A 60948-nucleotide genomic window follows, 5' to 3' on the forward strand; every position below is an offset into this window, starting at 1 on the left:
TATATAGAAGTAACAGGAACAGCACTTTACCTGACTGTTCTTTGTGCATCGTTAGCTTTTCTGGAGGAGGCAAAAGGGGCTGGAAATGCAACTGTCTCAAATGTAAATCTGGGCATATTCCCTGGTAATCACCATTAAGGTCACTTCTTTTGCCAGGAGAGATGTGCAATCAATATTTGTTTTGTGTCTGAAGCAGCTCATCACAGTTACTAAAAAATGTCTCTTCTTATTTAAAGCAAAAAAATGTTCTCATTTGGCCACTGGATATTTTGACCCAGCATGGAAATGCAATTAAATCCAAGTGTAAGCAGTGTCCAACCCCCATCTAGGAAATGTATGTGCAAGCTTTAGGATTGCACAAGGAAAGGGAGAGGGTATTTGCATCTCAGGTGGAAGAGATCCTCAGGTGGCTCTTGTTATTGCTGCTGTCATCCCAGGAAAGAAAACTGATCTGAGCAGGTTTAATGCTGACAGTACCTCTGAATATCCCACTGTATGTGCACATTAACATGTTCTCCCTTTAGGGCAGTCTGGCCCTTTACCAACCTCCAATGGCCATGAAAATAAACTGCCATGCAAATTATGCTAAAAAAAACCTCAAAGGGTGAGAGTAAAAGTCCTGTCTGCAGAATTCTTGATTTGTGCTTGTGGCCATCTGGTATTGCTGTCCCTGGGGACAGTGACCTTCCTCTCCTCGCTCTGTGGGTGTTTCATTCCCTTACCTCTTTGGTTGCCACACTGGCATTCAAATGCTGTCTTCTGGCCTTTAACTCCTTTTTCTTTTTTTTCCTTTTTATTTCTCTATATGGAAGTGTGTTGGAACAGAAATTTCCATCACAGCAGCATATCTGCTAATAGAAACATGACACAGTCACTCACTGATCTCAGTGTGGGCAAAGCATCTTCAGCTGCAAGGAGCTGTGGAGAACAAGTGTTTGGTCCCTTAGGAAGCACAGAGAGATCAGTCCCTGTGACAAGAAAATACAGACAAATGCTATGGTCAGCCCTAAGCAGGAAGATTCAGAGCCAATGACCTAGAACCTGCCATAATTATAATTTTAATGTAATTATGCTGTGATAGTTTAAAGTTGGGTTTAGAGAGTTCAGCCATTCCACCGAGGCTGGTGGTGTTACTTAAGGGGTTTTGTATCACTCTCATGTGTCTGAGCAGGATCAAAAACTAAAACTGGTGCTTCTTCTAGGGTGACAAAAGATTGAACATTTTTCTGTTAATTCCTCCTCAGTTCAGCTGTGGAGGGGATGGATGATGAGTGACATTGCAGAAACTGGCTTGAACAGTATAATGTGTCTGTCAATATGTGGTACTGCATTTATATCCCTGGAATAAAAGAATTGGCATATATATTATATCTTACAGGAAGGTAGCTATAGAATGAAGTCATAAAATATTTAAAAATTACACCGTTTGCAAAAAAGTGGAAGAACTGCCATTATTGTCAATAATATAGAACATGAGAATATGCACCTCATCTGTCAATATCTAAAGGTCAGAGCACTTCCATCCTGGAAGTGCTTCCAAGATGGATCCTCTGAGGATTTACAGAAACATGCTGAAGCAAAATACAAGCTAAACATATTTGGGGTGAAAGGACAAAAGAAGGAACTAAGGAAATTATTCAAGTTGAGCTTTGTCTAGCACCAGTTCCAGATCTTAGACAGGTCTGGTGAAGCCTCATTTCTGCTGCAATCCTCTTTGTGCACAGCCTGACGTGGTGCTCTGTGGCTGGCTGGGAACTGCTGCTCATCCTGGGCTTTGATTAAAGCCCTGCACAGTGTGCAAGGCAGCAGAGACTCATCCTGAGACCTCTGAGTTATTCCTGTTCTGCTGGAAGCTGACATTGCACTGACAACCAGCTCATACCTGCTTTATACTCACAGCTTTTCAGTTTCTCATCTTAGGGACACACACCAGAGCAGTGCTTTTTTTTCCTAGTTTATGTTCTTTGTTGATTTGTGAAAACATCTCTCAGGATAGTTGATAACTTTTGGCTTTGTATTGCAGGCACAGTTTTTCTCCTGGTATCAGCTCCTTCAAAGGCTAAAAGATTAACTTCTTTTTCCCTCACTTGCTAATTTAATGTTACCTTTCTGCTACTCAATTAGATTGCATTTCTGCCATGTTGTATAGGAAGGAATAAAAATTCTGCCATATACAAAATACATTGCATTTCTGCCATGTTGGATAGAAAGGAAAAGCAAAAGAAAAAAAAAAAAAAAGGAAAGCAGAAAGAGCCCCCAGAACTACCACTACTTCCCATTTTTGGCACTTCACTGTGCAAAGAAAACAATTCCCATAACTCCCATCATGGGAACACCTGAAATCTGAGGTTCATCTAAGCTCCACTGAATGAGAATTAGAAACACAGAGTTTAATCTTAATGCAATTTTAGGATTTATATATAGGCTGAAATGACATTAATCTAACTGAAGTTTCCTGCTGCATGAGCCTTCATTTTTCACGACACAAAAAGTTGTCCTTCATCTTAACATCTTTATTTCACCCTTTAGCCAATTAGGTACTATGAGCTTCCAATTCCAGAACTGCAGCTTTTTGCCTTAATTTAAGGTCACCAAAATTATGCTGCAGCCTCTGACTGTTTAGTAGAGGTTATTACATGAAATGAATGACACAAGTGCACAGGCAGAGTGAGATAAAGGCAAATCAAAGCATTTCATCTACAACTTTTCACCTTTTACAAATCATCTTGGAAAAATGCAAATCACCCTGCACTGCAGTTCACTTGTCTCTCGGTTTCTGCCCCATTAAACAGCGGTGTGTCCCTTGAAGTCTCTTCCAGTTTCTCACACTTTTCACTCTTTCTTTCTTCCCCCTCTGCCTGTTAGAACACCACTCTTCTTGCTCCATCATTCTCTGTGACAGACTCCTGCCTGCAGCTTTGGCAGAACACTGCTTTTTGTTGTAGTTCCTGTGATCTGTTTTGGTGCCCAGAGTGTCAGCTTGTTTCTGAAAAGACAGATCTGCTTGAAAGTGAAGATCTCTGCTTGCTGAATTCCTCATGTAAATGACTCAAACTCTGTTGTGGAGGGACTGGGAGCCAGATCTTTCCTCTCCTTTTTTTCCTTCACTCTTCATGAAGGAACATGGGTGCCTGACTCCCAGAGATGTGGAGAGGAGGACAGGTTTATATGAGAGCAAAGAAAAGCAAGATGCTAGGAAGAGACTTTTCTATCTGACCATGGTTGGACCCTGTAGAGCATGCTTGCTATCCAAACATTTCTCTCTCTGATGAGTCTGAAAATATACAGCACAGAAAAGTGGCTGTGATTTACCTCTAAATGTGGCAAAACATTTTAAATAAAGGGCAAAATCCTGTCTGCTCTTTTTATTGCATTAGAAAAAAGCAGCATGAACAGATAAAATGCGCAGGCACCAGATGAGAGCAGACAGAACCAATAAAATCAGAAATAAAGAAGGTGTTTTATTGTGCTCTGGTGGATGGGTGAATTATGTCTCTGAAATCTCTCTCCCCACCTCCCTGTGTACAGGCTGGATGCTAAGTAGCCCTTTCTGTAATTGCTGCCTCGCACTTGCTGAGCAGTTTGAGACAGAGCAGTACGATAATAACCTCTGTAAAACTCCTCCAATGACCATATAAAGTCCAAGACTGAGGTCTCTGATAGTGCTTTAATGACTACATAAAGAGTTACAGCACATTAAGGCTGATCCCAGGACATGCAGCACACCATCCATAAAATCAGCCACATGCCAGCCTCTTCCGAGTGCAGGGAAATGAGTGACGGAAAAGGAAAAGGTCACAAGGATTATGGAGAGTAAGAGATTTTCTGGGTCTGACATCATCAGATCATTGAGAGTCAGCACCTGTGCAGCACATGGTAAATACCCCACTGGGAGGCCCTGGAGCCCATCCAGGACTTGTTGGATGCAACAAGGCACCAAGTCCTGCTCTACAGTCACTCAGAAATGGGAAATCAGACACTTCCTTTAGTGTGGTGTTTTAGGGATAAAATGTGAATTCAGAAAGTTTTGAAGATCCCTTTGTCTGTCTTGAGATAGTAAAATACTGCAGAGAGTATGCAGGAATGACTTGAGGTGTAAAGACCCTATTGAAAAGGAAGAGCCATGGGAAACAGGGATGCTTATTGTTAAAAGGAGCACCAGGACTCACTTCAGAATTGATTTGTCCTTTGTGAGATCAGTCTGCAAGTGGTGACACATCATCCTCGGGAACACACCCTGCCCAAAGAGAGGGGAAAAGGAAAGCCATTTTTCTGGATTTATTCTAAGTTTTAAGAAAATCATGATCATATAAAAGGAGTAATACCAGGAGAGTAGGGAATGTTCTGGGGGGGAAAAAGAAGAGATTGTGTATTCCAGACCAGACACTGTCAGAATGGACTTGGCCACCAAGTTCAGCTGCAATTGAAGCAGTTGGATTTGCTGGATAAAATGTAATGTACAGAAAAAAAGGTCTCTACACAGGCTTCTGACAGAGTTTGGAGTTTGTTAAAGAAAAGCCCCCAAACCTTGCAATATAAACTGCACATATATTATACACTTATTTTGTAAACATATTTCAGATCAACATGGAAAAGCAACAATTTTGAAACCAGAAATATAAAAAGAGAGCAATTTGTACAGCCAGCCTGCTACACGGTGAGATTGCACAGCCTGAGGATGTCCCAGCTGCAACTGCCCTGATGCTGATGAATTTCAGGGTGAACTCAAACTCACCCCAACAGTTAGAAGTTGCCTTTTTAATTCCTCCTCATAGGAATGCATCCATTTATCACTCCTGGTTGTGACAATGGATTTTCTTATTAAGGAAGCACTTGCTTCCTAATAAAGATTATATTAAAAAGATTAATTTGGGGTACTTTTAAAATATTTATATTATCATACAATAATTTTTTATCCTATATATTCATTAGTGATATCAAAAGACATAGAAGAGATTTATGAAGAGTTGGAATGGTCCAGCATAATCCAGTGGCTGAATTTCCAAGTCCCACTTGAAGGTTATGGCTATGACATTTAATCCACTTGATTTGATCTAGAGTGGAATTCTGGCTTCTCTGCACCAGCAAGCCCCTTTGCAGGTGCATGTTTTACCATGTTTCACCTGTCCTGCAGCAGCACCTCAGGTGAGGTGAGAGGCTGTTTTGATGTCGTGTTTGCTGCTGCAGTGGGAGCACAGCCAGGATCACCCAGGCTCCAGTGGGCACACAGGGAGCTGGATTTGCTGGGGCACTTCTGGAACAGCACTGTGCAAAAGGTGGGGGCTTGCCAGGGCCCTGCAATGCACTTCCATAAATTAGCAAAAAGAAAGGAGGGCTTCCAGACAAAAATGCCCAAAAGGGCTCCTTATTATCAGGAACTAACATGAAGTAACTGCGCTGAAGCTCCATAAAATATGTTTATCCCCAACCCAGGGCTGAGTTTATTCATCATTTGGGCTCCTGCCATGAATCATTCCCATTCCAAGAGCCAAGCCAACAGATGGTGCATCAGTAACCCTTCAGTGACCTGCTGGCTGGGCAAGGATGCAGCAGCCCTGGCAGGAGCTGACCCTCTGACACTGGCCAGGGCTCCACCAAACCACAAACACTGCCTTAAGCAGAGAACTTCCCCAAGAACAGTTCAGGAGCCATGGCAGGAACCACCTCTTAACTCAGGCACTGTATGACAGTGCTGGGAAAAGCAGCAATCAATGCAATTATTTATCACCCAGCAAGAATTTTTACAGACAGACACTAAGGTAACTAATATTTCATTGCTTTTTTACATTTTAACAAAGAGTGAAGCAAATAAAAATCTGCTTTAGCTGCCAGATGTAAAGAGAAGCTCTGGAAAGCTGGGGTTTGTGCACAAGCCTGCTCACAGACTGCAGTGTATCAGCACTGAGTTCAGTTCAGGGTTCTGCTCATTGATTCCTACAAATATCCCAACTTCTGAAAGTGTCATTGTAGCAGTCAGAATGTCTCAGTCAATCAGGAAATCCAAGCTGAGAAATAAATATCTGTACTCACTATTGCAGAGGCTTGGGGTATTTTCTAATTGTCTGAGGAACTTAGGAACTCTTGCTAAATCTGCCGTTCCTGGTAGGTATCTCAGAAATGAGGAATCACTTTTCACAGGTTATTGACAGATGCAAGGCTTTCCTTTGGCAGGTCTCTGAAATAAAACAGAAGTCAGGTTTGGTGGAAAGCAGTTACTGTGATTTATAAAGCAATATTTAATATTAAAGCAGAACATGAAACTCCTTGTGTTTGTTAAGCTGTCAGATGAAAAAACACTCACTGAGCTCTACTGAAACTGAAGATTTTGACCATTTTGTAACACCCTTGATGCTTATAAAGGAGAACAGATCTTGAAACTCCAACTTAGATGTTCTAAATCTAATATTCAGAAATATTTTTATATAAAAACATGTAAGAATCAAAGATTCCTTAGTAACTTCTGAAAAGATTTGGCATTTTTCATTAATTCTCCAATTTTTAAAAAAAATCTCAATTCAAAACAGCAATGAATACTATCAAGAAGGAATGTTTTTGTGGTGTCTGTAAATAGCACTTTAGTGCACAATAGTGCTTAAAACAGTTTTCAGCTGTCTTGAAACATGGTAATCTTTTTTCCTCAAATATTAACAAAAATACATACTGAAGTATTGAGCCAGATATATATATATATATATATATGTGTGTGTGTGTGTGTGTACATATGTTGCTGTGCTAGATTGAACAGGCATTTAGCAGGCAGACACAGCACTTCTTGTGACTTCACACCTCCACTTAAAGCAGGAAATCTCATTTGACCTCACTTCTGTCTAATACAGTTATATCCTAATGGTGTCAAAATGTCAAGCAAAACTTGGACAAGTAGGAGAAGAAAACAAATGAAAACCTTCTTTGAAGCACTCCTATAAGGTAAGGGCAGCAGTTCAGCTACTTGGTAATTATGTTCCTGTGGGAGACATTATGAGTGAGGCTTTTATTTGGGCTGTGTCTTACCTTGAGCCCCATGAATGATCTATAATTTAGAATAAAGTTTCTCAGTCTGGGAAGGTAATTCCGGTGACCTGTGCTGGTAAGAGTGTGGTTTAACATCAACATCCAGTTCCATGCCACAAAGCAGGATGAAACATCACACCAATCCCAAAACTGAGAATCTTCACTGGCAGCAAAAGGTGTTCAGTGCTATAAAAAACTTCTCTTGTCAAATTGCTCCTGCTGAAAGGATGCCAGGAAAATTCAAGACAGTGTAAATAGAACACGAACCTGAAGTCCCTCACTGCAGGTTTGATTTACCTGGATGGGTTCCAGGGAAAAGTAATAGTACACAACAGGGTGTATGGGCTTATCAACCTACTGCACTTAACACATTTTGCATACAGCAATTAAAAACTAACCCCTTGTAAATTTGGTAGCAGGAGTTTTGTACTGAAGGAATTAAAGCACAATTTCACATACTTTATAATCCTTGCTTTCCCAGTAGCTACAATCTAACAACAGTTAGTCAAAGAAAGATGAGGAGAATTGGAGCCCTTATTTCCTTTCAAATGTGAGCATTTTGTGTACAAGGTTGTCAGGAATTGGATTACTACTACTGGTAGTAAACTGATGTTACCACAGCAAACAAAAAATATGTAGCAAGAATAACTTTTCATGTCCGTGTTTAGCACCTGTCACCCGGGGAGGCTAAACCTTGGTTCTTGATGTGCTCAGCCTCAGAAGTGTGTCCTCCCCTCCTCCCCTCTTTACATCAGTGTAACTGCATTGACTTTAGTATTTCTGAGCTGTACAGAGAGGAGTGAGAGAAGAACTGCTCCCCAGGAGTAAAATTCCAACTGAAGTGTGGGCTTGTGCACAGCCACTTATCCATGTGAGTTAGGTGAAAGCCGTGGGTACTCCGGGTGTAAATCCAGGTGGAACTGTGCCACTAATCTGTGAATGTGCTGCACTCCTGAGAGGAGAAAAACAAACCTAAAGACCTGACAGCCTTATAAAAGCATTCCCATTGTGGCATAATCTTTTAGAAAAAAATAAATCATAGCCCATCTTTTTGCAAATTGACCTGTAAGTTCCTGGCAGCAAATCAATAGGATACAAATGAAAAATAATAATGCAATAACAACGCTGTGTATTATCCTAGGCACCAGATGAAAGCCTGTGGAACGATCAATATGATAAAGATTCAGCACTGCTACTCTCTTACAAAGGAATGGCAAAATAACAGACTGATTTCAGAAGGTAGCTGTAAAACACACCAAACCCATCTGCCACAAGATGGAAAGAAAAACCCAAATATAAAACACTTCCTTGTTTGTTTGTCTGTTTCTTCTCCCCCAGACTTCCATTAATTTGAACTGGAATTCAAGGGAGCAATTTTTTTGTTGGTGTTTGGAGAAAAAGCAAGGAAGGGAGAGAATTTCTCCATTTATCCTTAGCCCAAGAAGCTCAGAGGCACAAACTCGCATACCACAGGAACATGAAAAGGGGTAGTTTCCCCCGGGTACCTATGTGCACTTTGCTTATATTTTGATTTAGTATCAGTTTTAATTGTCCGTGGGCACCCAGCACACGAGGGACAGGTGAGCTTAGGAGGATGGCCCATGGTGACACCTCACTGAAGGCTCAGAGGGAATCATTTTAATGCCAGCTTCAGGGCTGGCTTGTGCACAAGCAGTCAACCCTAAGGCCAAGAACAAGGTAAGTGATTAAGCAATTAATACCTAGAGGTATTTATTTCTCCCTGTAAATTTGCAAAGTGCTCTTTGGACAAGCAGCAAAGCAGAGACTTCCTGCAGTCAGGCAGTTCAAGGAGAGGGGATGAAGGCAGAATTGAGGGAGAAGTGGCAAAGCCAAGAGGACACCAGCTGTGCAAACAGCCCTGCCCATCCAGCTCCCATTGCTGCCAGTACAAGCTGAGCAGCTGCCTCATGCATTAGTCTCAGTATCTACCCACAGCCACCTCACTGGGCAAGATTTTTATAAATGAGAGCATGAAAAGATTATGGCAACTTGTGCATTCCCAGAACTATGTAAAATAACTTCCACAATCAATGCAACATGGCACATGGCAGTTACCCTTCGATCTCACTTAGATTTTCATTTTGGATTACCAAGCGCAGGGTGAAAATAAAATGCTTTTCCTGAAAGGCAGCCAAAAGCCATGGTTTTTGAATTCCAGTTTATGTTCAGAGCTTTATCACAATTTCATATGAATAACAATTTCATATGAGTAAGTTCTTAGCACAGAGATTTCCACAATTGCTTCAAGGTGCTTTTAAAGTCATTTGTCTCCACATGGATGCATTGCTGTAAGAATTTTAAGACTTACTTCAATATTAATCCACAGTATTGTGGCAGCAAAGACAGAACAGAGATCCTCACGTAGCTTCAGCCCCAAGATAGGCCCCGTCACCTGTGGGGTGACAGGTGACAGTGCCATCTTGATCCCTTTAAAGCCGTGGGCACTGAAGTTACTGTGGCCTTCCCAGCAGAGGGTGACAGTCTCACTAGATGTGATGACTCCCAGTTCCTGTGGCACATCAGCCAAGGGGGATGTTGGAAAGTATTGCTGCAATGCTCCTTCTGTCAGGGTATGGTCCCATCTTAATTCTGGGTTTTTTAGCAAACTCTTTGCAGGGAGTTGTTTTTTACCCTTTATAGTGTCTCTCTCTGTTTTTTAACAGCATTTGTTGCAAATCAGAACCACCTCAAAACTGAAAAATCTCACTTTGGGGATTATCTTAAAAAAAACAATCAAAATCCTATATAGAAATATAGAGAAGTTTTCCAGACAGCTGCAGTTCCCACCTGTCAGCAGCATTTAGGGAAAGAAACACAGAGGCGTTTTTCCCAGATGTGCCAAACTGATTTCTGCATTATTCAGTCCTTCTGTTCTCCCTTAGCACGCTGTCATTGTCAAACCTGAAGGGATGAGTCTAAGGAGATGCTCCTGAGCCCATAGAACAGTCACTTTTCCATGCAGGGCAGCAAACAGAGCCCATGGCACTCTCAGGAATACACTGTGACAGCCCAGAGGAGCAGCAGCAGCTTGTTCCCACTCCCTGCTGGACAGCAATGCATCCATAACAGAGCAGCAGGAGCCTCTGCTGAGGCTGTGCCAGCCCCTGCTGCACCCACTGCCCTTTTCCCACAGGGAGATCTGCCCCCAGTGCCTCTGGAAGAAGGGCTGCTTTGGAGGGGTGGCCAAATCCCCTTTCATCCGTTTGGGGCAGAAATCCACACTGCAGCTCTGCCTCTGGCAGGAAAGGAATCAATGCCTGACCAAACAAAGTGGAAGGCATGAGCACCAATGAGTGCTGCAAACGTGGGAAGGGAACAGGATTGGTGTCCCTCTCCTTTTCTCCCAGTGTCAGCCCTCCTGGCAGAGACACACATGCAGCATTGCTGTTCTTGCCCCTGAACTTGAAATAGTGAAAGAAGAAAGACAGGTTACAGGCTGGATAAGGAAAAGTCGTCCAGTGGAAGTGACTTGGTTTCAATTTTAAAAAGCCAGGAAAAGATATCCTACAAATACTCTTTTCTACAGTCAGGGCTGCTTATTACCTTGAATACTAAATCAGAGCTATATATATTTTCAAAGATCAAAAACCAACTCTCTTCCTCTGCCATAAAGCTAAACAGAATTCTGCTTCCTGTTTCCAAGTAGGCTGCTAAGCCACACAATTTTTTTACTGTTTTTTAGATGCTGTCCCTTTTCTTGTATGACTCATGGACCCTAAGAGCAGCCTAAGCTCAATGAAACAGGCAGTCAAACACTACACAGCCCTCACTGAGAAGAAACACAATTAATTTTGAAATCTCCTATAGGATTTGTAATTATGAGAACCTGATTTCTACAGCTGAGGTTTCCCAGACCTCAGGTATCCCATTTCAGGAGACATAATGCTTTAAGTCAAGCGGAACAGTTTCTTAATCTTGATTTTTTTGTGCTCAGGTGTTTATATTAAAAGCCTACTTAGTCATAATGTGAAGCAAAACAGGGATAATTCAAATCAAACATCTAAATCCAAGGAAAGTCAGAGGGGAGGAAAAAAAAAAAGACATGTCAAAGCCAACTGGGAGTGAAATATTTGGAATCAGTCCTTAGCCTTCCTGATTTTAGGGAAGGACATAAAAATACAAGGGTAAAGATATCCCATATGTAAACAAACAGCTGCCTGCTCTAGTTAAATAGTATGCAAGGAAACATTTCCTTGCTTTGTGGTGTGCCTTCCTTTCCACTGATACAGTCTGGAGATCTGGAAAGACAACATGGTGATCTACTGGTCCAAACTGCTTTAGAGGGAGAACTTGCACTACTGTCCTAAAAAAATAGACAGCTTTTTCTTTCAAGTATTCATTCCATCTTTTGTATAAGAAAAATGAGAATGTGTTAGTTGAGTCTTCAGACTTAGAAATGAACATTTATACCTTGAACATAGAACTGACAATTAACCTTTGAAATATTTTCCCAAGGTAGGAGGGGACCATTCTGTGCTGCAGCAATCAGTCACTGAGTGTTGCCCAAATTATTTGTCTCACCAGAGAAGAGGTGATGGATCTCCTGTGGAGAGCTGAGAACCCCAAGGTGAGCCACAAAGCAGTCAGGTCCATGTGGAATACCCCTCAGTAGCCTCACATTCTAAAAGAACTGAAAAACAAAAAAAATCATGCTTATACTAAGAAAATGGAAATGGGAAAAGCAAGGGAAGATATTTTCTGAAAACATTTTATATTTTGTCCTCAAATATAGGTGAAACAAAAGTGCTGTGTAAAAACACAGTCTGAAAAAAGAGCTAAAGGCTGTGTCTCCCTTCATTTAATTTATTTCCAGAGTTATTCAGAATGCAGACACTTAATCCCTAATGTAAACCTGCAGGCAACATTATTTATCTTTAGGAAGACCTGAAGGCTAATGTAATTCAAACTGTGATTTTTGTCTTTTCATTGTGGGAAGAAAAGATGGATTAAATTGCTTTTTGCAGGTATCAATACAGAGTTTAAGGAGGTGGAAGGGCTGTGATTCCTTGGAATTACTCAAGCACACATTTGCTGTCTTTAATGAAAGGAACCTTAGAGTTTGCAATGGAAAATGACAGAAATATGATGACATAGTTTTGGGTCTGTGGCATTTGGATTGTTTATTTGATGCACCTAAAGGAGGTATTTCATTACAGCAGGACATGGAGCAACAGCTGAGAGAACCAGGTGTACATGTGCAATAACAGGGGACTTCCCTGCCTAAGGGTAATTTTATGGCACAAATAAATGTTCATGGCCATAATGACTATGCATTACTTCATAGTTATCACATTAGATAGTTTTCATCCTTCTTAATAAAAAAAGCTGTTAATAAGAATGAAACTGGCCTCTAAAGCATTTCATCACTGCTTTCAGGAAAATGGATCAAGAGGTGGGTCTCATTATTTTTCCAAACTGAGAAAAATACATTTTAATGAGGCTGTTTTAAGCTTTACTCCCTGTCCTTCTTCTGTCTCACTTCTGCCATTCCATCTCATGACATTTCTATGCTGAGGTCACAGCTGCCTTAGCAATATTAATTATGCATATAGGCCTGAAACACACATGATCTTCCCTTAGAACAAGTTTAAATTTTAAACTTGTTGAAATACACAGTCCAAGTACCTGGAACAGCTTTTTCAATAATCTTTCCACCTGAAAATGAAATTAAAAATATCCATTGGGAACAATTCCAGCTCAAACCAATTTGCTCCTAATCATGAGGCTTGCCATAGTTTGACTGGTGCTGGCACCTTGTGCTCCCCAGGGTGAGCAGCTCCAAAGCACTGAATCCAGTGGCACCTCCCAGAGCTCCATCATATCCCAGAGGAACAGCAGGCTGGCCCCCAGCCCAATGGATGGGTTGCACCTCGACCCTGAGCACAAGGAGATGGGCAGCCCACAGCACTTCAGCCCGAGGCACCTGCTCCTCCAGCTTCTTCTAAGGCCAAAAGTTCATCTTCCTTCTCATCTTCCTAAAATGCAGCCTTTCAGAAAGGTGAAGAGAGGAAAGGGTCGGGTTCAGGTTCACACCCTGCCCTTGCAGTGCCTGCTGTGCCCAGGTCTCCATATAAATTATCTTTCCCTCTGCTCATTATGAAGTTCCCTGCCAGCATCATTTTCCATGCCATTCACTTCTCTTTTCCTTTGCCAGCTCCGGCTTCTCTCCTGTTAGGTAAAGGTATTTATCCTCATTTTGAAGGCTCATTATAATTTACTCCCTAATTGTTACCTCTGATGTACAATCCAGGGAAGGACCCATGCACCCCTGCAGCAGCCTGGGGTAACAGCTGACCATTTATTTCCTGTCCTTTGGTTCTCCTCCGAGCCTTTGGCACAGGGGAATGGACAGATGGCTCGGGAGTCAGTGCTGAGGCACTAAACCCCTTGGAGGGGACACAATCTCTTGTCACAGGCCTGAGAAATGATTTGCACAAAGTACCCACAGCCCTTCCAAGCTAAATAATAGAAGAGAATAAATAATAGGGAAATAAAGGAGAAGAGTGGACATGCAATAAGTGAAATTTTCTGATTTCTGCAGAAAATGTTACCCCAGTGACAGTGCACACTGATGAACGAGAGAAGTAGGGCAAACCAGGATGTTTTCTCCAAACCTTTGGCAGCCATCAATCCTCCAGAGCTCAGAATGACACACTTGGTGCAGCTTATGAGGCTGGGGCTTTCTGAGCCACCAACACAAAAGATGAATCCTCAAACACCAGGCACAGGTGACAAGATAAGAAGCCCAGCACATCATGTCTAAGATATAAATGGATCCATCTGTCAGCAGTTACTTTATAAGTGAATTGCTCCCAGTTATGCTAGGAACAGCTTTTAATGAAACATGGTTTTAAAGTACTACAGAGAGGAAGAAAATGTGCAAAGTAAATTCCTGATATAATGAAAATTGAAGAGAGTGATAGATTCTGCTGTTATAATTGGCAAAGAGGATGGAGGGTTTTGATAGAGGTGACAGTAGAACAGCTTTTGGGGTATTATTTGGCTGGGATAGCAATCTTCTCATCATATGTCCAGCCTGTCCCCAGAGGTCATTTTCAAGGTACATGTTCAGATGAGAAATAGCAGTGTTCTGTGACAATTTTCTGATGGCTGCAAAGAAATGTTCATTACGTTGCCTTCTTGCCACAGAAGGGACCAGCCATGTATCAGATGGTGGGAAGGCTGTCAGTGAAAAACTGGAGTTTAGGTATTCTGAATTTAAATCCTTCACACAGTCCACACTCAGCCCTTTCTCTTATGACAGGAAGTCAATGAACCCATATTAAGTGGCAGGTAAATATTTTTTCCCCCAATTTCTTCTGGGTTTTGGTGTGAGAGAGACGTGGATGGCACAGGTGGCCCCACAGCTGCTGAATGCAGATCTGAGGGAGAGTGACACATTTCTTTAGGCAATCTCTCAGAGCTCTCCCCACAGCCTGCCTGCTGGAACACACCACGTTTGTTTGGCAGTCACCAGTGTTACAGCCTCAGAGAGGGGGTTTAATAATGCTTGAATTTAAAGTTATTAGAAATACCACTGCTTTCACAAGCACACAAGTATTGAATTACTGCATCTCTTTGAGATGGCTGAATTACGAGCAGTGTTTCATTGACTGATTTATGCTGGAAACCCACATTTACAAATTATATTCACCAATAGACTCAGCTTAGGTATGACACAGAAGTTATTGCTGTAACTTGGGAAATGTTTTCTGCTTTGGCTTTTGTTCTTGGGAATGCTGCACACCAAACAATATATTTCCCACATGAAATAGCTTCCCTGAAACATCTGCTGCCAGAAAGTTTGTCTGGAACTTGCAGTGATGGATGAATTTTTGACAGGTAATTGCAATTCAGATCAGATGCCGACAGATTTAGTGCTGAGAAGCTCCCAGTTTATTAAAATCACCATTGATTTATTTAAGCACCCCCTCTCTTTTCACCACCATTCAGAAATGAATCACTTGGGTATGGTGTTCAGGGCTCATCCAGCTGCTCATAATATGAAATACATCAGTTCAGCCCAACTTTATCTATCTCTCAGCACTTCTGAAGGACCCAGCACCACAGTATCCAGTCACCACCAAACCTGACATCTACAATTAGTGTAAACCAAAGAAATCCTAACATTTGAATTAGTTACATGGTTTAAACTCCTCAGGCTTACTATAGCAATTTGTCAGCACTATTCATCACACCTATGAAAATTATGTTTCTATTACATAGAAATATAATTCCAGTACAGCTGTTTTGGGCTGTGCCAGCTTTAGACAAAAGAAACTTTCATTAATCTCCTTAGGTTCCAGACAGAAACGACTGATCACACCCAGACATCTGAGTTTAAATCCATGGTGACTTGAGTAATGCTATTGGCACATGGTACTTCCACCAGCCCTCGGTGAAGTAAGCCAAGATTCACTGTAGGTATTGAACTCAGCTCTGGCTGCTCCCAGACACATTTCCATCAAACCTTTTGAAAAGTCAGACATTAATGTTCTTTGCAACTCACATCTGTTCTGATAAAGGATTAGTTATGCATGGATAGCAGCCATATGACCTTCAGCTAATTTTCTTATGCGTTTTCCAGACTAAGCAGAGCTAGGGAAGTGTGGGACATGCTTGGAAAAGAGCCATAGAAAGCTGAGGTAAAATGATCATGGCAAATGTAGACACTTAAAGCATTTCTACCTGATTTAACCCAGAATTGGCTTTATAGTTATCTTAGAATGGCCACTGAAGTGACTCAAGGAGAAAAATGGCAGAAGGTAAGAGATGATATCATGCCTTGAAAAGAACCTAAAAACACACAACTGCCAGCACCTGCTCTGAGATCCCAGTATTCTCTCCTGCTGTGGGCACAAGCAGACATCAAAAGACGAGTGAGACCAGAGCAGTGGTGCTCCTCTGAGTCCTATTCCACCTGCCAATTACTTCTAGCCCAGAGGGACTTTCTCAGCCAGATGTAATTCTGTGCATTTACTGTCAAAGGTAAGTACCATTAGGCTCGTGTGGATAGAAGTGTCTGCTCCAATTTGTTTGTCATTTAAAGTCTATTTGGGATGCTGCTCTTGCCCTAAGCCATTGAGTGTTTCTTTTATTATTCCATATGCCAGTAAGTGTACTTAAAGCAGGGACCTAAAGGCATATCTGCTTTGGAGCAGGTAGCATAACCTCTTGCTGAAAAGAACAATAAGACTTGTATTACCAGTGACTCTCAAACTGGTTTAGCTGTTTGCTGGAGGGAATGTTCTTTGTGTACATGCACCAGTGAATTACAGAAACATTGATTCCTGCAGAAGATCCATATCATTCCTGCCACCACAGAGGTTTAGGTGGTGCCTTTCCCATTCTGTCCACCTCCCTCTTGCTGTCCCACAGCATGGACTGAAATGTCTGGGATCACTCCATCCAACCATGCATTCCTTGGCTAACTGCAACTCTCACAGGAACAGTGTCCTAGGACCTGGTTTGAGCCCCGTGGTTCTGATTCTGCACAACTGACCCACCTGCCTGTGCCAGCCCAGTGAGGTGAACACAGGTTTGCAAAGGGTGATCACTCCTTACCCTCCTACACTGTGGAGAAGAGGAGAGTAAGGAGTCACGTTTCTACCAATATTCATCCTCTCTTTAATTACACAGGCTGCTGCAAAGAAATCATTCTTCTGCTAGAATTTCCCAGGTATGAATGCTCATTGATCTTTTAATGATTTTGGATAGAAGACGTGGATTCTCTCTCTCTTGCTTATAAATAGTTGTTGAAATCTTTAGTAAGCTAATATTTTAAGGAAAGGGAGCCCACAGTGTCTCTGACAAAGCTGATTATAGAACATCAGAATGAGGATACACCTCTATTAAAAAAGTTTTATAGGGAGTGAAGATTTATAGTGGTGTTCTGCTGATTCATGGAGAGTAGATATGGAAATGCATTTCTGGCAGCCACTCAGTGATGAAATATGTAGCATATAATGCATTTGTCTGTAAGACAAATATGTGTGTTGGCTGATTAAAAAAGATATATGAAGTTGTGAAAATAAAGAAGAGGAAATTATTCTCAGGAACAAACCAGCTAATTATAAAACCAACAGGAAAGAAAATCTGTTGAGTAACTACTATTTTTGCTTAACAAGAAACTTTCAATATTCATTTCTAATGTACTTCATATACAACTTCAGTATCTAAAGACCAGTATAAACTTTGCATATTTGAAATGCACCACTCTGCTGGTTCTAGGCCACTTTCAGCCGTGTGCCACAGCAGGCACAGACAGGTGGGTGAGGGTGTTTGGACTACTTTTTTTAAAGTTATCATCAGAATCCATTAATCTAAGAAACTATTTTTTCAGAAAGAGCAGTTCAGCTTCAAAAATTCAACAAGTGATAGGTGAAGCTTTTCAAAAGCAGAGGTGTTGATAAGACAATGCGTGAATGCTGATGGATAAATGTCATCTGCCTGAGAATGCCAGATTTCAGCTTGGCCTCACACGAAAATTATTTGCATTTGTAGAGATGTGCAGGTTTTACATGCCTTTTGGACAAGAAAATAGAAATGTTACAAAACAGATTATCCCTATTTATGTTTAAAAATAAATGACTCAGTTGTTCTGTCAGGTTCAGAAACTTGAAGCTATTGATGCTGTTTGAGAAAAAAATCAGGATATAAATCATCAAGCTTACAATCTAAAATTTCTGAAGCCCTTTTGCAAAAGTTGTATCATGGGTTCAGGCACAATCACCTGAGAGATGAGGACTTTGAAATCTGTAGACTTCCCTGAGACTAAACGGTTCCAAAGACATTCTCCAAAGTTTCAGCTAAAAGAAGAGATAGTAGGTGAGATATGTCTCTTAATTCAGAAAGGAAGATGGGGTGATACCTCAGAACTGACAATACTTCACATTCTTCTCCTGGTTCTGTTCTGCTGGGTTTAATGGAATGCACAATGCTCAAAGGATGTTTTGCTTTTCATATTTCTTTTTTGCATTTTCTCTTCTATCCCTTAAGAAAAAGAAAGGAAAAGATAAATGGCAAGAGGGAGAGGGAGCATTTGTTGCTCAGTGGCATACAAAAGAAAGAGGAAAAAAGAAATGTAATAAGGAACACACTGAAAATAGTTGTTAGAAATTTCTGTGAAGTAGAAGCAACTAACTTGAACAACTCTTAACATAAAACACTCCGTGTTTTCTTTGCTCATCCATACCTCTTTTATCTTGTTAAGATGGGACATAAAAACACATGGTGCTAACCAAAACTACAGAGCAGCAAAGCAGCTGCATTACAAGCATTTAAATCCAGTGAAGAATTCTGATGTATTTGCAGCCCTTCAGAAAAATTCCCAGTGGCAGAGCTGGTTCAGGGGATCAGTGGATGCTGACCACAAGGAGGTACATTATTTGCTATTCTTCACCTCTCAGACAATGCTGAGCTTGGAGCCAGCCTGGGAAGCTGTGTGAGGACCAGCCCTGCAGGGAGGCAGAGCAAGCCAGTCAAATCCAGGCTCTCCAAAAGCTGCATCAAATCCACATCGTGAATATCCATGGTCATGGGACCAGGCATTATTCTTTCAGCATAAGCAGCCATGAACTGAAGTTATGTATTATTTGACCTTTCTCATCTTCTGACATCACATTGTCCCCACTTCACTTGCTCATGAAGCTGTTGCCTGACCCCTCCCTCAGTCAGGGGCCAGGGTCACCCTTTGAGCTGCACTGCCCTTTGCAGCTTCCCCTTAATTTGATTCTCTGTGTCCATTTTGTAAAGTTCACATCCAACAATCCTGTTTTCTTCTAAAATCATGACAGAGCCCTCCTGCACAGTTGTTTACCCATGACTTCATTCAAGTCTGGAGCTCGCCTCTCCCTGGCTCTCAGGCATGAATGGTCCTTAGGATCAAATCCACTTGGGCATTAAGTGACAGCTACTCCACTAAGGAGGGCAGGACAGGACAGGACAGGACAGGATAGGGAAGGACAGGGCAGGGCCAAAACCCTTTATTGCATGATGGGTTCTACATCTCATAAGAGAAGTCACAGGAACAAGGTGCAAATAAACAAACCCAAGAATTTCTCTCATTGAGAATTTGCTGGCCAACTGGTAATTATTCTTCAGCTTCTTACTAGTGGGGATTAGAGGCTGGGACTTTCTAACTGCACAAAACTGTCATTGTTATACAAAATATTTTAGTCCTTAATTTAATAAAGTTTTACTCTCTTAGGTCATCTACTCTGAGAACAGTATACCTGTTCAATATCCCTTGTTGGCACTCCCTGAATAACATGAAAATTCAGCAGCTGCAATTCCCTGCACCACAGTTATGGTCTCCTTTCAATAAAAACATGAAAGACAAAATCCTACAGAAACCTGGAATAAGATTTAAATGGCATGCTTCCTTTTTTTGCTACCGTGGCCCTTAAATCCTACCATGCTACTGGAACATCCAAACACATTGCCCAGGATGGACACCCTTGCTCAGTAATTGCATTCTCCTGTCTTCTTCTTTAGCCTTCCAGTGATAGAATTGCATTATCCAGCCTAATTATTATCCTGCAGGATAGCCTACAGGAATCCCACCAGATAAAGAAATTGTTTTAACACCATAGTACATTAACACAGCACAGAAATTTCTGAGCCCAGGGCAGAGGTACAAAGCAAAGTGTGCATACACTCACTCAGAGTGCTTTGGTTACTCTGCTCTGCTAAAGAACAAAAGTATTTTCAATTGTATGAACTGGAATAGGGAATTGAGGGAAGGAGATTTTGATGCCATAGCCAATATGGATCAAAGCTGAACTCATAATTTGTATGATTCTCCTTACACATACAATAAGAACAATTAAAGTATTGAAATACCAAGCTGTGAGCCACTGAGAGAAGGTGGTATATGAAGGTTTCTGTGTAATTCCAAATACTCCTTGTTATCAGAGTATAGTAAATAGTTGATTGAAAACAATAGCTAAAACCTTCAAACCTTTTGTCATTTATACCAGAACAAAGCATAAGAAGGGATCTGGTGTACAGGTGAAAAATTAGTTATAAACCTGTTTTACTCTCCTTCCAGAGCCAACAATGTACAGAATACAGCTTGACAAATTAATGGGACTGATCCTTTTTCAGGGTTCTCTCATTAAACTGTACATTATTATAATAAAAAGATCCTGCATCTTTGATAAAACACAGCATACTTTGTGATCATTTTTATGTATCAGGCCATAATTTGAAGAACAGTAAAAATTATTTCAAAGCTCTAGGCTGAGAACAAATCCATCTGATGTCAGTCTTTCAGAAGTTGTCCTTCCTCCAGTTATTGTTAATGGTGGTATTTTGAGCAGAATAGTTCACAGTGTTCTGACAGCTATCCAAAAAGGACTAGAAAACAGAGGTTTAGTGAAGTATTTGACCAGGCAGAACAAAAATAGCCAAAGGTGGCAAATGTAACGCTCCCCCACCCAATGAGAAATCCAATGATCTAGAGAGAAACTGTAAAATCATAGGAAGATGCAAAGGAATTCAGAGACTTAATCACAGGCAGCTAAAACCCATCAGCCTCAGAGACAGAATTAAACCCAGTAATATCTTTACCACCTCAGCAATGGACTTTGCCATCAAGTCCTAAATGGGAAAGATTTAAGAATGGGTTTAAGTCGAACAGTTTGTACGACAAAGAAGAAAACCTAACCAAGGTTTGCAAATAGCATTTTAAAATCCATCATTCTGTTTTAAATATCACTTCCCTTGTAACTCTTACTTTACTGCGAAGAGCATTTTTTCCCAAGTAGAAATAAATAATTAAACAAGTATTCTTACTGAGAAGACGGTTTGATGTCTGTTGAGAAATCTGGGCTATAATTTACAGAAAATGGGTTGCCTAATAAAAACTCATTACAGAAGTAACAGGATTGGAAAGGAGGAGGACGGGTCATTTCTCACAAGGAAGTGATCCATTACTAATTCTAATGGCGTTAAAAAAATCAATGGCTTTTTTATTTTTGCCTTTCCTAGGCTGATGGATTGATAGCACTTTTTCCTTCCACCTGTGCCTCCACTCCCCAGCTGATGCTCAGGAACAGCCGGTTTCCCTCTCAGTGCCGGGATGGACCCGGGGCAGTGTGTGCCCGCCTCCAGCTGCACCCCCGCTCTGCATTCAGGGAGCTCAGAGCCACGGACACAGCTCAGCACTCTCAGCTCTGCATTTTCTCCATCTTTGCTCTCACTTTACACATGGCAGCAACAAATGCCTGCCCAGTTATCTGTGACCCACACCCCGCCAAGCATTCCTCACTGCTATAGCCATAAGGCCTTTCAAAACTTAAATTACAAACTATCAGCAACTGTGGAAAAACAAAAGGACTCTACTACAAATTATACTCATTTTCTCCAGCATTTTAAGCCACTGGTAGGGATGGAGGTGTTTTAGGGTATTGCCTGTGTTTCACATGCTGCCAGTAAAACAGGTGACCATGAAATGGTATTTGTAGCAGGAACAAATTGAACTAAAGAAGTTAATATGGTTTTACGTAAAATCTAATAAAAAACCTCAAAACACAACAAAGCCCAGGTAAATTTACTGCAATTGGAAAGGTTAGAAATATTAGAGAAATTATATAAAAGGCTAATAGAATATAATGATGTCATTCTAGGTGCCTCTCTCAGCTTGTCCTTTAAAACACAGCAGCATCATAGATTTGGAAGGTCAGAAGGAAAAAAAAAAGGCTACATGTGAACCATCTCCTGTTTGTTTTCTCATCTCACTGCTCTTCTCTGTTTTCTCTGCAGTGACCTGATGAGAGATATCAGCCTGAAAAGTGAACTCAAACTTCAAACTCAAAGAGTCAGGATTGTAATGGGATGGAATCACAGCTTGGGTTTTTTACTGCAGTTACACCAAAGAATGAAGCTTTACAGTCATGGAAAATAAGAAGGAAAAGAGCACAAGATCATGACTAGAAAATGAGCACTTCTTTCTCAATATAAACTTGTTCATCAGGCAAGTATTTTTCTTTTAGTAAAAATTAATACCTGCTAAATCTGCAGGGAGTGCAGTTACACATCATATATTACAAATAATGCACCACCCCTACTCAATAATGTCACTGAAACCAAACCTCAACGTTTTACATTAATGCAACTTGAATAAGCAATCAGCAGCATATGTCAATGTTAAAACAAGATGAGCCACCATATAAAAAATGATTTTTTTTCCACAGAGAGGAAAAATTAAGCAATCTTTAGTGGCAGAATCATGAGAATACCTTAAGCACCCAGTTTAAATGCAGCCCAAGGACATTTGAGATGCACAGCTGAACAGGACCAGGCCAGTGGGTGAAGCACTGCCTGCAGAGGGCCTGGGTCACCCCTGCACACAGGTGTGAGTGTGAGGTGCTGCACAGCCTCACTGTTTGCAGGAGCTTGTGGAGACACTGTGGCTTACAGCTACAGAAATGTTCCTGGCACAGCCCAAATACTTCCTGTTCCAGTTAGTGTGACAAACCAATCAAGATCTGCAGCAGGTCCCTGACCAAGTAGTGGCTTGGGGTGGGATCAAGAGGTGACTTTTTTCCCTTATGCTCCTTTTCACATAGACAAGATATACTGCAAATACCAAAATGATAAAGGAAAAAAGAACCCAATGGGCAAAATGCCCAGAGCTTGTGAATTACAGAGAATTACATTGACTTTTGAAGTAGTTAGAGAATGACAGAAAGATCTTCATATTGAGGGAGTTTAAAATAGAAAAAACCCTATTCATCATCATTGGTAACTAGTTTTATAGCAGTTGTGGGGGCAGGAGAGGGGAGGGAAGCAAAAGGTCCAAGCAGAAGCTGAATGAAGGGTAGGAACTATCAGCTCCTGACCTACTCAGAGATTTGAGGTGAGGCAAGTATGACTTGCTTCCCTTTCTTGTCAGTCCACCACTGCTCCAGCTGTTACTTGTTTTCTCTCTTGTCCTGTCACTGCAGCAAACATCAACAGAACCACACTATGATAATACAAAGAGCACCTCATGCACAAGTACGGTACAGTCCTTATTTCTTCAGATTTTGTTGCATTTATGTTTTGAAAAACAGTCACATATTGCTTCCATGTATTTTCTTTTATTCTGACAGCTACTGATTAAAGACAATTCAAACTTCTCTAGGTTGGTCAACAAAGTATTCTCCCTCATCATTTTATAGAGATTCTGCTATGAAGTAACTGTGTAAATATGGCAGGTCATTTATAAGAGTCTACAGTCTGTTTATTCTTCATCTCTTTTTCCTAGATTTTTAAAGAAAGTGCTCACTATAACATCAAAACATTTGACAAATGACCAGATACTAAAAAATGCCAAATCCTGATCCAGTTATAATCAGTATAATCCCACAGAAATATTCCCAAAGCTTTTATAACAATGCCTGAGTCCAAGGTGGAAAGACTTAAAATCCACTGTCTTCACATGCTAAAAGCTACACTATTTGATAAATAGGGATTTAGTTCCAATTAAACAGATGATTAAAGAAGAAAAAGCTCAGAGAATAATCAGCACTAATTATACCACTGCTGCTAGTGTAATTAATCAGTTTTGCGACCTGCAAAATTGAGATAAGGAGCTACAAGATGTAGAGATGAAAACTTGCCATGTAGAAACTATGGATCATCATTACCCAAAATAACACATGAACACTAATTGCTCCTGGGGATGGGTTGTGTTTCACCCCCTTTCTCCTGGCTGCTGTGCTCTCCCACTCTCCCATGGAGCTGTGGCCACTTCAAATCTCTGCAATGACCTGAAAGGACGAGGAATATTAACCTAATTCTGGCATTCACACCCGTAGCTGTGCCTCAAAGAACTGCTCTCACAGCCTGTTGTTGTTTATGAAGCTATTTTTCAAGAGCATATAAAGTTCTCTCACACCATGCGCTGGTAAAATAAACTATAAAAATAATTTTACAGTGACATGAAAACTATAAATCACAAAGACAGAAATTCATGGATGCACCTTTATCTAACATGCTGCCCTTGAGTCCTCCTGTTAAGCATTACATATAAGAATACAGCAAATGCTCTCCAATAATCTGTGTTTTACATATTAGCTGTAAAGGGATGGAATAATGGATCAGTAAATACTGTTCATCTCAATCGTGTTTCAACATTAGTTTTAAGTTGTCCTGGCCCCGCAGGTTTAAAAAGTACCCTTAGCACTACTTCAAAGTAGTTTTTGTGATTTAATTTCATATTTATGCCTTTACTCAGCTGCAAGAGATGTTTCCAATAAATAAAGAGAGCAGCTATGAATCTTCCATCACAGCTGTAAATTCTTGCAGCAGGCTACATTTTTAGTGATGCAAAGGCTGGTGCTCGTGGGCCCTTTCTCGATAAATACATCAATGTCCGTCTGAAGCCCCTGGTGGAAATATGGCTTCAATTTTTTTCTTAAAAACATGGATCAATCATTGTTGCCCTTGCCTATTCTTTTCTGTCAAACGCTTCAAATGTGCTGGAGTATCTGTAAAAAGTTTGAGAAGCACTTTGGATACATGCCTTACAATTCTATTGTATAACATTTAACTTGGGTGCAGCTCTTGCTTTCTTTGAGCTGCACAAGGAGCTGGTTCCCGAGATGAAGGTGAGTAATGGCAATCCAACAAGTTCAGCAGATTTCATCAGGCAGTGGAAGGACCTTTCTTGCCTGCAGAACACCCTGACATCAGCACCTAAGAGCTCCCAGTGCCCTCGGGCTCTAGGTTACATTTTCTGTATCCAGGGCAGAAAGCATGGAATGTCCTACCAGTAGACACAGAGCAGAGAAGGTTTACATATTAAATCAGCTTTCTAATTTGGTCAAATTTAGAATTTCAAATTAAGTGAATAAACTAGAATTAAATAAATTACCAAAATACTTTAATAAAAGTTACAATGTTAAATTTCCTGATTTACTGCTCTGGCTAAAAATATTTAGTCAATTTATTCTTTTTTTTCTGTTAGATAAGTAACCCTTACAAAAAAATCAAAAGCAATTCCAGACCAAGGAGATTACTGGAAAGCCAGTAAGAATTAAACACTTAATTGTTCAATGTGGTATTTGGGTCTTGCTCACTAGCAATGAAGGAGAGCCAGCATCTCTTCTGATGTTCAAGTCTCTCACCAAAGCTATATCAGTTAGCAGTTGGATTAAAACATAACTCCTTTGAAACTCCAGAAGTTTGTGACTCACTGGAAGGAAATTGCAAAGGATAGATAGGTGGGAGGAGTGAGCTTCCCCCTCCTGTGAAGTTTGCTACTTGAGCTTTTTTGGCAGTGACACAGGTGTCCACCTGAAATGTAACACGAGGAAGTGACTTTGATCCTTTCTCTCTAATGATCTGCTCAGTCAGAACCTTGCCATGAAAATGTGACACTACCATCTTGTTAATGCTCACCTTCTGGAGGAGCTGTTCTTTGAACCAAAGTATCAAAGATCCTCCTTAATCTAGTTTATGGGAAAGTCACTATTTTATGGTCATATGCAGGAAAAAATAACAAACCCCACAGTACTTCAAGTTACAGCATTGCATAGCTGAAGCCAGCCCAATATAAACCTCAGTGACTGCTTGGACATCTTCAAACATCACAAAAACTGACAAAAACTGTTTGCAAAGCACTGTTATCAATACTGCCTTTTCCTCAAGAAAAAAAACAAAAAAAAACCACAAAAAAAAAACCAGACTGATTTTTTGTAGTGGAATTTCTTTGGACTTATTAAAAAAACAATCATGACACTGTGTGCAAGAACCAAGTGGCAGTGTAACAACAACATGCTCAAAAAATGCCTGTTTGCACTCCAGATGAGGCACCTTCTGGAGGAGATGCCACCCTGAGGCAAGAACCACATCATAGGGAGCCTGAGTGAATCCCTGTCAGCCTGGCAGGGGAGGAACAGGCTCAGGGAAGAGACCCACGTGCCCATATGTGCCAGGATATGGGAGAGCTGATGGCCTCCCACACAGCTGGCAGGGCTGTACCACACTTCAGTCCAAGTGCACAGGGACTGCTTCCAGAGCTCAACAGGAGAAGCCAGGAGCCTGGCTCAGCAGGACAGCTGTTACCCTGCAGAATTATCCTTTGTTCCTAAGCCACAGGCTCCACACACCTTCAAGGGTCTCCACATAGCAACATGAAAATAATTGTGATTTTTCTTGAGCAATATTGCACAGCACCACAGCCACTCACCTTCCCTGTGGGAATGAGAGAGCTCCTTCTGTGGCCTTGTCCCCACAGCAGCAAGAGTGTTCTAGGCACCCTCATCATTCCTCCTGGCTCAGTGATGGACACACTGATGTAAAATGTCCTAAAACTCCAGCAGCATTCTACAGAAGGCTGAGGCCTCTGAGGGTTTTCAACATGCCAGCAGAGGTGAAGCTCTGCAAAGGCAAAACTTTTGGTACCTTTTCTGGTCTGAGCCAGCCTCCTACAGCCCAAGCTGCCTCAATCCATGCTGCAGTGACAGATGGCAACATCTGTGGCAGGTGCTTGGCATTTCTAAAGTCAAAACAAGCCACAGGTGACTGTGCTCTTCAGCATACAGGGCAGCCAAAGCCATGCACAGACAGTGGGGCCATTTGGCCACAGACAAACCTCACCTTTGCACTCAGTGCTGCAGCCTGGGATGACAAGATCCCTGGGCCAACAAAACTAGACTCAAATCACAAAGAGGAAATTCCATGAACTTAGTGGGCTTCCACCACATTTCTGTTTTATTGGCCATCAGTTCTAAATATGCTAATACTGCATTGGTTAAGTGGAAGAACTTGAAAATGTGACAAAGGCATAAAAATCCTCAGAATTCCAGATCCAGGCTGATCTTCTTTGCCTCACACCTCCCCTCAACTGTCTGACCTTATCCATTATCCACAGCTTGCAGCATGGAGGGTTCAGTTCCCCAGTGCCCATACATCCCTCTGCAGGGTCCCAGGAGCTTATGGACCTTACTGCAGTTTCTAGGCCACATTATTCACTGTTGACATACCACGGCTCAAGTCCAAAAGTACAGGAACTGTAGAACAACACATCTGTAAACAATGTTAGATCACTTTGGAAGTAAAAACATGGGGGGGGGGGGTGTGCCAAGGGAAGCCAGAGAAGCATTTCTAGGATGTTCTAACTCCTATGAGACACCCCTCGAGCCTTATTCAGCATCTGTCCACACAAAACATGATGGAGTGGCCCATGGCCTGGCAGTAAATGGTGCAATGCCATGGCCCTGCCATGCCCTTAGCCAACACAGCAGTGTGAGCCATGGCCTGCTCCAAAGCAGGGCCCGTTCCTGGCAATGGGGTCAATGGAAGGCAGGAATTTCCTGCCAGGAGCTGCTCCTCTAGAGGCTCCTGGCCGATGCTGCCTTTACCCTGTGAGCAGTGACACAAGAGAATGGCCACAGCTCAGATGTCTGTGGCTGAAATGTGCCCCAGGCAGCCAGGGAAGCCAGGTAACTGGAAATGCAGACAGGAATGTCTTCCTTGGTGCAAGAGTGAAAACAAATACTAATAACTAAAATTTAAAATCAGGTAAGTCTTCAGTTTCTCTGTACTTTTGATGCCAGTAATACAAAAAAATGGAAGATAATATTCCTTTTTAATCCATGTCTATGTTGTTATTTTGGACAGGTGCTCTTACACAAAGCCTCAAATCCCTCCCCACCCATTTCCAAGGACAGGATGCTCAGGCTCCAGGACAGCCTGAGAGCCAGCTGGTTTTGGAAATAAAGCTGATTTGAGATGGTGAGCTAAGGAAAGGGAGTACATGAGCATCTGCCCACAGATGTTCTCAGTGCCCAGATGCAGATGTGCCAGGCCATGTGACTTGTTCTAACATGCCAAAATGTACCCCACTAGCCAACACACACCTTCCAACATAAAACCTCACTTCTCACCAGACAAAATCTCCCTACATCTTAAGAGCTGTTTAGTGGTATACACACACACATAGAAAAACTTTAATTAAAGAAAGATGTCATGAAGAATGTAACTACTACTTTACTAAAACTGCAAGAAATGACAAAATAGATGCCAGTTGATATACTTGTTGACTTAAAATGTGTCCTCAGCTAGACATGGAAGGAGCACAGCTGCTGTAAGGGTGCAATGAGGGCACATTTTAGATCATATAAATTTAGATTTTTTCCTCTTAGCAACTTAATACTCATGAAATTATATAACAAATCTGTAAACCAATTACCAAATGTCAGAAAGTGCCCTGATTAAAACACACATCCCCTGGAACGTGCCATATTCACAAATTAGCCATGTGTTATTTATAGCTCCTCAAGGCACAATAATGAAGAAAGTGGTAATGAAAACTGAAAGCCTGAATATCTCCCTTATGTCGGAAAGCAAATCCCATGAGGCCCATCTGTAGCCCAAACTGTGGGAAAGAAAATATCCTTTCCAAAGCAAACAAAAAACCTCCAAACAACCTTCACCAGCTCTGTAGTTTTGTATTAGTTGTTCCATTTAAAAAATAATCTGCAAATTAAAACCCTGCCATACTACTTCCATTCATTTACTCATAATGATACTTGAAAATTCCTTATTTTTATTCTCCAGCACCACAAGCTGCATCCCAAATGCTTCAAAGAGACAGGGTCCTGTTTATTCCCTGTTTCTGTCCATGTAAGGCTGCACTCATATGCACACCGATTCCTGCCCAGGCTATATGGTGAGATTAACTCAAAACTCTGATTGCTCCCCATTCAAAATCTGAATATTCACACCTACACTACTTTATTTCTTCGCTGGTTCTGTTTTCAACGTCCACATGTCAATGTCTGTAAGGCCTTTGCTATGTTGTCTCTGCCTCTCTCACTCACCCAAACTGACTTTTTACTGAATTTTTTGTCCCACATTTTTCTGTCCATTGTTGATCAGGACTGTTACTCTGCTTCCCATGTGAGTTTTCCCTCCTTAAAAATAATGTATTAATATTATTTTTTCTTCTTTACTTCTTGTTGTGTATACACCATATCCTAATCAAAAAAAGCCTTTTTGAACAAAGCTGTGGTAATTACTGCACTGAAATATTTTACACTCAGTCAATTTGGTGCAGCCAACCTGTAGCACTGTGAGACACAATTAATTCATCATGTTGTAACGTGAGTTCCAACCAGCACAGAACAAGGATAAATGAAGGAGACTGCCTCTTTTTTTTGGCACATGAACCAGTTATGAGGAATGAGTGGGGTTTTTTCATGGCAGATGCAAACACCACAGAACTGCCAAAAACATTTGAAGGTCCATCAGAATATCTGCATGGCTCCATATTGATACAATAATCACTATCACTGCCTTTCCACCCCCAGCTCAGTGACATCCTGGCCTTTCCACAAGAGCCTCCATCCATCCATCCATCCATCCATCCATCCATCCATCCATCCATCCATCCATCCATCCATCCATCCATCCATCCATCCTCCAACAACAAACTATTGCCTTTTTCCCTCCTTTTTTAATCTGTCTTACTGCCCCCCTGCATTCATTGCCTATTTTCTTATATTATTAGAAAAATTTGGGCAGTTGAAAAATTCTTGGAGGCATCTGAAGAGCAAAAAAAAATCATACTAGAACAGGAGCTGCATCTTTATATTACTTGTGCAGACCTGACTCTCAGCCAGAGGGTTAGCAGATGGGCATGTGTCGTCAGAGCATGTTCTGAATTTAAACAAAATTACACTGGCTCTTGCTGGGCTGCTGCAGTAGCACAGTGACCTCTGGAGCCATCTCTACCTCTGCCCTGAGCTCAAAGGTGAACTCTAGTAAGGTTTAATTTGCTTGATTTAAAACTTTGGTGTATGTAAAGAGATGTGGATCATAAAAACAAGTCTAAAAACAAATATATTAATTTTTTTTTTCCTCATGTTCCCTAACCTCCTTTTCTGCAATTCTGTTTTTCATTATTCTGGACTTTGAAGAGATCAGAGATACACATTTTAAAATATTCTAATGAACACAACCCTCTGACCTTTGCTTTTGAAGACAAAGGTGTAGCTGTAAATGGTAAAAAAGCAAAAAGCACCCTCCAAACTACTTTTGTCTCAGCTGATTTCAGCCTCAGAGGCAAGGCAAGAGATTTCCACAGGGAAAAGTCTCCAGAATATAGTTCCTATGGAGATCAACAGTTGAACACAAAACCTTTGGGTTTGATTTTAGAGATTCATGGATATTTCAGGCTAAAAGGCAGACTTCATCCACCACCCCATTTTGGACTGAGTAGCTTTGGGAGGGCTTTTGCCCCTTAAGGATGGGAAGTGTCTCAACAAGCCCAGCCTGGTCAGGGCCAGCTGCTGCAGGCTCCCTAAAGGGGGAGTCTTTCCAGGAAATCCTTCCTGCCTTCCCACAGTCCATCCATGCCCTGCTGGCTCGCTCTGCCACAGGCAGCCAGGCATTGTTCAACACTGGGATGCTGGCAGAGACAGGAAGCCTCTCTTTTTATGGAGAGGTCAGAGTTCAAGTGTCTTAACTTCACACTTCAAATTTCTTTCTATACTATTCCTATTTTGTTCATTCCAGTCTTTTCAGACTGAATGGAGACACTGGGTGCTAAAAATTGCCTTTGTAAGTGAAGCAGACTCTGTAAGCCTTTGTGCTGTTAATTTTTTCAGTTATCTTGGCTTCCTTAATATCATTTAGCTATTTCTTTTCATTAAGGGTACCTTATTCTGCTTGATTCTGTTTCACTTTGAACCTCCACTGATGTTGAGGATTTCACACATTTTTTATCATACTGTGCAAAATGCTGATGGAATCTTTGTGCAGACTCTCTGGCGACAGAAAAAGGTTATTATTATCATCCCCCTTGAATTGTATCTCCAGAAATCCATGCACATGCTTTGTAGCCACCCATTTTGCAGTGGAACCTGAAGAAATCATTTTGTTTTTACTCACTGCAAAAGCACTTTCTAAAAGAGGTGTCTTTCTAATTGTCCATTTCTGGAGCTGGTGCATGCATAATGCAGTGCTTTCAGGAGGGTTTGGAGTGATTTGCTCCAATTATCTGTACCTCACTGCTGGGGCTGCTGCCTGGCACAGAGGTGAAACCATCCAGGCTGAAAGCAAAAGTCTCTGTCAGGTTTGAATGCAGAGTGAAAAGAATTTCATTCACCAAGGGCAGTGACGAAAGAGCTGCATCCACAGTCTGTTCCAATTACTCTGTTCCTGGCATTTTCAAGGATGTTAAACCCACATGGAGCTCTGTGACCCCAATCCTCTGTCTATAAAGGCAGAGAGGAAAGAGTGAGCTCGCTTTCCTTCCCTCTGAACAGTTTCCATACTTCCATTAATTCAATCTGCTTTCTCTCTGCTATCCCACCTTGTCAACAATGCATGCCAAGGATCAGCAACTGCCCAAATTAAATGGCCATTGACTACTCTTATTCAGAAACATTCTTATGTAAGCAGCAGGCTCACCCAGAGTACTCCAGCCAGCCAGGCAGCCATTCTCCACTGGCACACAAATAGCAACTGGATATTAAGATATCATAGTTGTGATATCCATATACTGCCCATATGCTTACTTTGGAGAAGCTGGGGACACTCATGCCTTGGAAACAGGGTTACATGGAAATGATTCAATAAACCAGAAAAAAAAAAAAAAAAAAACAAAACCAAAAAAAAAAAAAAAAAAAACCAAACCATCTAGTGAATCTACTGGCTTAATGTGCTCCATATTCCTAAAAATTCACTTTGCAGTCAGGACACATGGGGTTCGAATAATTTTCTGCCTTTACACTTTCCCTGCCCCCAGAAGTAACATGGGGATGTTTTTCAATAAACAAATCTGCTCTTTTCATTCAAGGTTTGTGTACACTCTGAGTGCATTGGTGACATCAGATTTTTCATCAGGGAAACAAAAAAAACTAACAAAACCAATAACACACATTGCTGAAAACCCAAGAAGCCAAGCTGGCCACGTCTCTGAAATATGGCATGACCAAAAAGAAAAATAAAATAAAAATCCCCATCCAGCACAAACTGGGAAGTGATGGAACAAGGGCTTTCCTATTGACACTGTCTCCAATTACCATCCTTCTGAGCATGGCATTATCAATTTTGCAGTGAGGATGCTCTCAGGCCAAAATTTAAAAGGTGACTGACAAACACAGGAGGCCAAAATGAAGCAAAATAATCACAAAGAGAACCTATGGAAGAAGCTTTCTGTAAAACATGAGGGATCCCTGTGCCATATTAGATTATTTTTCTCTTTTTCCCCCTTTAATTCTCTTACAGTAGATAATATTTCCTATCCCCCTTCTTTTGAATCTCTACAATGTGCAATCTCTGTGTTTGGATGCAGGCAGGCTGAGAAGTGTTAACAGTGCATTAGACCTGCTGAAGCTGGGTGGCACATTTTAGTGAGTAAAACCCATATTTCCATAAATCACACACAAAATCTACATTCCAAAATCTCACAACGTGTGACACAGATCCCTGGGTCAGTCCCATCACCAGCCCTGCCCATTACTGTGTAGGGCTGCTTGCAAACAGAGCTCTGGGAGCACAGCTGACACACAAAGGACAGTTTCCATTTCTCATAAAGGCCTCAGTGATGCAGGCTCATCTGCACAAGCCTTTGGAAAAACCTCGAGTCCACTACTTTCACTTTTTCAGATGCTTTTAGATGAGTGGAAAAGATCAATGCTTCCCTCCACCTGCAGCCTGCAAGAACAACCAAACTGCTTCCAAAGAACAGTCCTGTCTACACAGCCACTTCCCTCTTCATTCTGGGTATCCTTCCTTCCAGTAGTGAAACACTTGTGAGACACAAACAGGAATTACCTCTTCTGCAGGAAAAGCCTACCCAAACCACACTGCCCTTGCTCATATATTGTACACTCTCATAGTTTAACTATTGTTACTATTTCCATTAAAGATTATCAATATTTCCAACAAAGATGAGCTGGAGACAAACCAGGATCTAATTATTAATTATATTTTGACCTGCACGCCCAGATGGGTAGGAAAAAAATGTTCACTCAAGAGGAGTTTTTTCCATAACTCCAGCAGACCCTGGATTTCTCACTGAATGTTTTCATTTTCAGCTGCAATCACCAGAAATAACATTAATGACTTTCAGTGCAGTGCAAAAATAATTAGAGGCAGAGCAATTGTCCAGCTTACATGCTTATGCTAAGAAAAGACTGAGAAAAATCATGCAAAGCTTGATAACCTGAGGGAAAAAAAGCAAACAAGCACAGGGGTGAGGTCTAAATCAAATATGAAGCAATCTATATTTTCCATTAAAGCCATTGTGGAACTGGGCATTTTGCAAAGGTCTTGATTGAAAACCATGGCAAAGTTAATGGGTTTGACTCAAATGATCCTCAGCACTTCAATAAGAAACAAGGAGAAAGGAGGCCCACAAAAGCAGAACTCGGAAAGAAACATTAGTGCAAAACCATACAACATAAAAGAAACAATTTAAATTGCTCTAGAAAACAGTATCAATTGCCTTGTTCTCAAAACTAGAGGGAGATTCAACAGTGCAGAATCTCATCAGAATTTCAGCACTGTATTTTTTTTTAATAAACAGCATATCAGTAAGATTTACCAATATTGTTTCAATATACTGAAAGCTTTATTATTTATTCTTTGACGTGGTACTTTTCTAATTCTTTACTTTTTAAGAAAAAACAGTAGAGATGTGCACTAAAGACTTCATTTTTTAACATGACTGAATTGAAAGCTAATTAGCACATTCATATCTGTCCAAAAATTCAATATCTCTTGTACTCATATTTTTGGGTTCCTTTGTGGTCAATTTAATTAAATTTGTTGATAAAATAAAGGCAGAGATAAAAAAGATGAATAGTTTAGGCTGGGTTTTTCAAAGGCAATTAGTAGTTAGAGCCCATTAAACTAAGGAGGGAATCAGACCAGTAATTTCTTGGGCTTTTTTCATGTTACCCTTGAAATTTTAGTATAATCAGGAAAGAACAAGGAACAGTCATGATCCAAAAGAGTTTCCTGGGATCCAGGGACAAAAAATATTATTGAGGTGCTGAGAAACAGGAGTTCAGAGCTGTAAAGGCTGCTGACAGCCTCTTACAGTGGGTGTTCTGCTTCAGAAGCTGATTTCAAGAGGAAGCAAAGTGGGTCATAAATGCTACTGATAGCTGAGAATGAGGAGATGAAAAACACTTCAGAACATTTAAGTGTGGTAGGTCTGATTACAGCAATCAAAACCCTATCCCATTTTGCTACAGTTGATCTTGAACAGCAAGGTTAAGGAAGAAAAGGAAAAAAAATACCACGTGATCCTAAATTGTGCAGTATGCATAAATGTTAGAGGCCTGACAGGCAACTACACAGGCAGTTGACCCTGGTGGTATTTACCTTGTTTTGTGCTGCCAACCAAAACCCCTCCTGCTGCCTCAATGGGCATTTCACTCCTACTTTGTGGTCTGAATCCTTTGTAGATTTGCTATTGAGGACCGACCTGTTTCCAGCAAAATCATCTGCAAAACCAGTTCCATGCTTAATACCATGCTGAGGGGCCTGTGTGTCTAATCACTGGCTTATGATGTCTTGGTGCATGACCAGTGAAACAGCAAAGTCACATTTGTCCCAAGACCTCAGTTTGGTCTCTCATGACCATGAGCAGTCTGTGTGCTCCTGTGAGAAAACCTTCTCTTGGCTGAAGGCAGGACATCTCCAAGGATCACTGCACAAACCTCTGCACCTTCCCCACAAAGTGCAAAACAAATCCATAAATACACAGTGACACCAGCAATAAAAGCTCCAATCCAACCAGCCCCCACTGGCTCTCCTGGAGCAGTGGGGGACAAGGGAATAAACAACAGATGACAAATGTTAGGTCATTCCCACCTTATGCCAAAGTAACTCCGTGCTGCTGCCAGGCACGATTCCTCTCTTCCTTCTGTCAGCTGACTCAGCAAGCTCATCCCAATTCATCTGGGAGCTGAGCTATGCTAATGAACAATGGAGGGGTTCAACAATATATCAAGTGTGATATATTAAAGGCACTAGAACACAAACAAACAAACAAAAACCCACAAAGAAAATAAACAAACTTGACTACCAATAGTAGTACCCAATGCAGATTAAAAATACAAATAAACAAAATAACTTCATGTGGTTTAAGTCCTGATCCTCAGGGACGAGTTGAGCATCAATGTGACATGCCTTATTTATTATCCTGTAAACTGAGAATTGAAATAAAGTCTTACAGCAAATAATCAAGACCAGACTTAATGATATGAAGCGCTCACTGCCAGCTTTTTAAAAACTGATCTACCTGCCCCTATTGCTAAGGTTTGTCCAATACCCAGGTTCCACAGCTCTTTCTTCAGAGAAAGTAACTGCTGTCCAACCTCAGCTTTTTATTGCACTGTTCCATTTCTGTAAGCAGTATAATACAAGGCTTATTTTCAAAAGTGAAACACATAACAGGGTTGAGATAAACTCTGTGAAAAGGGAGGTATTCTGCAGTGCTCCTGAGTGCCACTGTCTGGGAGAATCAGTGGCAGACATTTCCATTCAAATACCCAGAAAGCACAGGGTGCATTAGCAGTTGCTTTAATCATCTCTCACACAATAACCACCACTGCTGTCCTCTGTGCTCTCCTCTGCTCAGGCTGTCTCCCTTCTCTTCCTCATTGGAAATGTTCTATCACACAGCTTTCCTTACCTGCACACCAAGCAGCAGAGTTTTCCATTTTATACTTTAGGAATTTCTGCAGGTTTAATAGTTTTAAAACAGACATTAAGCTGCTTTTTTTTTCCTGATTTTTCTTCAGCTGTGAACAAGTCTTTAAATCTCCTGAATATGCAGAATCTGACCTACTGAGCTCAGCCATTTGGTGGCATAAACCCTTAAATATGAAGTCAACAGATATTTTGGTTGAGGTGTCAACAGTGCATAGGCAACAAGCTGGCATAAATCCTGAGGAATTTAACTTTTAAAAAACCTTAATTCCTTCTTTACTCCAGAAAGATCTCTTTTTCACAGCTTTGTTTGCCTCTTTAAGTTACATCAGGATTGCAGCAGCTTATAGATATAGCAATGAAGTTACAAGCAAATGCATGCAAAAACACAGTGTAAGAACATTTTAAAAAATGGACTTTTCAGAAAACCAATACATTTTCACTGAGGTACATCACCCAGCATCATCATCAAATGTATTTTACTCAATCAGCTGTAGCAAAAGGAACCAAACCCAAGCACCACCATGGAAAGCAATTATATTCATTAGGAACCCACAGGACCATTTCAAACAGCACAGCTTTTCACAAACAGCTTCAACACTCCTTGGAGTCCCATCTGGATCTCAGCTCTATCATTCTGCACTTCCATCTCTGTATACTCAAAATAATAATAATAATAAAATTCTAATTCCTGGGGGAAAAGGGGGATCATTGTTTTAGCCTATGAGTAGCACTATCTCAACCTGATGTGAAAATTCTGATGAATCACCCTTTCCTTAACTAACTCCATTCTAATCCTGGCATTACACTGACCCTTGAGGAAGGGAAGCTTTTTTCACTGGCTTCAGCAGCAGCAGAACAGGAGCACCTACTGGTGTCTCTAATGAAGCTGAGAGATACTTCCTGCAGTTTTTCAAGTAGAGAACTGAGGTCTCCCTTTAAGAGCAAGTATTACAGATTAGTATTTCTTTCTGAGGCACACAGCATTTTACAATGGAACTTAATGAAGTAGCTCTAAGGTATTTCCTGCAATATATTTCCATAAAAGAAAATATAAGCCAGTAAAGTTGCTCATGTAAGCATTGAGGATTTAAGGAATTACTTAAACAATGAATGCATGAAGCTATTAACCTTCCTGGAGAATTAAAATGTGTCCCTACGTGATGAACCAAAAGCAGCAAGTCATTTCAAGTCTGCAGGATTGATTTTATACATGTGACTGAAATATAATTACAGACACATAAATTGTGTTGTATCTAGAGAAAACTAGACCAGACTTCCAGACCATGAGCACACCTTTGCAACAGCTTTTATTTGGTACATTTGTTACCTCCTGGCAATGGAACAGAGCCAGGAAGGTTATAATGTGGTAGTTACCCTCAAGTAAAGGCACAGTCTAGTGAAATTAGCTATTTTTTAGTTTTATTTCATTCCAATATTCCGCTGTGCTGGAAATATTAGGAGGATCAGCATGACTAAGTAAAATTTTGCTCATGCACAGCTTATTGCATAAAAGCAGTAGCAACAAAAGAGCCCTGATACCAGACTAAGCTGGGTACAGGTTATCTCTGCATGTCAGGTATTTAATGGGAAATGTTATAATAGGAAAAGCTTAGAAAAATTTAAAACACTTTCGCTCTGAAACAGGTCCCAGGAATGTTCTCTGTTTAAAGCAGCTGGAACACTGATACTGTGAGATAAAATAAAACCTAAAAGGGTTAAAAGAATTACTATGTATTTTAAAAACCACACAAAACCAAAACCCAAAGAGCAGAAATGAGAACAATGAGAGGCAATTTTTCCACTCACTGAATTGTCCTACTACTTAAGGAAGCCCTTCCTGATGTCCTTTCGCATGTCCCTGTTTTGTGTGTCCCCATCACTTCATCTTCCATTGGCATCATCATTATCTTATTAGCACCAAGATGTCACTGTTAATTAGGAACTGAGGTCTTTGGGATCTGAAAGAAGTCACTTGGCCATCAGATAATATCAAAATATCATTACCATAATATTTATCAGTTTGGTTTTTGGGTTTTTTTTTTTAGTTTTTACCAATCTGTTCAGCTCCTGAGATGTTCATTTTATTGCTAACGATACCACACTTCCTATGCACTCCCTACATAATGAATACCATTTTGTATCTGCATGGAGAGGGCCAAGAGCTCCTGTAGAAATGATAATTAAACACCATGCTAAAGAGATGTGTAACTGCTCAGGGCTGTGTGCAAGCAACAGTTCACTGGCAGCTTCTAGGAGATGAAACAATAACAAGCTGAATTTTAAAGTAAGCTGAGATGTATTTTGCCTCTGGATGGAAGATCTTTCTGAATGACCAATTTAAGTATTTTTCAACCCCTTCTACTGATCACAAGATAGATGTACCTGAACAGATGAAAACCTGGGCAACCTCTGGAGTTTAATGAGTGCTTCTCATTATGTCCAAATGCCTGTGAAAACTCTGTCGGGATGGAGACAAATTATTATTTGGAATCAGCCCTGAGTTGCATCCTGTATCTCAGAGCACTCATATAAGCAGCTTTAGACCAAATCCATAACTGAGTATGCCAAAGCCACGTTTGCTTGAGCAATGTGACAACAGCACAAATCAAGCTCCTGAGGCACAGACACAGGATAGAGCTGCAACCTTGGTGTGAGGTCTTGGAAACTTTCCCCGATGAAAGGAGAACAGGGGCTGGACTTTCAATATAACACAGACAGAGCTGGCTTTCAATTCCCTCTTACACCACTTGATTTCTCATGGATTCTACTGCCAAATCTCATCAACACAGGATCTCAGACTACACAACTGAGTACCAATAAGCACACTGCAGCAGGAGAGGATCAGGACTGGGACATTACATATGGCTCAAAGTTCTTAGTTTCTGTCCAGAGGGGCCAAGCTTTAGGGGTGTGAATGTGCATCCAAGAAGCACAATGCACAAACTGAGGTAGCTGTAGTAAAGGCTTCAAAACATTTCTATTTGTGTTAGCACAGCATTATATCCAATTTTATTAATCCTGCTTTTAACAAATTGGCCTATCTCAAGCTGAAACATTTTGTACTAAATCTACCTCTGAGTGAGTCCCTTCCTCTCTCTATCAGGTGGAAAGAGGAATAATTACAATTACAAACACAAATTTGCAGTAATATCAACACCAATCTGTTGGGGAGATCCTGTACATCAGGACACGGGGTTTGACTGCAACAGCTCGGGGATGGCAATAGTAAACAGCAGAGTAAAGGGTGACTTAAACTTCTCTACTAAAACTTTATCTGACACCAGAGTGAGCAAGGGCTGGTGAAACAAATACTTAAGTCAGCACATGAGGAAAATTAATGTCTTGTATTCAGCAGGACCAAATTCTGCCTAGGAGTCAGTAAAGAACAAAAGACACCCCAGAATGGGAACCAGGTTATTAGGCCTGAGAAATTTTGCATGAAAATGGAATAATAAGTGAAAATAAGGATGGAAATTAAGTACAGAAAGACAATCTTTTGTTAGCATAGAACATTTCAGCATTAATGCATATTTTATAAGCACACACCAGAATTTGTTTCTTAACTTTCACAGTTAGCTACACATATAAACAAAATCCATGAGGAGGAAACAGCGTAAAAAGACAGATAAATTGATGTTTGCCCCCTGAAATCACACACCTTCAGTTGGAAGGGAAGATTTTAGTTCACCCACGTGGTGCTAACAGCAAGCTCTTCTCCTGCCTGATGAGCACATTCCCCAAACTCAATCCCTCTGCCTTGGAGGGCAGGAATGGGAGCAGGAAGCTACCTGGAAGTTCCACAGTGTGATCACCTTGCATCCAGCAGCTCTTTTCACACTGTGAATGAGGCTCCTGGCTGTCTGGCACAAACCTTCCCCCAGCCCTCTTCTACACTGAGCACTAAGTGCATTGCAATTCCAATATTCATATTCCCTGGTAACAATATGTCATTCCTTATATATGTCAGGGGTTTGGGCCAAGGCATACTTGAAGCTTTTGCCTGCAGTAACAGGTAATGCACAAACCCAGCTCTTGGCCAAATCTTCCACACTGAGCAAATTTGACAGGGGAACCACTGGTGCAGAATGAATGCAAATCAGGATGCCAGTTTATTTTCCAGTCAGTTCTGCAAATAACTAGAATCTAATCCAGTTATGGTAAATAGTGAAAATCTTTATGTAAGGGTAAAACATATGTAAATTGCCATTGTGATTTCTTAAACTAAACTGGAATCCAGCAAATGCATCTCGTTTCATTATCCTCTGCAGCAGGAAAGAAAATTCAGTTGCCAAGAGAAAATTAAAAATAATAATACCAGGAACACACATTTCACAAATGCATTCTGCATCTTAAAAAGCAAGGTCCTTGGATGCTACAGAAACCAATAAATTATTACACAGGCAAAGTATCTCAGCACAAAACAAATTATCTGCTCACATATAGAAAAATGAAACGGTGCCACTTCAAATCTGAGCACAGCACTGCTGGTGTGCTCTGCACCGCTAATGAAGCTTTAGGAGCAATCATTGATGACTCTGCAGAAGTTGTGTCTGCTGCCAGAGCTGTCACTTCACATACAGCCCGGTGGGAAAGGCACAGGAGTGTCTGGAGCTGCTGGCTGCTGGAAGCAGGAGAGGCAGGAAGGCACACGGGTGTCCTGTGCCTCCCTGGCAGGGCTCCCAGGGCAGAGCTGGTGGGAGCTCAGGGCTGCCTGGCCACACGGGCACCGCGCTGCTCGGGGCGTGTCTGCTGGGCACAGCACTCAGAGCTCACTCCTCCTTACCATGCCAAGTGACACCACTTGTGCCTTCAAATGGAAACACAGCACATGGGCTAAATAAAGCCACTGGAAGGTTTCACCAAAGCAAGGCTGCTTTTCTGCATTATTTACTCCAACCAGTCTTAACTCAAGGTATTATGCAGCTAAGTAAGACCCGAACCAAAAGTTTGCTCTCAAAGTATTCCACAGAAACTGTACAAAATATTCTATGCTAACATAATTTAGGAGCCATTTGGTTCCAGAAAAAATGCCAAGGCTGTTTAACCGCAGGACACAAAGCTAAAATCCTCTCAAAGGTTGGTTGTTTTTGTTTTCTTTTTTAAATTTCACGGCACTTTATCAGCAACTCAATGTTTTGTTAGAGAAAATGAGATGATGTCTAGAAATATAAAGGATTCCAAAAGCATAGCGAGGACAATGCAGTGCAGCTCCTGAGCCTCTTCTTGCAGAACAGAAACTTGTTTTTCTATTGTAACCCTGTTACATAGAAAACAAAAACAGATTTGTGAAACCCTTGCTAATGTGTGCGCCTACTGAGCCACTGCCTTTGTCTGATGCATTTTTCTGTATTGCCCTCATTTCACACTTCCTCAGTTCTTTGCCCAACACCTGCAGAAGCCAAAACAGAGATTCTCAACAGTTCCACCTGTGCCCCTCAGGCTCCTTCTGTCATCATGGGATTTAGGATCCTACACTGTACACTGTTATACAAAGCAAATTATGAACAGTAGACTTAAAACCCAAGAAAAATTGAGAAATTACCCTTCCCATAACAATGTAAAATATGTAGAACAAACAACATTCTCCTTCTGTATCTGTGAGTTCATCAGAAGCAGGATATACACTCACGAGAAGTGCCCCTGCCCCCAGCACAATATTTATGACCATTGCCTTGTAGACTGCAGGCATTCCTCCTTGTTTGTGCAGCAATCCCCATCTGCTTCCAAGAGCCATAAATTGAAAGGTTACAGGGCTTAAACCATTTCCCAGTTATGATACGTCTATCAGGCAGCAACAGCTGGGCAATAAACTTTTAGCCATAAATGTTCCTGAGAGCGGGAAGTTCAGGGCCAAAGCCATAAGCACGTAACATCAATAGACGTGTGAAATGCAATCTGGGCACGTCGCTGCCTCTAACACCCGACAGTACCTTACACTGCAGGTACTTAGCAGCAGCCTCCAGGTTAAATAACACCCGCTGAGGTCAGCTGGGATGGCTCTGAAAGGCTCCCTCCAGTCAGCCGCAGATTTGTGGCCTCCTCTGAGCCTCCAGCGCTCCCTGATTTCATCCCCGTTCCATCGAACACTCTCAATATCACTTTAGACTGGATATTGAAATCACTTAGCAGCAATAAAAAAGAAAAGTGCCACAGAATTGAATCCCATTTTGCTCAGCACACATCTCTAAACTATTACCAGTGTGAAATGAAATCTAATGTCTCCCTCAGCAATCCCATCTTCTTTGTCCTTTTGTTTTTCTAGGAGCGTTATGATACACTAAATCCATTTGGACACACAATAATACAAGGGTCACACCGTCAGATTTCAAGAGTTTCCCAAATTTACGTAGCCACCACAGCAGGTTGCTTTTCAGCCATCACACTCTGACATAAAAATCCATCGATAAAAGCAGAAGGAGACAATGCAAACACCTCAGTGTGCTGCTTTGCGTTGGGGCAGTTCATTGTCTTCCCAGCAGACCGTATGGGGCTACTGGGTGTTCTGGATTTGTGCTGGGAACAGTGTTGATAGTTTGGGGATGTTTTCATTGTTGCTGGGCAGTGCTCACACAGAGCCACAGCCTTTTCTGCTCTCCTGTAACCCACCTCCTTCTCCTTAGGTTAGTTCTCGTGGTGGTACAAAACAGAAAATGTGACTGAATTATTGCAGTTTCATCTAATGCCCTCTTCAGAGGTGGGAACTCTACAATGGTAAACATTGTACAGAAAATGGGACCTGCTGAGATCCACATGCCTTGACTTTCATGGGAAAAACAAGGGAACTGCTGTGGGCCTGTACTACCAGAGAGGCACCCTCTGAGTCCTGCCAAATGCTCCCTGATATTCAGCCTTCCTTTCCCGCTGTTCGTGATGCCACCTCTTTCTCCCTAGCCACATCTCCTCTCCCCAGCATTGGAAGTTTTGCTGGAACAGTGCATACAAGGCAGGTGACTGATGTGCAGAGCCAACTAAGTGATGGATGTGCAGGGCAAGTGAGGATACAGCGTGCCCCAAGGAGGAGTTTTGGGGGAGGATTTCTGCATTGTCAATTACTGAGAACAGATGTAGCTTATAGAGCTTGGGCGGAAAGCTCATCTGATTGCTCTTGGCCAAGTTTAGATGATGGCTAGTCAACAAAATGTGATGCCCAGGAGACTGTGAAACTAAACCCTCTGGAAACATGTCCAAAGAATAAACCAAGTGTAAGGCAATACTGCACTAATAAATCAACTGAGCCCCTTAACAGTAACAGAGTCAGATTTGCGTATAATGATGCTGTTTAAACCATCTGAGTGGCTTGTCAAAGCTGTTCTATCAAAATAATACACATAATTACTTGCATTAAAGAAAGTATAGTCAGCTGCTAGTTTTTCTCAAATTTAATAAATGTTATTACTTCCTGCAGCCTCTCTAGGTAGCTGCCTGTTCCAATGTCTTGTTGGACTGCATTTTTAACTCCTCGCTATTATTTCTGGAGTTCCAAAAATGTCACAAAGACAGGATCTGGCATGGGGAGCCTTTGACGCAGCTCATCAGAACTGCAGACTGATTGGTTACCAACTAAAAACTCCTAAATAAAAATAAACATTGTTGGAAGGGAAGCTTGCAGAATATCTGCATGGCTGATCTTGCTCAGTCAATAGGAGTGGTGTATGAAACATAGAAGTATAAAAAATTAGCAAAATAAAAGCTAAAGGTCAATGCTAGTTAAAATATATCTAAAATATATCTAAATATATAAACAACATCAGAGAATACATTATTGATTACAATGTTCACTATTTCATGGGAGGTTTTACATACACAGGTTTTATCCATCTGACTTTCAGGCAGAGCATGTCAATCAGTGCTGGACCAGAACATGAAGCTTTTGCTGGCATTAAATAACATCTTACAGCATGGAGCAAGATAACTTTTGGCAAGAATAACATTATCACAATTTCTCCTCTCATTCAAGTTCAAAGTTCAGCAGAATCCTACAGGAAATTCTACTTTCACCATTTTGTTTCCCATCTGTAATGCAAAATTGCTGCTTAAATGAAAGCACTGAACCCCATTGTTCAATACTATTTTGGTTGGGGAAATGGATAACTTCAGAACTGTGTACTGAGTTTCTCCCACTGTTACAATCACCTTGCATAAGGCATGATTTAAGCAAAGAGGATTCCCAGGTTAATGTAGGAGATGGAATAGTCTGGCCAATTTGACACCGAACATCAGAAGCACTGGGGTAAAGCCCTACCCACAAGAGGAACTCCCAGCTACAGACCCAAAAAAGCAACAGTCCACACCACAGACACCCTACAGAGCCTCCCACACTGACACCCTACAGAGCCTCCCATCTCAGCCAGAGGAGCCCTCTCTCTGCACATTTTTCACCCTGCACTTCACCTTTGACTCTCTATATTCCAGGTGACAAGAGAGCTTTTCTCTGAGATGGATTTCCTTTTTCCACTTTTTTCTTTAAACAAAGAACAAAATCAAAAAAATGAAAATCAGTACCAAAACCAGAAAAAGATTTCTTGTTTTCTAGCCCAAACATAGATTGTAGGACGCAAAGTAAATATTTGCTCTTAATTTTCCCTGATTAGACTTGAGATACTAGCATTAATAACCACTAGAATTTGCAGTTTGTTCCTGGAAAGAAATTTCACACAGAAGTCATACATCTTTCTTTAGTTTTTCTGTTTCCACAGACACTGAAAACAGCAAAAACAGGATTCCTTGGATGAGGAACAGATGGGTGGAAGGACAGGTAGAAGGTGCCTTTCTGCAGTGCAGGTGTGAGGTTCATAACTGCACAGGTTCTCTCCCTTTCCTGGGCCACATCTCCAGGAGACAGATGTTCCAGCTTTGTGTATGGATTTCTGTGCATGTATAATCTGAGTGAAAACCTCTTGTCACCATTTATATATTAATAATATCCCTACTGCAAATAAAGGTGAATAGCTCTTAAATGGAAAAGTAATGTTCCTCTGGAAAAAAAAAAAAAGTCAGCCCAGCACTAAAAGTCCTGCTTTTTGATGCTTCCCACTAGTTAAGGCTGTGTTTGTGTCTCTTAGTTGAGGTATATGGCAGGCAACCATTTTATGTCATCTACAGGTTGTGTATGTTATAACAGCATCCTAATGTCAAAATTAAATTTATTTTGTAAGACACTGCCTCTTAAAGTGCCTTTTACACATAAATGTGAAGGGAGACTATTAGCACGGCTGTTAGACCATAATAAAGGATGTTCATGACTTGTCTCTTAATTATGCTTTTTCACTCTCATCCTGTGGCAGTACAATTCCCTTTTCAACCACAAACCTGGTTCATGACATACATATAATGCAGTAAAAGTGATGCACATAAGAGGAATGGATCACATTAATCTGGGCAATTGAATCAAAAGACAATGCAATTGCAGAGAATTTGTAATACAGGAAATCTCTTTCAGAAGATTTTGAAAGATCCTGTTGCTGCAGAAAATGCTCTTTAGTTTATAATTTACAGCAGAACACGTTTTCTATAAAGCTTGCAAACATCAGTCAAAATGTACTTGTTGGGCTCGATTATTCCCCCTAAATAACTCTTATCATTAAAAAGTGTTCTCTCACATTTCTTTACCATGCAGCTGTTGAAATGGGGACAGAAATCAAGATCTTGTTTGTATTGGCTGTGTTTTGTACTTACATGACAAGCATTTTTCTGCTTAGGTAAGACAGAACTGTTGACTGAATTCAGTATCATTAATGATTTTCCTAAAAAAAAAATTAGTCTTCCGGAGCAGCAAATATTCCATTAAAGCTGAAAATGTTGGGGGAAAATTAGAATTACAATGTATTCCATGCTGTTGGAATTTTCCTTGTCCCACACTTAAAATTGCAATGCAGTATTTTGTTCTGTACACAAATGTTGACAACTTTGCTTTTCTCTAATCTGAATAATTTCACATTGATCTGAAGCAGTAATATCCTCATGGGAATTGGCTTAAAGCAATGAAGGGAGCTTTTGCCACATGTTCTCCAAGAAAAGCTGATGTTTTGAATATAACTGGGAGACAGGCACAGCACTGAACCAGATATTCTGGGTTCCACATGGTGCAGTCTACAGAGACAAACCAGATGTTTAGCACTACTGCTGATACCCTTGTGTCCATGGGGAATTTTGCCATTTATTTGGAAAACATTTTATTTAAAAAAGTCAGAAACCCCAGTGCATCAGCAGCATACGGTTTGTTATAGCAAATGTACAACCTAAAGTGTTTGAGAATATCAGATTTCTCTTTTAAAAAGAAGGGCTTAAAAAGTATTCAAACAGTTCAGCTTTAAAAAGCACAGTCTTTGTTATCTAAAATAGACTGGGCTGCTGCAGCCCAACTATTTCTGAATAAAAGCAGGTCATTATTAAAAAGAGGAGATTTGTAACAGCAGCCATATTACAAAAGAGAGTGTCAGATATAAGCACCCATTGGAATAATGTGTGGGGTTTTGCATGATCAAGAATAACTCCCACAGGATAAAATGAGGAATATGGGCTTGGATTTTTTACGCTTTTGTGCTTTTTGTTCTGTGTGAAGACAATAGCTCTGAATTTTGAAAGCATGAACATATTTTCAGCAGGCTAAAGATACCGACAGTTTTAAAAGGTCACTGGAATTGGGTGCTCTTGAGTCGTCAGCCATCTTTTAAACAGACCAAAGCAAACCCTTGGCACTGTAAATGGGTCTCCAATGCCACCAGAACATAAAGGTAAAAGCAGTGGCTGTGGTACTGCCTGGCCACCATGCAGCAAAAACAGCTTCCAGTTTGGCCACCAGCCAAACCAATGCTCTGCACACACATCCCACCTGTGTGTATTTCTCCTTGCTCTAGAAGCTGACTACTATTTGCTATAATTTCTTAGCCCAGCCCACTTCCATGAAACACCAGGCTGGGAGGGAAGCTCAGAGAATCACCCCTGTGGAAGAGAGGAGGAACAAAGTCTTTGCTGCTGGTTCATCTCTGTGCTGAGTACAGACTTACCTACACTGAGTACCTGTGGTGCCTTTCAGCCCCCTGAAAACCTTAATAGCTCTGGTTGTTGTGGCTGGCACACATCTCTCCATGGGGGCTGGACACCACACCACTCCTTTAAGTATGATATACTGGAAAATGGAGCAGGGATCTCAAATGGCCTTTAGCTGTTAACCTCAGGAAGCAGCTTTAAAAATATTATCATTGTAGTTGTTAATAGTTTCCAAAAGGATGTCTCCCAGGGCAGTAAGAGCTCATTGACTTCACACATGCACATCCTTCTCCAAGGTTAAATGGGAATGGTTTGTGAACACACAGTTGAGAGCAGAATTACCTAATGAAGTGCACATGCCTGAGCACAGCCAGCTCTCACAGAGCTTTCTTGCAAACATAAAAAGGTGCTTTTAATGTGAAAATCTGCTTTTGTTCCCAGCTTGGAAATGTTTATGGGAAATTGTGCTTCTAGGCTCTAGGACACATGTATGCATAAATGCACAGAGCTCAGTTAGCATTTACATCATTGTGGTCTCAAGGGGGAAAAGGTCTGAAAAACAAACCTGTTTTCACAAAAGGACAGAAATTAAATTATCCAAGTTTGAGCACATTAGTAACAGTGACAGCTAGAGACAGACTTACCAAGTTAAATCATCTCTGGTGATAGGCTCCCAAATAAACAAGGCACAAAAGTCAAAAGGAGGCATCTCCAATGCAATACTGCAGAACTGGGCACTGAGCTTCTCCAACCTAGTGATAAGAAATGAGGGCATTAGGCAACAGCATTTTTGGGGGGAACTGGAGAGAAAAGGTGATGCTGAAGGGATGGACAGTGGAGTGTCCGTGGCAGCTAATGCGACGACAAATTCATTTATTCTCACATGATAATTACACGTCATATGAAGACATTAAATAAGAATTCCTCTGAAAATCTCAACTGAAATTCCAGGTGGGACTCTTGACTTATAGAGTAGTTTTTCAAACCACCTCTAAGAGCAAGGCAGACAATATTTTTATACTTTCCTTAGATCTATGGAGTATCTTTTTGTGTATAGTGCAAGCTCCCTTTACTCTCTCCCTTTCTGTTCTTCTCATAGGTGGCACTTCACTGGAATATCAATCATGGATAAAAGTAATCTTCATAAAAACTGCTGTTAGCTAAATGTGCTCACCTCTTACACCAGAGAGCTCCAAAGTCCACAGAAGAGAAAACTGAAGACAGACAACCACAGCTGCCCTGGAGAATAAGATTCATGGACTGCAACAAATCTTTCACATTATGCTAAATTGCACATTATGAAAAAAAATAATAAAAAAGACAAATATTTGTGTGCTTATTATTCTCTGGGAGCCTGACTCCCACTCTGACAGATCCCCAAAAATGCATCTCAAGAGCTTAGTGAACCCCTAAGACCTGCTCTCCTGCCTTCCTGTATAACATGAGCCACGGAATTTCACTCAGACATTGCTGTATCTATACAGAACACGGTCTGACTAACAAAATCCAACATTTCTGACTGGATAACTGCCAGCCCCCACTTTGAAAGTGTAATCAGATTGGATTGCCTATCAACATCCAGAATATTAGCTAGGAAAGGTCTTGCTAAGCAATTCTTACAATTTTAGATTTGTATTTCTGGAGCTTTTTCATCTCTTACTGAGCTCCTGAGAATATATAAGATACAAGCATTATCTTCTGCATTATCTTTTTCTACTCTGCAACAAGAAAAAAATGTTATTAGCAACACTCTAATGAACTGGTACAAAACAGAAGATTCATACATGATTATCTATGTTTAAACCATGAGGGAGTGAAATACAAACACAAGAGAGACATCAAGTCAGTATTATTATTGGATTAAAAAAAAAAAAAAATAGCAAGCAAACCCTTTAAACCTGTTTGTTAAGCAATGCTCTTTGGGAATACTCTCCTTGCTTTTCTAATTGCTTCTCCATTGGGAGGAAGGCAAAATGCATGTGTTGATTTGACTAAAATTTCCTTCTAGAAGGGCTGTTTGACTTCTAAGTAACACTGAAGCACAAATAACCTCACTTGATTTACATACAAACTACTCTGATGAGCCACAGCCTTCCCCTGGCAATAGCTGAAGCAACACAGGCTGTGACTGAAGCTCTCCAGCTGTCCTGCTCCTTCCCCTGCTCAGACACTTCACATTCTGCAGGGAATGAGGGAATGGTTACTCACCATCAAGTTGGGGACAAAATTCAGTAACTTTTAAGTCTTCACATGTCCAGTCTCAGCTTCTTAACATTTTGTTTCAACAAAGTACTTCAGTGCTGATGGCAGCGAGGGCAACTGGTGCTGTTACCTGCATTCTTTTGGTTATGCTGCCAAGTTAAAAAAGGAAAAATGTTTATTGGTGCACAGTCAGTTTCCATCTAAAAGCCGAATCTGATTACATTTTGGTTTTACTTGGGATAGATTTCTGACAGAAAATGCATCTTCCTTTTTAATTAATCCATTCAGGGACCCTAACTCTACATAGAAGCTCACACTTCTTATGTAATTACTTCTAAAGGCTTTTTCCAGCACAGCATGGCTGTCTCTTTAGATTATTTATTATCTTTCTTTTCCTTTCTTAGTTTTTGTTGATAGAACATCAGCTTTAAGTAGTGAACTCTGTGGGCAAGGCTGCCTGTTCCCCGGGAGCCTCTTCTGCAGAGGGAACTAAACAGCTTCCCTCTCTCCTCCAAATGCACCTGAACAATCCAGAAAGGGTTACCAGCTTGGGGTACAGGCTCAGAGCCTCTCCATCCTTCCTCCTGTTGCTGAGAGCTCTGTGGTTACAGGCATGAGAGGCAAAGCTTATCAAGAGCATTCTCTAAACACCACAAGTGCAAAAAGAACTAGCACAACTCTCTGGTGCATCAGCTGTGACACTCACTTGGGAACCATTCTGTTCAATATTTAATCCCAAGGTTCCTCTAGCAGCTTGTTCAATTATGGGATGAAAGAAAGAAAGAGGAAAAAAGTGAAGGGGAAAAAAAAGAGATACAATTAGCCCAAAATTTCCATCACCACCACCATTCATCACCAGCCTTGAGAAATCAAAGCTCTTTATTCTCTCTCACTCATGTTTAGCACTTCTGTGTCAAATGCAGCAGATTCAAAAGGAGTGATTGAGAAATACTTTTTCCTTGAGTAGCCCAACAATTCGAGTGCTGTTGTGGATGGAAGGTGCTCTCTTTGCCTTAGCTAAGCTACACACAGGTACTAAAGCAACACACTCAGTGAGGCAGGAAAAAAGCCTCCCTCATTCTCTTCAGATTATGCCAAGAAAAGGTACAAGGAGAGGGCTTAGCTCTGTACTCCAGGAAAGGCTCTTGACCCATGAAAGGGGGAGGGGGTGCTTTTTGTTTGTGCTGCTTTCAGGGAGATCATGACACTTGCAGCCTTAGCCTTTCCCTTTCCACAGGAAAGGCTCTTGAAAACATGAGTTAATCAGGTGTTAAGTATGTGTGTGGTGCCACTCAGTTGTGTGTCACCAGAGGCTGGATCAGCCCTGGAGCTGGAAATGATGCACCTGGGAAGGAGCACACAGGTACTGCTCCCTCTGCAGAGCCATGGAAAGGAGCAGCTGCCACTGTCACTGCGCATCACCCGCTGGAACAGATCCCAGGGAACCACACTGCCAGGATGAACCCCTCTCCTGCCTGTCAGAGACGCACAGGGGGGCTGCTCCTTGAGCACCTTTTGCTACTTATCTCTATCTTTTGCCACAGAAGCCATGGCTGTGCAGGCAAGGGATCACATGCCAGCATGAATGGGCTCTGATTAATGCAGATTATATCCGACAACCTTTCCGAGCTCCTTCTGGGCCAGCACGCTCCATTAGTCTCCAAATGTCACAGAAAGGTATTTAAATCACCACTGAGGAGAGCAGGGATTAACAGGCAGGGAAACACACAGCTACCAGAGCAGCCACTGCAATCATGGCAAACACTGCACACTGGGTGTCTCCACCAGCCCTGCCAACAGTGGCTGGGAGTGTGCATGCACGTTTATTTGGGATGGGAGCTGGAGATGCCAATTGAACCTGCCCTGCCCACTTCTGACAGCTTTGAAGCTATTGGCACCCAAAGGACCTTGAGGCCTCAGCACCAAGGCCACCAGTGAAGCTCTGCAGCACCAGGCTCAGGATGGAATTGCATGTCCTGGGACAATCCAGCCTCAAAGCTCCTCCCATGGTCGCTCTTTATACCTCTGCCATGTCCTCCTTGCCCCTGGATGCCCTCAGGGATATCTGTACCTCCTGCCTGATCCTGCTGGGGCTGCAGCAACCACTGACTCCACAGAAAAGCATCAGAAAGCACTAGCAATAGAAAACTCTGAAACTTCACACCCTGCTTGCCTGCCTCTCCTTCCCTCAGACACCCAGCAGGACTCCCCCAGCTCACCCTCCAAAGCTGAGCCTGCTGTGGCTCTGGGCTCTCTCCCTCCGTGGGTGGCAGCCCTGGAGTCTGCAGGAAGCAGCTGCTGATTCCAAGTTTTTTCTGGTGGATCAGGACTGCCATGTGGCTCCCTGCTTGTGCTTTTATTTCTGCTGTCACAGAGCGCCGCTGCTCTCCCTCCTTCCTCCACAAATCCCCACTGTTGGCTACATCATCATCTTAACCCAATGCTTTCTTCCTACTTTTGCAAATAAAAGAAAAACCTTTTCCAGAGAACACAAAAATGTAAAGCAATGTTACAAAAGCAGGTTTGTAGCAATATTTACAGATTTATAGAGTTAAATGGCTGTTGTGCCTCTGGGTTAAGAACCAGGGTAGCACTTACAGTTTGGGCTCCTGCATTCCCACTGACCTATCCAAATCCCTGCTAGTAGGGATAGAAGGAAACAGTTCAAAGTGTGGTTAAAACCTTACTGGAGTAGGTGAAGTGGGCAGCTGCTGGACACCCAAAGTGCCATCATCACCCACCACCATCCTGCCCCAGCCCACAGCAGGAGCACTCACATTTGGTGTTCAGGCATCAGGCTTGCAATTGTTAACTGCTGTCACTAACTGATTAGACACTGAGCAGTTCCAAAAATACCAGTCTGGGGGTGACAATCTTCTGTTAATGTGAAATCTGACATCTTAGGGAAAAAAATGGTGCCTGGACACATGCAGGCATTTCATAGCTTTTAGATATTAGCACCAACAATTATATCTGCTTCACTTCTTACACTTTTTGCGAGTTTAAAATATTTAGAGTTCAGCTTGTTCAAAGATTTATTTTGCTTTATTTTTTATATTTGCTTTTTAACTGTCACACCTTCTTTGTCACTGCTTTCAGCATTCTGAAGACTTATATTTCTAACTTATTGAGAGTGTATCAAGGGGTTTGGTGCTGGTACTGATACACAGATTTGCTGACCCTATTGTCATTTTCTTATCTTCAAATACCATCAAGATGCCTTGGTTACAATGCTCTCCTCAACAATTGCTCAGGTAGCCTGACTCGATTTTTCTAGAATAAAACCCCAAACAAACCAAACCTCAAACCTAATTATCTTTGCACATTTTTTCACATCAAAGGGACTTTACTTCTACAGAATTGGTGACACATGGTTCCTGAGCTCCCTTTCCATTCTAGGCATGCTACATTTCTGCTTATTTCACAGTAAACTGTGTCCTAGTAGCTGATTTCCTGGTAGTAACCCAACAATTGCACTGATATATGGTATATTAGAGTCAGTGAGAAGGTCAGCATTTCAGCCTCAGCTCTCTTACACCCTCCTGGATACTGAAATACGGAGGGTGAGTCTCTGGCCTCGAGGGCTGGCCTGCTCTTCCTGCAGGTCCATAAATCAGCTCCCAGGACTGAGGCTCTGTGCCAGCAGGACACTGTTATTTATGGATTGGAGGCATGTTCCAGGTGCAGGGTGAGGCTGAGAGCAGATGAAGCTGTCCACGTAGGCACAGCAATTCTGCAGAATGAAGCTGCTTCAATAAGAGGCCTTGGGGACTCAAGGACTGTGCAGCCCACCTTTTAGTTCGGTGTCAGAACACTGATTAAAAGATGCTCACTTTGGCAAATGCCGTCTTTGTTGTGGGCTCCTTTGCCACCACATCAGCCAGACAACATGCTGATATGCCCTTCACACACCTACCCAAACTGCTGCTGGGCTCTGAACAACAAAAGGGAGAGGCTTACACAAACAGTTTCTGATTAAAATGGAAAATAACATCAACTTACATTAAAATATAATTCAGTGCTTGTTTGATATTTTCTTTTTACTCTAATAAAAAGGCACTCATAATCTCTCACAGATTGTTGTTCCCCAAAAAAAGCATATCACAATATGCACTGACTGCAAATGCCATATTTAAATATTCAAAGCAGCTGTACTTGTGGAAACCTGACAGAGAAAATTCCCCTGCTCTCTCTTCCTCCTCATTCAGCAAATCAGGCAGAGGATTTTGGACATAAATTCAGAAAGTATTTTCATAAACAGAATATTTCAGCAGTTAAGACTGGGGTTTTAAGCAGCTCCGTCTCTCCACACATTCTCATCCTATGCCTTAGTGGAAATAAATCAAACTCTTAAGCTGTTGCAATAATCTCTAAGAGACAAAACAGATGGAAAAAATAATGGGATAAAGTACCTTATGTGTAAAATTTTGGCAACACAAGCCCAGAGCTCCTGTTCTTTACCTAAATGTTTAGACTTGCAGAAGGCAAAACCAAAATAAAATTGGTTTTGTTTTAAATATGTGGCACATTTTACATAGAGCACACTTTTCATATTTAAAAAAAAAAAAATTACATGGGGAAAAGTGACTCTAATAAAACAAAATGCTTCAATATTGTTCACTAGGTTTTGCCAAGAACCCCAGACAGAAAGGAGGACTTACATACACGTGCAGACAGTGCAGTCCTCTGACACCTGCAGCCACAGAGCCCCAGCCCCTCGCAGAGGGCCCAAGGGCACATGGTGGAGGCCAGTCCCAAGTGCTCCCACCATGGGCAGTGCTGGGGTGACCTGAGGCCAGGGAATGCACACCCTCTCCCTCCTGCATGGAAAAGCAAGTCAGATAGGATTACAGTGGGAACAATTGCATGATCAGGCACAGAGGTGCTCAAAAGGAGCCTGGAGCAGCACCAGCTTTTATTCCTTTTGTTCCCTTCATTCCCCATTATTCAGCTTAACCTGTGTTCTCTTACCCCAGTGGCCCTGGTCTTGCCATCCTAATTCCCTCTTTTGGTATTTATTGGACATTTTCTTGATCATCTGCCACAGCAGTTTCCTGAGTCCTCTTTTTTTTTTTTTTTTTACAAGCTTTCTCCATTCTCACACTGTTATTTTGCTATTGCAGACACAAATGAGAATTAGCCTGGACAGCTTGGACATGACTTCCTCTTTGATTTCTAGATGGTTCCTGCAGTTTCTTGTATTTCTATTCTGCCTGTGCCACTTTGAGGCCACTTGCTTGGGCACGGTTTGGGTATCAGAAGTGTCTCACGCTGCAGTCTCAAAGCACACAGGACAGGTCGGTTGTGTAACTCTAATGTGTATTATAAACTTGCAGTGAGATGGATCTTGAACTTGAGTGAGATGGATCAACTTACTGAAGAAAAAAAGACTAAAAAATAGCAAAGTATCAAGGATCCCTGTGCAACCTCAGACCCATGGACTCAAACTCTTGCAGAATGTTTAAAGATATGCAGCTAATACCTTGAAAGAAATGCATTTTAGGGAACCTATTTTGACTAACAAGTGGGAAAAAAGAAATTGGAATTAGGGCCATGGAAGCCCATACTGATACATAAGTAAAAATGTGTGCATGATTGCATGTAAAATCATCCAGCTTAAAAGCACACATAGCTTTGGGGGTTTTTGGTTACTTGGTTTTAATCTGTTCCAAGTTATGATCCTCAAATTGGGTTTTCCATAATTGGTTTTAGCTGAGCTGTAATGCATTGAATTTAGGAACCTTAAATCTTCTTGATCTTATGTTGTTTTTTGGAGATGAATATTATAGTAAATTTCATTTCATACTGGTAACAAGTGCAAGACTGGAGCTAAATATTTACTGTTAGGAAAAGTGTAATGCTTTTATTTTTGAAGCAGAGCAGCTACAACATCGTCTGCAAATGTTTGTCATTTCTATTTCAGTATTAATAACCATGCTTTTATGACCTCATTCAAGAAAACCACAAGAAGCTGGCTGTTCTTTTTCTATCATGTTTGTGCCCTTGACATCATTTCCTACTTCTAATAACTAATGATGATAGGTAATTACTTAACAGATGGTAAAAGCTCTTTAACTGCTTTTTAGGACTACTGAGCTCTGCTGCGTTTTGGGAGCATTAACTTCTGTGACTTTCCATCTTCCTCAGGTCATTCCAAGTTTGTTTGTTCAGTCATCATTAAATATTCAAGGGCTTGAGAGTTTTGGGGTTTTTTTAATTCAGAACTGGAGGTTAGTAACACGCTACTTCAAACCATTGTTATTTCAAATACATATCTTTTGTGAGGCCACCCTTAACACTGAGAAACCATGAGCCCTTTCTTTTCACCCTGGGTGAGATGAGCAGAGCAGCCCAGGGCATCTGACCTTTAGCTACCACAGATGCAGTTCTCTCTCTCTCCTGTAGCAACAAACTGTCACATCATTAACAGGAGGCTGGGGGGAAAAAGTCAAACTTTAAAACTTAAAGGGGTTGGTCTCATTAATGTCCTTAGCTGCATTTACATTATCTCCCGAGTTACACAGGCAGGAGAAATTCCACACCAGAGAGGGCAAAAGCGAGGGATGAAATTCACAGCTGAACACACACACAGTTAGTGACCCTCTCCACACTCCCCTTGCACTTTCAGTAAGATGCACTTTAACCATGGTAAGTGCTGGCCTAATTACTCAAGCTCCACTGTACAACACCAGCAACTCTGCTGCTGCTTTTCCAGTTCTAACAGCTGTTTGCCTGGGTCTGTATGGAGATGCATATGAGGAGCTGTGGCTAAAGACACAAAATAGACTAAAAAATAATTTACTGCATCACAAATTAGCAAAGACTATCTCTAGAAACAAGTAATTCATTTTTATGATTGCCGTTAAAATAAACTCTTGCATTTTGCATGAGACTGTTAAGCTGGAAATAATAAACAAATAAAGTCAGTGGGATTTCTTCATCTTTAAGATCAAGCAGCCCTCTTGGTATATAGCTATAGTTACAAATTATTAAGTTGTACATTTCTCATCTATCCAAAGAGCTGCACACAGATGACTGGACACACTGTACACGAGCTCTGGTTAAGTGCACTCAGAAGTGTGATTCACTGCTAAAAATAAATGTTCATAACTGATTTGTTACTTAAAATAAAATGGGGACATAATATAACAAATCGATTCTAAAATAGAGGTCGTGAAACTTCTATTTGAAGTGAGTATTGCAAATACCCCTCTGTATTTCTCACCCTCATATGTGAGTGTGTATTCATACTGCTCCAGCACATTTAGTAAACTGCTGTTCTGAGGGGATTATGTTCACACATAGAGTGATACTTATAATCATCACCATACAAAAATGGACCCTCTAGGTATTAATTTTTGATGTACTAAGCACTTGCTTTACAATTCCATTGTCGTCTTGCACCACTGTTCCTTAAATTTAGTGTGTTGCAGCATTGTTTTGTACCATGACTCCCTATGATTTAGCAAGTCTAAGCAGATAGAGCTGATTGTATGAGCCATTTGCATTTTCTGCTCTTTTAGAAGATAACGGATACAATCTAAAAACTTTTAAAATAGCACTATCTTTGCACAGCTTAAGAAATTGTTATGAATAAGCAAAATCCTTGATTATGTTACACTCTAAATTAGCCTGGGCTTTACATGAGTTTGTAACAGATAAGGCAAAAAAAAAAAGAAGACTGACCACAAAACAAATAGAAGTCTGGGAAGGTTCCATGTGAGAGGAAGATTCAGAAGTGTCCATGCCTGAAATGAAAGCGAGAGAACTTGAGCCCCAACAAATATTCATGAAACTGCATAAACAGTAGTTAGGTGCAATATACATTATTTACTCTTGCAATCTGAAAAAAGAAATGTACTTCCTCTTACATATCAGATTTTAAAAGCTGAAACAGAGGACAGACCCTTTCCCTGCCTGATAAAATGCACAAGGGGTGTGAAAGCAGAGTTCTCCCCACGCTCTTTGAAGTCCCCCAAAAGCACTAAGAGCAAGCACTCTGCAGGAGGCTCCCTGAAGCTGCCAGGATTAAACCTGGCAATGCTCTATCACTTTAGTTCCAGTTTGTAATTCCCAGTCCCAGCAAGAGCACTAAGCTCATTCCCAGCAAACCATGGGCTTGCCATCAGCCTCAGAGTGCCAGGTCACAGCCATTTCTGAGACACTGCACAAATCTGAAGCATTCCAGGCTTGCCATCCCTGATAAAAGCAAAACATACGGAGGAAGGGGAAACAAAGAAGCATCTAATGGTTAAATTAAGGGCTGAAAAGCCACAGATTTCTTCTGATATTTGAACTAATCACAATGAAAAATTATCATTTGGTTGGATTTTTTACATTTTTTCTGCAGTGTCATGGCTCTACCAGAAAGCACCTACAGGAATGTGTTTTCAAGGTTCTTGGCTAACAGGTTTCTGTATGTCTTTATCATATTTATTTGAATTGAAACAATATTAGAATTGCTTCCACAGCCTCTGGGAACTCCAGCACACAACTTGCACTACAGCAAAACTCTCTCACTACTGAAACAGGACCTCTGGCAATTTGTAGTTATAAAGGAAGTGCATTTTCAGAAGGCAAAACAAGCATGTTGATGCTACTAAACATGACAGCGGGTCAGTGTGGGGACAGGGAAAAACTGAGCTGGATAAAACATTAGTAAATAGTCCATATTTCCATCACCTGTCCTGCAGATTAAAGCACTGCTGGAAGTCATCTCTGAGCCAATGGTCTAATTTATTCCAGAGAAGATAAGGCAGACATCAACATTTAATTGGCAGAGCCCCCACTGCATGTTCCAGGATCCTCTCCCCACACCAGGATCTGCTTGAAGCAGACTTGAATTTGCTGTCTCCTTTCCAAAGACTTCTGGGAAGTGAGAGCAAAGCAGATCTCACCTTACAAAGAGCTGATTGCACTTGAGATCTCTGGACTCAGGGGCCCTCTGGAGTTTGCTGGTGCAGAAGTACCCACGGGGAGCAGGGACAGTTCCTGGGGACAATTTCATCCTGAGAAGGAAGATGGAGATAAACTCAGTATTCAGGTGGTTTAACAGAAATGCGAGTACAAGAACAGTTATTTTTCATCCTTTGGTTGGAACCAAATAATGCACCAAGTGGATCAGGTCAAACTCAATAGACCCTGTTAAAATTTTTGTCCTAATGATCACTCCTGAGTGAGTGTAAGGAAATACTTAAATAATGCTGCTGTGGAGAGGTATCTGAGGAAAATATCAAGCACTGCTGCCAAAGTACAGTGAAAGTTTGCAAATCCAAATGAGTTTGATAGAACACTTCAAGACTGTGCAATAAACTTTACAGCATTTATTCATCATCCCAATAATCCTCACCAAATAGGGGCTGTGAATCTTTTGCAGACTGGGAGGTTAAGGAGAAGAATAAAATGCTGGTAATAAGATCTATATTTCTTCTACATTTTTATACTCTTTTTGATATTTTTTTAAACTTGACTCCACTCTAGTGGAAGAAAAAATAATTAGGAAGAGGAAAAAATCAGCCAAAGTAAAATCAAGACTTGATTGTTAGGTAGCAGCTGGGATTCTGATGGTCTGGTGCTTAAACCTACACAGTGCCTTCAGGAGCTCCACAGTGCAACCACCATCTGTAGCTCTGGAGCTAAAGGAACAGCAGGATGGGAAATAAATTATAGGAAGTAAAAAGAACTCATGGTATTATAAGTTTACCCGCTTTGCTTTCTCTGTTTAATTTTCTAGGGGTGAAGTGACCAAATAAAATACAGAAACAGATTGCCATTTATTCTGGTTGGAATCTTTTACAGCTCAAACTCAGTGTTTATAAAAGGTACAACATTATTGTTGATATGTCTGCACCAGCACCCCCATCATCTCACTGAATTGCATACAAGTGCATTTACATTTAAAGAAGCAATCTTTCTTATCTTGATGATGTGAAATAACAAGACTTTGAGAATGAAAGGGTAGTTTTTTATTTCTGGGCCCCTGCATGTAACATTATATCCCAGGGTCTAAGTCCGTACAATTAACACTATCCCTCTGATAAAAAGGAAATTCTGTTTTTACTGGCAATAACAAATAAATTTAGACCAGGATAGTATAATATGCATTTTTGAGAAAGATCCCAACAATGGATGAGAATTTTTTACTCTAGGAAAAGGTTTCTAAAACCTCGTTACTGGAAAAAACAGTTATCTTGGAAAAAAGGATCAGACAATTTTCTTTAAAGCTCAGCCATTATGAAATGTGTTTGGTTTTTTTTAATCCTTGGAAATCCACCTTCTCCTCTAGCAGCTTGGAGCTTTTCTCTCTTTATATTAAGTAAGGATAGATTTTCTTACTTATATAAAAAGCTTGTGGAAAGAAAAATCCTGCTTAATTCTTCACAGCAGATCTTTGAGCACAAACTTCCATAGAGCGACTCTACATTGCTCTGAAAAATGGGAATGGAGTTCTGGGAGCAGCTTACAGACTTGGGCTCTGCTCTAGTGAGATACCTTAAGCAGATAAAGGTGAATTTTATTAAGCTAAATCCTTTCATTTCTGCCCTTGGACTTTGGAACAGGTTGAATGTGATTTAAGGAAAGATCATATCAAAGAACTGAGAAAATCACATGTGCCCACTTCAAACCTCTCTTTTTGATCTGGGAATACAAACTGTGGCCTGTGCCACCTTGTCAGCAGAGGAGGGGACACTAAGAAACACCTCTGGAAACAGCTGGAGAAATGTAAGACTTTGTGCTGCTGGAAATAGTCATATCATTTGCCCAGTGGATGCTTAATTTTCTTTGAGCAATGCTGGTGTTCTTTATATGTGTCCAGCATTTGATTTAGGAAAATGAATGTCAGCTTTGTGGGTGACAGATGTTTGAGGGAAATCATGGATCATGATTTGGGAAAAATGATGGATAACACTCTTCACCCATTTACTTAAGGTGCTTTTTCCTCATTAAAAATGTATCTCAGGCAAACTGAGTGCACCGTATAATCTTGTAGCTATACAAGCAAAATTCACTTTTGGACTAAAACCACATCTCTAATTGAATGCAGAGGCATGAAGCCATCTATTTTGGTAGCTTTAGCTTGTGAAAGACAGAGGGACCAGAAAAAGGAGTGCAGAATCATTGTATAGATAGGTGCATTCTGGCTTTCCTGGAGACTGGGGTCACAAGAACACAGGCTCTTGAATCTCCTTCCTCCAGGGAAGTGCTACCTGTGTTGCCTCTTAAAGCTCTCACCAGTAAGCCCAGACAGAGTCTCCTGCAATTCCATGATTCTGTTGGCTAACACCAACCAGACTGATCAGCAGAGATCACTTCCTTACCTTCTTGCCTCTGCCTGTTGGCTGTGCCTTTTCTAGACTTGCATTAAATGGAATTTTGGGAAGCTGGAGTTCCTGTAGTTCTGAGTGTGGGCAGGCTGAAACCCAGGGGTCTGGTGATGCTTCATACTTCCAAAGCCTGAATTAATAACACCAACACATTGTTGACTGATCATTGAAAAAGAGTACAGCCACAAGTAATCCACTTCATAAGAGCCCACAAAAATAATTTAAATTAATTTCTATCCAGGGAAAGTGCACTTGAAATCTGATGGAAAAATGGGCTCTCTTGGGCTGCAGCACCCTTCTGCTAATTCAAGGCTCACAGGACTTCGCTAATACTGAGCATTTTGCCATCCTCTGAACTCAACTAGAGAAGTGAAAATACTGGTTTACCAATTACCAGGCAGAGCATTTCCCCTGACTGCTCACAGATTGTCACAAAAATATATCATTTCTGAATGTTTTTCACTGGAACATCACGCAAACATTTGCAGAAAGGGAGAAGCAGGAAAACTTTGAATTGCAAACAAAAGAATTTGAATAATCAAGATTTTAAAAATGGTGCTTGCAAATAAGCAGAAAATATTTCCACACACCCAGGAATTCAGATGATAAAGTACTCAGAAATGTTCTGCCAGAGGGCTATGTTTTCCCCTTCAAGAAGTTTTGATACATCAGCAGCCATATGCTTTCATTTACTGGTTTATGCTAATTTCAGTGACATTTTGCTTCTGATGAG

General features: G+C 41.1%; 2 long non-coding RNA genes across 2 annotated transcripts; both read right to left on the reverse strand.

Annotated features, from left to right (window-relative positions):
* Positions 1 to 4020: 4020 nt before the first annotated feature.
* LOC306802727 lies at positions 4021 to 49013 on the reverse strand. The gene is made up of 7 exons (XR_013774443.1): positions 48898 to 49013; positions 47864 to 47928; positions 47316 to 47441; positions 11554 to 11645; positions 6031 to 6175; positions 4736 to 4840; positions 4021 to 4237 (listed from the first exon to the last, which is right to left on the reverse strand). It is a non-coding gene; the product is annotated as an uncharacterized lncRNA (long non-coding RNA).
* Positions 49014 to 56576: 7563 nt separating this feature from the next.
* LOC306802818 lies at positions 56577 to 60339 on the reverse strand. The gene is made up of 3 exons (XR_013774481.1): positions 60210 to 60339; positions 57789 to 57899; positions 56577 to 56639 (listed from the first exon to the last, which is right to left on the reverse strand). It is a non-coding gene; the product is annotated as an uncharacterized lncRNA (long non-coding RNA).
* Between the last annotated feature and the right edge of the window lie 609 nt (positions 60340 to 60948).

Source organism: Erithacus rubecula (assembly GCF_903797595.1).
Source record: "Erithacus rubecula genome assembly, chromosome: 5".
NCBI classification, from domain to species: Eukaryota; Metazoa; Chordata; class Aves; order Passeriformes; family Muscicapidae; genus Erithacus; species Erithacus rubecula.